Source organism: Schistocerca piceifrons, chromosome X (assembly GCF_021461385.2).
Source record: "Schistocerca piceifrons isolate TAMUIC-IGC-003096 chromosome X, iqSchPice1.1, whole genome shotgun sequence".
Classification (NCBI taxonomy): Eukaryota; Metazoa; Arthropoda; class Insecta; order Orthoptera; family Acrididae; genus Schistocerca; species Schistocerca piceifrons.
In genome coordinates, this window is record NC_060149.1 from 790,031,029 (window position 1) to 790,103,117 (window position 72,089).

Below are 72,089 nucleotides of genomic sequence, written 5' to 3' on the forward strand. Positions count from 1 at the left end.
ACAGGAAAATATATACAAAGAAATATTACATCAGATCATAATAACTGCCCTTTGCAACTACACAGAGAAAAACAGATTAATGCTTATTATTAGCTACTAACAAATAGGTAACTAGAACTGGTAATGAAATAATTAATATTATTACTAGCTACTAACAAATAGGTAACTAGAACTGCTAATGAAATAATTAATATAGTATATCGGGAGCAGCTAAAGTTTATAGTATTATTTGTTTTGACTGCAATCAAGAAATTCATCAACGGAATAAAAAGGATGTTCAAAAAATGGTTCAAACGGCTCTGAGCACTATGGGACTTAACATCTGTGGTCATCAGTCCCCTAGAACTTAGAACTACTTAAACCTAACTAATCTAAGGACATTACACACATCCATGCCCGAAGCAGGATTCGAACCTGCGACCGTAGCAGTCGCGCGGTTAAAAAGGATGTTCAACCAGCCACTCATACAGTTTTGGCTTGATCTCTTCAATAGGACTATCGAATTTACAAAGAGAAAATTTATTGCAACATTTTGAACCTATTACATGATAGATTTTTAAAGACTTAGTTAAACATTGAAAATGTACATCAATGTGTTTCCTGTTTCTCGTATTGTACGAATGTATATTTTCTCTTAATTGCTGGTTTGGTAAATTGTTCATGGTATGTAGAACAACAGTATATATATAGAGATCAACAACAATCATAACTTTAAGTTTCACAAACAATGGCTTGCAGGAATCTAGTCTACCAGAATCAGTGATAATTCTTACAACTTTTTTTTTCAGTAGAAGAATATCATGTACATGGCTACAGTTTCCCCATAATAGTAAACCATAAGAAATAATGCTCTGAAAAAAAAAGGCAAAATATGTTGATCTAATATACTGATCTGATACACAACCTTTTAACCTTCTCAACAAATAGATTACTCTAGAAAGCCTAGCAGATCTATAGTTAATATGATAATTTCAATTAAGTTTACTATCTAAATATATACCAAGAAATTTAACATTATTTGAAACATTCAGAAATAAGGTATCTCTTAAGCTGAAAAACATGGACTGTGTTTTATTTTCATTTAATAAAAAACCGTTTGCTCTGAACCATTTTGATGCTTCATTGATGGTATTTTCTGTTATATTTTTTAACAATTCAATGTCAGGGTCATAGTTGATAAAGGTTGTGACGTCAGCATATAAGATTGAATGGTAAATCATTAATCGTAATCAGAAAAAGCAGTGGGCCAAGCACCGAGCCCTGAGGCACACCACACAGGACATCGGCTACATTGGATCTATCATCATTAATACAAACAGTCCGCTAAAGGTGCTCCAAAAAAGACCTAAGAATACCCAAGCCACTGTTTTGAAAACCTAAAATCTCTAATTTATGCAGAAGTAACTTGTGGTTCACACAATCAAATGCTTTACTCAGATCACAAAAGTTGACCAGAGCAAATTCCTTATCTTCGAATACCTGGAGAACCTTTTTAACGAGCGAATCAATAGCATGAGTGGTCGATCCATTTTTCCTAAAACCAAACTGCTCATTGGAAATAATAGAATTATTATCTAGAGAGTTACACATTTGGTTATACACAACAGTTTCTAATACTTAAGAAAAAACAGGAGTGAGGGATATGGGACGGTAACTAGATGGACATTTTCCATCTCCATTCTTATACACAGGAACAACTCTACATAACTTCAGTACATTGGGGAAAATTCCCTGTGTCAGACACTTATTTACAACATAAGTTAGAGGGCCAACAATGCATTCAATAACATTTTTCAATATCTTATGGGATATGCCATATATATCGGCACTGCTCGAAGACTTAAACTTATTTACAATATTTAAAACCTTCTGCTGCGTCACTTCAGAGAACACAAAATTATGTCTGTCATACCTAAACCCCAAATTACAATTTTCCATCATTTGAGCAGCAGTTTCCGCGGGTTTAATGATATTTTTCTGAATATCCCTAACTGACTGTATACAGAAATAGTTAAAATCATTTGCTGAGACAGTTACCTCTTTTGGTTTGTTATTTTTGGCGACTAAAGAGTTTATTATATTCCAATCTTTTTACATTTATTTTTTGATGCACCCCGAAAAATGGCAACAGTGCATGGTGGCCCGGATGGTCACCCATCCAAGTGCCGACCACACCCGACAGTGCTTAACTTCAGTGATCTCACGGGAACCAGTGTATCCACTGTGGCAAGACCATTGCCTCCACAACCAGAAGTGGCATGGATTTAGGTTGAGGAATCCAGATGGCCACACACATGAAACTGCCTAGAGATGATTTGGTTTTTACTGGAGGCATCTCGAAACAAATCTTTCACCTGGCAACCAGCCTGTGGTGTCACCCCATCTTGCATGAAAATAGTGGTATGGACACACTTGTGTTCTTGTGAAGCTGGAATCACATGTTGAGATCTAGTTCAAAAGCATGTATGGATGTCTAACAATTATTGTTAATGAATAAAGAGTACCTCCTTGGATGACGAGTTCAGTCACTCAAAGTCACAAATAAGCAGATTTATTTGCACATGCTTATTATGTAGAAAGTATGCTGCCCAGTTTGAACAATCTCCAATGACTTTTTAAAATATTATTCTGTATGACAACAGAACAACATATTTTTGAGGCTACACACAAGAGAAATCGTACAACACTGAAGGTGGTGTAGCAGTGTACAATGCCCCTATATAAATGATATAACAGCTAGCTTCACACATGTGATTAGTCATGGCTTCTCCATGACAAAAATTTCTTGGCTGAGGCAGTCAACAGGAGCCAGCCAAGTGGTGTCGACAACATACCAATGTTGAAATATTATGTTCATTATTATAAATGAAAATCCACCTTTGCCATGCAGCAAATGAAATAAAACTTTGTACAACATTTCATAGTGTACATAGCTTACTACCATTTTAATTTGAATTCCCTATCCATAGCATTTTTAGACATTCACAAAATTATATAAAATACAGAATTTAGAAATCCATAGATAACTAGCTGTTTGACAAGTCCATGTGTATTAGGAAACAGGCAGGAAAGAAAACAGAATAAAACACATTTCTGATCAAACGCTCAGGGTGAAAAGCTTAAATTGATTCCTACAGTGATTATCCTGAATGTGTGAAAGTTGTATAACCAACTGTATAGAGTATGGACTTGGTTGTAGCTATCTGTAAATAAAAAGTGATAATATACTGGAGTTTTCATTCAACGAATTTCGCTCATTTCGTAATTAGTCAGATGTGAAATTTGAACTATTTTGCACAGCACTGACACAGGTAGTGCGACTAGTATCTATTATAGCTTTTCTAGCAGAGAACATTATATTTCATGCCAGTTCAGGCATGTGTCTGCATCGTAATTCACAAAACATGAGTGAACTTTCTAATGTGGGGGCAACAAACCATATCACCACAAGTAGTGGGGAAGAGGGCCAGATTTCATAATTATCCACCATACTTTTCTCCCTTCTGCATACTCAAATGTATAATTTTAACAGCAGAAATCACACACATCTAGTTTCAGTCATACATTAAGCTACTTATTGACATTATAAATATGTGGAAATTACAGCTTTCTACATTTTTAAAGTTTAATTTATGGTGAGGAATAAGTGAATTCTTTGTGTTTTTAGAACACAGAATTGGAAACCGAAGCTTTAATTTATTTACAGCATCTCAGGATTGTATCTTACAAGAGAAGATTAAAATAAATATGAGATAAATTAAGAGCATCTCCAATTCCCTTGGTTCAAATACTAAAATAGTGTAGTGAAGCAGCTCACTAAAATCATGTTTTTTGTGACTTTCCTTGTGATCAATGGTCAATGGGTCTTCAGATGTTCACTTAGGTGATAAAATAAACGCATGCAGTCATCTATTTTGATGTTATTTTACTATATGGCAACCAGTTTCAGTGACTCAGTACACCATCTTCAGGTCTATATGCATAAACAATAATGATAGCACCAATCAACTTACCAATCATGCAAATACAAAGACAGATTCGAAACAGTATAAGAATCAAGGACAATACTCTGTAAGTGAATTTACAGTCATCATGTGATAAAATCCAGCAGATACATCTATTGTCACATACTGAAAACAGAATTACATACAGTATAACACAACACATTTCCACTCTATACATTATAGAAATGAGCTATTTATTAATAAAATCATTAATTAAATATTCCATGGTTATAACTTGGTTGGTACAGTGATATACTAAACTGCAAAATCCTCACGTAATCTACCAGCCTGTAAAAATAGCTGTAGAAAATGCACAATATATGAAAAATGGTTCAAATGGCTCTGAGCACTATGGGACTTGACTTCTGAGGTCATCAGTCCCCTAGAACTTAGAACTACTTAAACCTAACTAACCTAAGGACATGACACATACCCATGCCCGAGGCAGGATTCGAACCTGCGGCCGTAGCGGTCGCGTGGTTCCAGACTGTAGCGCCTAGAACCGCTCGGCCATTCTGGCTGGCAATATATGAAAGAAACTACAACATCAGAACTAAGTAAACCAAAGAAATATGCATTTATGTGCAAGTAGGCCTTACAAAAGAACAGCATCACCAATCTATAAGTGTCAGAACAGGTAAAGCTATCAAAATGTCAGTATAAATATATCTATATGTCTCATCAAAGTTATAAAATGCAGAGTTGAAAACCGTATATGGGCATATTTATGTCCTATGCATAAAATTAATGTCCAAGAACAGGTCATAAAACCAAATGCAGAAAATCATCTATGTCATACAGGACAGAGAAAATACAGAACATAGGATAATGTTCAGAAGGAGCAACATATGCATTTATATGTACAAGCATCCCTTGCAAAAGACAGTATCAATAAAACTTAAGTGTCAATGTAGGTAAAGCGATCAAAATGACAAAATAAATTTGTTTGTATATCATATTAAAGCAAAAACTGTTGAAGTGCAAACTGTACAAGAGCATACTTATATCATATGAATAATATGAGTGCCCAAAATATGACAAAAGGACAAAATAAGGAAAACCACCTACATCATAAACTGTACAGAATGTATGGAAACCCCCCACAAGATACTATTCAGGGTGAACAACATTCAAATGTGAATCCGTACATGTATTGCGTACTGCTGTAAAACAAATAGCACACGAGGACCACTACCTAACCCACACAAATGTCAAAAACTACTTCCACATAACATATAGTATCTGTAGAATGCATGATAAATTATCAGTAATATCAGATGTCAAAAAACTTCGCATTTACCCAATATTGCACAGAAGAATTAGATACTGATGAAAATCATATTATACCTATTAATCTGTATGTAATCCACTGATCCTATCTACACAAAGTAATCAACAACTACAAAATACAAGAAATTTATATGACTTATTCATATACCCTGTATCACATATGGTCAGAGATGACCTGGGCATGTGAAAATAATGCTTCTGTCATAAAATAAAAGATGGAGTACCTGTATGGAACCAATATATACATCTGGGTAATGTTGTAACAAGGTGTAATAGTGTAAGACGAACTCTTACACCAACCTCTGCACAACTTGTGTAACCAGGTAATAAACCAGTCAATAATACAATGAACTGTCACCAAATGTCACTGGCATTAAGGCTGGGAGGCTAACTAGGGCACAGACAGGGAGTATTAAGATGGCTACCCTGTACTATATATACCAACTGGAAGGTACATCCAGAGCATGCACATCATACCATACCAAAAAGTAGTACTATTCTGCAAGGATGTAGTACAAAATAAAGGATACCTCATCAGTATATATCTATAAAGGAACACAAAAATATTTCAATAGTAAACTGCATGAAAAGTTAACCAGACATACTGGATGCAAATAAAATACTGCATTCTCAATAGTATATACAAACTCAGTAATGAGTCCTATCTAGAGAAAGTGGACAGCAGAGGCATGATAAATATGACCTATCCATAAATCCTGTACCAAATACAGTCATATATAGTATGGACATGTGAACAAAATATTCATATCGTAAAAGAAAAACAAAAACATAAAATATCTGTATGGAGATACATACATGACTGAGCAATGTTGCAAGTGATGTAACGGTGTAAGACAACTTATACTGAACTTACCACAACCTACGTAACCTGGTACATACCAGACAGTAATATATTATAAAGTCAGCAAACATCTGAGTCATTAAGGCTACACAACGGTAGACAAGTGAAGCTAGAGGACAGTGAGAAGAAAGTTAAGGTAGATACTCTGTAATAATTGTACCCTCTGGAAGATGCATCCTCAACATTTCCATTATACCTTACCAAAATGGGTGGTACTAGCCTGCAAGGCTGCAGTGCACCATAATGGATATCTCAACAATATCAGTTCATGGAGTACCAGAAAAGTTTTTTGACTAACGAATCATGAAAAACATTTCCCATATGTATGGATACATATACAAAAAAAATTAAAGCAGCATATAACTATCGATGTACATATTGCAAAACAAAACACACCTTATTCATTTATAACACACTAAAATCCAAAGCCATTACATTCATGTAAACAAAATGTCAAATGAGAGATACTGGCCACACATGTCGTCTAAAAGACAACTATATTATTAATTAACTAGTGAGAAGGCCACATAACATGCCAGTAAGAAATTATAAGTAATTCCAATATGGCTGTTTAATGTAAGACTATGAACACGTGACAGTAATCAACGAGGCACCTTCAAATAGTACAAATAAAACCACTGGCAATGCCGTATGTCATTTCCAGTGGAACTCAAGTGAAAGTAAAAGCAAACTCATCTAAAATTAAAGAGTGGTGCAGACACACTAAATGTGTCACATATGATTAAAATAATTGCATTTCAAAAAGAGGGAGACATTCAACGGCATCTAGAGATAATTATTGGGCTACCACATGCAGTTATACCACGAAGCATGTAACGAAAGCCCAATGACTACACTACACGCTATAGTCCATATGTCTTGAATGACACCAATCATGATCAGATAACCCAAAATAAGTCCAGTAATAGATTTATTATGAAACAAACAGTCACTAACAGGACTGCATTAGTGGCATGTACATAGTCCATGCTATAACAGTTATAAAAGGAAACATGATCTGTTGTGTATAAATAACAGGAAGTGGGTGAAAGAAGGGAGGGAAGGGAGAAAAAAGGGTTACAGTAACTGCACAGTCATAAGGCAGAGTGTAATAGACAACATAACAACCCACCACTATAAATGACGCACCTCTAATATCAGAACAAGAGAGAAACACCAATTAACATGACACTTTAGCAAGAAAGCGTAAGTCGATACAGGATAACCCTCCCCAACACTTACCCGACATCAGAAGTACAACCATATGTAAAAGACGCGCAAACAACACCGTGAGGAGCTCACCTTAGCTGATGCTGAGGGAGTGAACTCTGAAATTATACACGATCCCATCAGTGGCCAACATCTATGAACGACTTCCATAGAATACTACTCAAAACCACATAAAACACCAGAAGGTACAACTGAAATAACCACCATCAAGTGAAAACACCAAAAGTACCTGTAACAGTGATGTTGTGTATGCTGCCACTAACTACCAACTGACTGGAGTAACACTCAAAACTGAACATCCGAAAACATGAGTCAGCGACTACTCAGAGAAGCTGGTCGGAATCAAAGGTAGAAGTATATGTGTATATCACTATCGGTGTCAGTAATCGAAAACAATATTGTGTACAAGGAATATCGTAACTGAATAAGAATATCACCATATTCATATTACTAGAAGAAAGGGATAAAAAGACATTGAGACTAAGAGCAGAGATGAAACATCAACACAGTGATAGTATCTCATACTCTCAGAGCAGCGAAGTACCATAATGATGGAACCTCAAAACACATCTATGTGTTATCTGGATGGAACCCAAAAGACAGTAGTCAAAATAACAGAAAGCAGTAAGTGGAAATTCGTAACGGTTCACATAAAAACTACATGGTTCAATACATCGAGACTACAGTATGTCTGTACAGTTCCTAATAACGATATGTACTGATTATTATATAAGGGTAATTCCAAACCCTCAAGGAACAAACCACAGTTTATGGTCCACAAAAATTTTTTAAGACTGTCAAGGAATGGGTAGATCTGTGACACTGTTCATTCAGCTAACAGCTACGTTCTTTTTGGGAATGGATATAAATTGCAAAATCGTCTATGAGGTCCATTTGACAGTGGGCCAATGTAATTCCTACTGGAAATTTTTTTTGTCAGTTTTTATACACTCTAAAGAAATCTCATGTAGCAAATCAGAAGTCTTTTAATATATACAGTTAATTAATTCAGGCTGAAACCCATCACTGAACGCTACATTCTTTAATACATGTTTTTCCTTTTCTCTCTCATCAGCTACTAATGAAATCCACTAGTTTGCTGACCAAACTATAAAATAAACAAGTTTTATATCTGGCAAAATGAGCAAAATGAAATGGGATGATAGCATCAGTAGCTGTTGGCTCCCTATAGATCGCAAACCTGTGACTTCCATTACTATTCATTACTGTAACATCCAAGAAATTAATTTTCTTGTTTACTTCACTTTCATATGCAACCCGCAACTTGGAACATATAATATTGAATGCCTCAAAAATAATAAAAGTGTATTGTCAACACAGCGATAACAGTAAGTAAAAAATTAGACCACTTGATTCCTGTTATTGTGTAGAAAACTTTCTTCTAAATGATTGATAAAAATATGAGCTAGTGCTCCTGAGAGGCAACATCCCATTGCTAACCCATCATGCGGTTTGAAAAACTATTACGTGACAGAACTACTCTCATGCTCATAAAGTAAGGATAATTGCAGAATGTGGTGCGACACAACGTGGCACTACACAAAACTGGCGCCAAAAGCATAGGCACATAGGAAACACACATGACACAGATCTGTAAGTCCACGGTATTGGTGGTAAGTTGAAAAAACCGTCCCGAGACACATGTGGTACAAAACGCCACTGTTTCCTGGGCATGTACCCCGACACCAGTGTGGGATATGATATCAATGCACCCTTACACAGGCCGCACAACGGGTTGGCATACTCTGGATCAGGTGGTTGAGCAGCTGTTCAGTATAGCCTCCCATTCTTGCACCAGTGCCTGTCAGAGCTCCTGAAGTGTCCTAGGGGTTTGAAGACATACAGCGATACATCGACCGAGAGCATGCCAGACGTGCTCGATGGGGCTTTGGTCTGGAGAACAGGCAGACCACTGCATTCACCTGATATCTTCTGTTTCATGGTACTCTTCCACAATGGCAGTTCAGTGGGGCTGTGTGTTATCATTCATGAGGAGGAAGGTGGGGCCGCGTGGGATTAGCTGAGCGGTCGAGGGCGCTGCAGTCATGGACTGTGCGGCTGGTCCCGGCGGAGGTTTGAGTCCTCCCTCGGGCATGGGTGTGTGTGTTTATCTTTAGGATAATTTAGGTTAAGTAGTGTGTAAGCTTAGAGACTAATGACCTTAGCAGTTAACTCCCATAAGATTTCACACACATTTGAACTTTTTTTTTTGAGGAAGGTGGGACCCACAGCACCCCTGAAAAGGCGGACATACTGGTGCAAAATGACGTCCTGATACACCTGACCTGTTACAGTTCCTCTGTCAAAGACATGCAAGGGTGTACATGCACCAATGATAAATCCACCCCACACCAACAAACCACGACCACCATACAGATCCCTTTCAAGGACATTAAGGGGTTGGTATATGGTTCCTGGTTCACGCCAGATGAAAACCCGGCGAGAATCACTGTTCAGCCTATACCTGGACTCGTCTGTGAATGTAACCTGGGACCACTGTTCCAGTGACCATGTACTGTGTTCTTGACACCAGGCTTTACAGGCTCTCCTGTGACCAGGGGTCAAGGGAATGCACCTTGCAGGTCTCTGAGCGAATAAACCATGTCTGTTCAGTCGTCTGTAGAGTGGGTGTCTGGAGAGAACTGTTCCAATGGCTGCAGCAAGGTCCTGAGCAAGGCTACCTGCAGTACTCCATGGCCGTCTGCGGGCACTGATGGTGAGATATCGGTCTTCTTGTGATGTTGTACACTGTGGACGTCGCGTACTGTAGCGCCTGGACACTTTTTTTGTCTGCTGGAATCGTTGCCATAATGTTGAGATCACCCTTTGGGGCACACGGAGGGCCTGTGCTACAACCTGCTGTATTTGACCAGCCTGCAGTCACCCTAGTATTCTACCCCTCATAACGTCATCAATATGTGTCCTTTGAGCCATTTTCAACACACAGTCACCATTAGTACGTTTGAAAACGTCTGCACACGTACTCGCTGCACTGTACTCTGACATGCACCAACACACCTCTGCGTATATCGACCGCTGTCAGCGCCACCGTGCGACGACTGCAGATCAAATGCACTGAATGGTCATACACCGAGGTGATTTAAACTCGCAAACCGCCCACCAGAGCGTTGTTTCACCATGTATCAGCATTATCCTTAATTTACGAGCATGAGTGTAGTTCCAACAATCTTAAAAAGTCATCACTCTCACATACACACAAGCATATATGTGTAATGAAATTCAATCTTACCGGAGAAATTATTTAATTTACAGAAACTTTTGCGTATAAATTTACAATGTCTAGTGACATCCCTATGTATTTATCAGGTATCTGAATATCCAGGTCATAAGTTTTCTTGACTGAAAACTGTCGCTCAAACACACAGTTAGTAACTACAGTTTCATTTAACTTACTGCAGAGCCTGTATGCAGGACTGCCCATATAATTAACAATGGACCTCACTGGGACATTCAGTTAATGAATCTTTTTGTTGTGCCCATAAACAAGGGGCATGTGGAGTCATTACTTCGAGACACCTGCAGGTTTTGTCACCAAATGAGAGAGAAGTCGTTCTAAGTGTTTTTCTGACTTGTTTAACAAACTGCTTAGTGGGATTGTGGTCTAGTTGTGAAATCCTATTATTCTGCATTTGTACGATTCTTACTCATCCTCTTGTTCGTAGCAATGTGCTTGATAACTGACTCTGCAATGAATCTGTAGCGAGGAGCACCTAATGTACAGGGTAATCCACTTAGACTGCGAACAATGGCACTGAAGCTTAATTCGCAAAATTCTGTATCAAGAGTCACCGGAAGTCACTATGGGTGACTGTCGCGACTAATTTACCAAGTGATATTTTTTGTGCAGTGGAACCAATGGACGATAGTGAGGTATTTAATGCAGCATGTTGTTTGGAGAACCACACTCGCAGACAAGAGGGGGATGAAGGCAAGGGAGTGTCAGTCAGTGTGGATAATTTTGGCGCTGACGAGGTTAATATGTTGAAGGGAAGATCGTTGGCCAGATTGGAGACCGCCACACAGAGGTTGTAGACTACAAGAGGACACAGGATGCTACTAGGACTGCATTTAGTGACAAATTGAAGCATTTAAAGGGTACAGAAAACACACAGATGGAGGACTTGTTGATAGAATATCAGGATCTGTTTTTTCTGCAAAGTTTGTTGCTTGCTTCACCAGTAACACAACACAGGGTCCCAAATGGAATGAAGCACCAGTGCGTACCAGGGCATACAGAATACCATGATCAGTGCAAGTAGTTTTGAAGGAATTTATAAATCAACAATTGGCTGATGGTATAGTAGAAGACAGTAGTAGCTCCTGGGGAGGGGTGGGAATTGTGATTGTGTCCAAGAATTCTATGGATGACTCGAAGAAGTATCACTTTTGTTGTAATTGCTGCCATTTGAATAACAAGACCAAGACAAATACATACCCAATTCCTAGCACCACAGAGACAGATAATCTAGGGAAATACGAGTACTCCTCTGAAATGGACTTGAGGAGTGGATAGCGTCAACTAGAAGTTGCTCTGGAGGATAGATCGAAAACGGCGTTTTCACCACCTTGGGGACACTATCAATATAGGATGCCTTTTGGGTAAAAAAATGCACCGGAAACATTACGGAATTTATTGGACAGAGAGCTGAAACGATTGAAACCACATCAGTGTCTGGTGTATCTTGATAACATAATTGTCTTTCCAAGAAATACACAGGAGCATAAGCAGCAACTGAGGGAAGTATTCTGGAGGTTACAAACAGCTCATCTGACACTAAGTACAGAGAAACGTCACTTTGCACTAGTAGAAGTCAACTATTTAGGCCATGTGATAAGTAAGGATAGTGTAAGGACTAATCCTCGGTTAATGCAAGCAATGCAAGATTTTCCAGTACCAGAAACAATTACAGCTTTTTCGGGGACTTGCAATGATAATTATTATCATAGAAAGTTCGTTGACAGGTCTGCCGGTACTGTAAGATGACTTATGCAGGTACTGAAGGAGAATGTTACGCTTTTGTGGTCAGAGGAATGTTGGGGACCATTTGGCGAATTCAAAAAAATTATTAACATCGAGTCTGGTGTTGGTGTTTCCATACTTTCAGAAGAAGTTTATACTGTCATGTGATGCATCGAGTCATGCCCTTGGATGCATTTTGAGCCAAAATGTCGATGGTCAAGAACACCTTTGCATCAAGACAGTTGAACAGAGCAGAGAGAAATTTCTCTGCAATGGAACAGAAATGCTTCGTTTGGTGTGTATAGTAACATACTTCCAGTGTTACCTGTACAGAAGGAAGTTCAAGGTAGTGATGGACCACGCTGCTTTCAAGTGGTTACTAAGTTTGAATGACCCATCCAGTAGACTGATAAGTTGAGTATTAGTTCGGGTATGAAGTAATTCACAAACCAGAGAAGAAGCTTAGAAATGCAGCTGGGTTAAGCAGGAAAATAACAGTAGCACAAGCACTAGGTCAGGATCTTGGGGAATGGCAAACAGCACAGAGTGCCAACCAAGAGCATAGGCAATACAGCAGCTAATCATGCATAATGGATTATTGTGTAAAAAACGAAATTAGATCCATGGGTGGTGGTGCCAGTCGAGCTGATGCAAGAAATACTATGTTGGATGCTTGATCACGTCTTATCAGTCCATGGGGAATGCAAGTCGACGAATTGGAAAGTAGTGGAAAAGTGCTATTGGAAGGGAGGGAAGAAAGATGTCGATCAGTATGTCAGAAATTGTGTGGATTGTGCACAATGGACAAATCTGAAGTGGGTACTATTACAGAAACTGACAGAAGCACTGAAACCATTTAGTTTTATTGGGTGGATGTGTTAGGTCCATTCATCCAAACACCAGCAGATAATCGTTTTGTGCTGACCATAATAGATTGTTTGTATTGTTATATCGAGATGGTGCTGACGCTGGACCAACAAGCAGTCAGAATCGCACAGCTATGGGTTAATAGGTGGATATTGCAGACTGGGGTGCTGGACACAATAATCATGGACAAGGAGACGAACTCCATGTTGGACCTGATAAATGAGTAGTGTCAGTTGTTAAAAGTAACAAAGTTGAGAAGTAGTCCACTTCATACACAAGCTAACAGAAGGATGTAATGTGTTCATTGGAAAATGGAAAGGTGCTTAGTTATTACACAAATGCACACCATTTGGACTGGGACATATATCTCTCCTTCATAACGAGTGTGTACAACTCCAAATTACAAACTAGCACAGGGGTGTCGCATTTAATGTTGTCTATGGGAAAAAGACACCATCGCCATTCGACATGATTAGCCAGAAAGGAGGCAGGAACGGGGAGTCTGTCTGAGAATTTGCAAGATAGGTAACGAAAGGGTGGGGAAAGGTCCAGCAAGCAAATGCTAAGGAACTGATGAAACCGGATGAGGCACTGAAGCGAGTGGGAACATTACCTCAGTATAATGTGGGCCAGTGGGTGATTTGTCGAGTATATATACTCCTGGACCGTTCATTAAGTCGAATGATAGCAGCACAAGAGGGGATGGATCACTGCAGAACAATTGTGGCAGCATGTGGAACAGTATCAGGATAGCAGGTGTCAGGCAACCATGATCTTGAGTGTCGCAATTCTTAGTGCTGTGGTGACTCTGATTTTCCCGTCTAGCTCTGATGTGTTTGAAGCGATGAGCCACGCAAAAACCCAGTTCAATGGTAATTCAAGTTGCCGTACACTGAATCCCGTAAGTGAACGATGAAAGATACACTACATGATCAAAAGTATCCGGACACCTGGCTGAAAATGATTAACAAGTTTGTGGCGCCCACCATCAGTAATGCTGGAATTCAATATGGTGTTGGCCCACCCTTAGCCATGATGACATCTTCTACTCTCCCAGGCATATGTTCAATCAGGTGCTGGAAGGTTTCTTGGGGAATGGCAGCCCATTCTTCACGGAGTGCTACACTGAGGAGAGGTATCGATGTCAGCTGGTGAGGCCTGGCATGAATTCAGCAATCCAAAGTATCCCAAAATTGTTATATATGATTCAGGTCAGGACTCTGTGCAGCCCAGTCCATTACAGGGATGTTATTGTCATGTAACCATTCCGCCATTGGCCATGAATTATGAGCAGGTGCTCGATCATGTTGAAAGATGCAGATGCCATCCCCGAATTGCTCTTCAACTGTGGGAAGCAAGAAGGTGCTTAAAACATCAATGTAGGGCTGTGCTGTGATAGTGCCACTCAGCCGGCCGGAGTGGCCGAGTGGTTCTAGGCGTACAGTCTGGAACTGCTCGACCGCTACGGTCGCAGGTTCGAATCCTGCCTCGGGCATGGATGTGTGTGATGTCCTTAGGTTAGTTAGGTTTAAGTAGTTCTAAGTTCCAGGGGACTGATGACCTCAGATGTTAAGTCCCATAGTGCTCAGAGCCATTTGATAGTGCCACTCAAAACAACAAGGGGTGCAACCCCACTCCATGAAAAACACAATCACACCATAACACCATCTCTTCTGAATTTTACTGTTGGCAGTACACACGCTGGCCGATGACATTCACTGGGCATTCGCCATACCCACACCCTGCCATCAGATCGCTCATTGTGTACTGTGATTTGTCACTGCACACAACATTTTCCCACCGTTCAATTGCCCAATTTTTACACTCCTTACACCAAACGAGGTGTCGTTTGTCATTTACCGGCATGATGTGTGACTTATGAGCAGCTGCTCTGCCATGAAATCCAAGTTTTCTCACCTCCTGCCTAACTGTCATAGTACTTGCAATGGCTCCTGATGCAGTGTGGAATTCCTGTTTTATTGTCTGGATAGATGTCTGCCTATTATGCATTACAACCCTCTTTAACTATTGGCGGTCTCTGTCAGTCAACAGATGAGGTCAGCCTGTACGCTTTTGTGATGTACATGTCCCTTCACGCTTACACTTCACCATCACATCAGAAACAGTGGATCTAGGGATGTTTAGGAGTGTGGAAATCTCGTGTACAGACGTATGACACAAGTGACACCCAATCACCTGACCACGTTCGAAGTCTGTGAGTTTTGTGGGGTGCCCCATTCTGCTCTCTCACGATGTCTAATGACTACTGAGGTCGCTGATATTGAGTACCTGGCAGTAGGTGGCAGCACAATGCACCTAATATGAAAAACATATGTTTTTGGGGGTGTCCGGATACTTTTGATCACATAGTGTATGTCTGGACGATTGTTTTTTCATGAGAGCATTTTTCTATTGTCCCACAAATTGTAAGCAGTTGTATTTATTTGAATTTCAAGCAGCAAGGCTGTATGGTAATTATAAGTTCTGTTTCACTGCCAAAATTTAGAAAACAGGTAGTGTCAATTCAAGTCGTTAAGTGATACGAAGCATTTGCTGGGTAATTTGTAACAGGCGGTTATATGTGGCTGAGTTGGTGGGGGACGAAAACACACACACACACACACACACACACACACACACACACACACACCAGAGCCTGGGCCACGAGCACGTAGCGAGCCATAGGTTCGAGCAGGTATCGCGTTATGGACAGCATGAGACTGGTCAATAGCCCTGTGCTAGTTGAGGTAGTGACTGCTAAGTCCACGAAGGTGGCATGCCAGTCAGCACCGCCCCATCAGCTGAACGACAGATGCAGTGATGGCAGGAGTGGGGCAAGACCAACAGTGGCAGCGCATGACTTATTTAGACTTGCAACGTTATTTGACTGCCTTTTTTGACGGTACAACAGTTTATGAATGGGGAGCGTTTTTTCCATTCACGGCATTCTGTTTTGTATATGTAGAGCAGTTTATAGTTTTGTTCCAGCATCGTTATTTAGCGCTGTGTAGTTAGGACAGTTTTCGTTGACGATTTTTTTCGCAACATTAGGTTCTTGTGTGAGCATTTCATCGATGTTTTTCGATTTGTTTGTTGTGTGTGTGTGTGTGTGTGTGTGTGTGTGTGTGTGTGTGTGTGTAGACACGAAATTCTAATATCTGTAGGAAGCAATGTGTCATTAGAACAGGTGTTTTCTTCGCTGAAGTTTTTTGGATGTTTTTCTATTTGTAGTTCGAATTTTTTTGAGGCATTGTTGAGTTAGAAAGCGTTTTTCGATGTGTAGGCGAGATTATTGTTTTGTTTCAGTTACCGATTTTGGAGGTTTTTTTCCATATGTGGACGATTTTTCTTCTTTTTTTGTATGAGAGCATATTTCTATTGCCCCACGAATTTTAAGCAGGTGTGTTTATTTGAATTTCAAGCAGCAAGGCTATAGGGTAATTGTCAGTTCAGTTTCTCTACCAGAATTTAGGAAATTCTTCCAGTATGGTAATGCACATATAAATAAATGAACGCGATTCCCGAATCAGTATCTTACATCCTTCCTCTCCAACAGCTCAGCACGGATAGTCTTTTCCCTCCAATTCTCAAGTGGGGGTGGGCAGAGGCGGTGCAGGTGGGGATGGGAAAGTGCGGAGGGGAAGTGATTTAAGGGGGGGGGGGGGTAGTGGGGAAGGGAGAGGAGTAAGGGTGGTGATATCATCAATAAATGCAACCCTGCCACATAACCCCCTCCCCTCCCACAGAGAGGAGGTGTAAGACCACCCAGGGAGAGCCACCACCTCGAATAAATTGGGCAACAATGCAGACTGCACAAATTTTGGCTTTATTCCCCTGCTTCCACCACTGAGTTTGGTCAACACTTTTGAGATATTATGGCCCAAATACGCCTCTCCACACTGCTGTTACACGGACAAAACAATGTCTTAATATACAAGGGCCTCTCCTCTACGGCATTCCTTTCATCTGACTGCAGGATGACTTGGTCCGTCCACCTCTTTTGCTGCCATACAGTGACCCATACAAGGCTCTGTAGCAGGAGCCACACACTTTTAAGATTTGACACAGTGGATGAGACGAAATACTTTGTCGAACAGTTGAAACTTGTACACATAGACATGGGGGCGACAGAGAACACTGCTCCACTACCACCCACCACACCGCCAGACACTCCTAGGCAGCACACCGTGGATGACCTCACCCTTACCGGCTGTCACAAGCAGCATCCCCACTGGGACTGGTTCCAAACACTACAAGATCTGGCTGCACAGTAAAACATCCCGGGGTTCCACGTTTTAAAAGAAAAAGTGGGTTGGGTGTATGGGCCTGGGGCACGGATCGACAAACAAGAGACAAACTAGACAGCTTTAGCGGAAAGACGCTGGCCGTCCTAATAGCGCGTCTGTGTTGTCTTGTTATATTATGTTCTGATGTTGTGTGTTGGAATTAAAGGTTTTAAAATGTGTAACCAGCGTCATCTATCGTGACGTTCCTATAATATGTTAACTTCCAACGTGAGCAGATGATGTCGAGCCCTCCCCCCTCACCCCACCCTCCCCTCCAAACCACATCAACGTCGAAATTTTCTTACTGACAAACATTGATGCTGAAGTCCCATTCCATTCACTGGTAATGTGAATGCCGCCCTTTCAAAGCAATCTATAATGTTTTGACATTCTGTTCCATCAAATGTAAATCTACCTTCACTGACTTTCTTGTAGAACAGGAAAGCCCCTACATTTTCGCAATGGGTGAACCTAATGCAAAACTGCACTCTATTCTAGTTGCTTTGTACCTACGCCTTTAGGAGGAAATTCTCCGAAATTCATCGTATTCATGTAATCTAAAAGTAGTACTGTTTACAAATTTGAGTCAGTAGCATAACGACTCTTATTAACGAAAGTGTGATCATATGGTATTGAATGAAATTTATGACCGAACTTAAGATTTCCTGGTAGAGATGATGCAGATTATTATAATGAATGGAAAGTCATCGACAGATGTAAAAGTAACTTCAGATTCACCCAAGGAAGACTGCTGGGAGCCTTGCTGTTTATATTGTCTATGAAAAAGGTTGCAGACAATATTAGCAGTAACCTTAGATTTTTTGCAGGTTATGCAGTTATACACAAGGTGAACCAGAACACCAACGACAGACTTTCAGAGGTTGTTCTGGGATATCTTCCGAGTATTTTGGTACAAGGAACCGACGGTCTCTGGCTGCTGGTTGCTGAGTAATAATATAATTACGATTTTTTCGATATGTTACCTCAGTTAATTCATCTGAAAACGCCAGCAAACGATGAAAAATCCAGTAATATGCAAGCCATTGTAACATCGAAGGACCCATATTCTAGTAGGTGCGCGTGTACAGATGCCAAACAAGAGATGAATACCAGGCAACTCTTCATCAATAACAATAAACCTATTAGTACTGCTGTGTATCACAGGTAGCACACAATTAAGACTGCTGAGAAAACAAACCTAAGCAATGCTCAATGCAAGCTTGAGGGCAAAGAGGAAGGTAGGCATTACTGTTGTCAACGGCAAGAAATGTGAGTGAATGGAAGAAGTTTGTTCACAGGTACACAGCGCATAGCGTCGACATTGTTGTGCACTATTTTCAGTGCAGTGTAGATACAAAGGTGTGTGAGGCAAGAAACCAAACAAAACGCAGTAACTCTGGTTCGAGCTGCTGGAGTGCGTGGGTTCACAGATGGCTCTGAGCACTATGGGACTTAACTTCTCAGGTCATCAGTCCCCTAGAACTTAGAACTACTTAAACCTAACTAATCTAAGGACATCAGACACATCCATGCCCGAGGCAGGATTCGAACCTGCGACCGTAGTAGTCGCGCGGTTCCAGACTGTAGCGTCTAGAACCGGAGAGCGTGGGTCTCTTATCCCAAAATACTCAGAAGGTACCCTGAACAACCTCTGAAAGTTTGTTGGTGAGGTCGTAGTTCACCGTGTACAAAGATTCACTCTCTGACAAAAGCTGCACCAGTAACCAGCCAGGTCTTGACAAGATTTAAAAGTGGTGCAATGATTGATAACTTGCTTTAAATGGTGATAAAAAATGTAAAATCGACATTTCAAAGAGCCAGAACACTTTGTACTATATGACTACAATACCAATGACTAACAACTGGAATCATATAGCTCATAGAAATACCTGGTTGTAACAACTTGTAGTGCCATGAAATCGAATGATCACAAAGGCACAGTGCAAAACCTGGTGACAGACTTTGACTGGTGTGATACTGGAGAATTGCTTACATATCACTTTTTTGACTCACCCAAGAATATTGCTCAAAAGTGGTCGGCCCATACCAAATACGACTGTATGGGATACTGAACTTACAAAAGAAAAGGGGGGGGGGGGGGGAGCAAAGCGTGTGACCACACGAGCCGTACGAGATGCTGAAAAACCTGAACTAGCAGACACTTGAAAATAAGAAGCCCACGATTCCGAGATAGCCTACCTGAAATTTTTCAACAACCAGCCTGAACCGACGAATCTAGGAATATACCAACAGCCTACGTATCACTCCTGTAGGGATCGCGGAGACAACATTACCGTAATTACAGTGCGTTATTCTCCTCACGCCTCATACGAGAACGGAGCGGGGCATTTTCGTAATAAGCGATACATTACGAAGTACCCTCTGCCAAGTACTGTACACACTAGTTACCGGGTATGGATGTAGAAGTTGAAATGCGACTTCCACAAAACGACCATGTGCTTCCCCCTGTACGTCTAACGGTCTGTTTGCTGTTGCAACAAAATTGTCCTCAAAGAGATAACTGGGCTAAAAACAAGATGATCTCGTCATTGATTTGTTACTAGATAGCCTATCGATTACACCACATCAACAGACATTTTATCATAAATCGACGGTAATTAGATTAGAATAAATCCTCTGGAAAAAGACGAGAATTAACTTACTGAGTGGAGATAAGGGTGACTTAACACACGGCAAAATATGCTGTGTAAGTACGCTGTTTCGTCATCTTCTTCCCACCACGGGCGCCTTGCGTTTATAACATGACTCACTTCGGCTAAGCTCACAGTTCACTCGTGAGAAGTCGCACAACTTCGGCAAAGAGAAAACAGGAGGTGGGTGTTCAAATAGTAGCTGCACCAAACAAACGTAGTCAGACTTATGAGGCGCTTGTGGCAAGTGAGTTCGTCGACAGTTCAGCAACAGCACTTTCTTGTTAATGTTTAGTACATTTGTAAAGTAAAATAACATTCACAGAACAGTGCATATAATATGAGTGTAGTAAGCGTTAAGCATCGTGTGTTAAAATGAATCAAACGTTAACACGAGAAACGAATGCGTCTCCTATAGCCTACTGTTATTGAATGTTGCAAGATAAAATAGTCGAAATTTTTATTTAGAAAGTGTTTGTAGAGTTGAAATTGTGATAGAATGAGATTCATTCGTGGTCGATGTTATGATGCAACTGTATGTCATGCAGTAAATCAGATGACATTGTTGATTGCGTGTAGAAGACTTACAGACATACTGCTATGGAATTTGGCTTTACACATTTCATGAGGTATTTCTGTATCATAGTCTTCCTGCGTGAATGGGAGTAAGAGAAAAAGAAGGCAAAAAAAGGCAGACATTTGTGAATTATGTGTGAAGTAACTGGTACATTAACTCCATCTCGCACAAGTGTACTTCATATTTATTTTTCGTTGATATAGGTATTACTGATTCATTATTTTAGTTCACATTCACTTGCACTACTGGAAGTAAGAGCTTTATGATTATCTGCATGGAGTACTGGCATAAATGTTACTGTTATAAGAATACATTTGCGTTTGAATGAACAGTTCAAAAATTCAGTAACGTGTGTGTACTTTGAAACTAAATTTCTCATTTATGACTACATTATTTGCTAATTCCTAAGGAGACATAAATGTAGAGAAGACTCTCTTTACAGATATGCTCTTTCACTGTGTTTTAGGTAGAATCATCACATTTTTTCTGCAGCACCTGATGCAGGGTAAAATGCTGAAACTGCTTATTCTTCTGCTTGCTGCAGTAGCACCATGTAAGTCATCTTCAGTCTTACTGTTTTATGGAATACATTCATTAATAATCTGGTGAACTGTATACATAATTTTGCTTACAGACGGCTCCTGTACATCATTGGAGCTTCAGTTCACCCCACAAGATCTGACTCTGTTGAAAGGGGCTTCTACTAGTATTCTTCTGTCCCTAAAGTGAGTAAATGTACTTTTCAGTCTCGTGTACATCTCTTTCTCAATGTGTTAATGTTTGATGAAGATAAATATAGTTAAGTAAGAGATTGCAGGTTTCTTCTGCGATGAAATGGAAACATTTTAATCAAATTTTGAAAAAAAGCAGAGATTAAAGTACATTACAAGCATGATGTTTGTTACTGCAAAATTAAAGAAATTGCTCGTATTGAAGTGGAGCAATTGGTATGTGGAAAGACTAATATAACATAAATGTGGACAGCTTGTACATCGATTATATGAAGGCATCGCACAGTGATATCGGTAATTCTGTATCAAAGGTCACAGCTATGGAACAATATTCACTTCACATTTAGTTACTGTCAGGAATCTGCAAAAAATGATACTGTCACAAATGGCAAAAGAAGAGACCTGAAGCCAAATGGAAATAAGACTAAATTTGACATCCTCCTATTATCTAATATTTTGAATTTAATTTTTCATATTGGTATATTGCATTCCAGTTTCACGGTTTGTGATTACTTGTAATCTGCACAACATACTTTACTAAACTGATAACTTGCTCATGATTGTGTGTTAGTATGGGTCATTTGGATTTTTGTTATTTAGTTCATCTTAAAAAAAAAAAAAAAAAAAAAGTGGAGCAATTTAATTTGTATTCAAAATACATCGTTCTTTGCAAAATTGGGTGTTCTTGTAAATGTCACTGTGGTTAATTTTGGTGAAGAGTGTTATTTGTGGGTTATAGGAATAATGTAGTAGCACCTTCAGTGGAGTTCCATAATATGCAAGAAGAATCCATGTAGACATTAGTTATAGTTTTTGGTAATATTACAATTTTCATGTAAAGTATGTTTTACTCCTTCCTGTTCAGACTCCCTCTTTTGCTGCTCAACTATCACTTAAAAGATGTTTATACAATGATATTTGCCACCTCCTACCTATTTTGCATATTTCAGTATGGCACAGAAGTAATTAGGCTTCACTACCAGTTAATTTGTTCCCACAATGTTTATTTGGCTTTAACACTCGTTGGCTTCGCCAACTCGTAACCAGATTGTCACCTTTCAACCTAAGTTAGACCTCAGGGTGCAGTACAAATGAGACAAAAGTACCATAGAGCTGCACAATATGTTATTTATTTTTGTGCAAGAGATAATTTGGGTTGTGATATGCTATATACACAGCAAGACTACATATCATCAATTTTCTTGAAATTTTATTTGATAAAGATGAGGCTGCATTCCATTCTATAATCATGACAACTGGAAAGAAAAAGAAACTAGTAAAATTATAATTGCTGAATTTAGTGAAGCTTCAGACATTATTTTGGTGTTCTTGGTAAGTTTTTGGACTCAAGTGTATCTTTACCAGATTTGTTCCAAAATGTCTTTGTTGATACAGAATGGATCAAGTATATGAATTGTGTCTTACATTAGATTAATGTTGGTGAAACTGTCCACTACTTTGTACTCTCACCACTGGATATTTGATACAGAACCAGAAAAAACATTCTGTATAGACTGGTTTTTGTGCCCAAATGTGAGAACCACTCTTACATGTGTCACCTCAGTTTTAGATTTGCCTTCCGAAGTAGACAAAATTCTATGTTATATGAAACATTAACTGACAATAGTTTTGTCAATAAAAAGTTTAGGTTCTCGTCCCCACTTCCCACCATCCTTTCTGTATATCTTTAAAGAACTTTGCTATAATCATATTTCAGTAAGGTATTACTTAACACATTTGGCTGCTTTTCTGTTTCCTTTTTCTCCAACAGTGTTTAAAAATAATAGATACTTGTATTGCTTTATTGAGATTAACTATTAATGTTTCATTCATATGACTGTAGGAAATCACCTGAAAATGCAACTATTGAAATCTCTGCAGATCATGCAGATCTGGTATACATTTATCCAACCACCATAACTGTTATTGAAGGGAATGTATCTGAGGCATGGACTGTGAATGTAACAGCTGTGGACGTTGGTCGAGCACTTGTTGCAGCAAATACATCTAGCTCATTAATTGAGTGAGTATAACTACCAGTAGAATACTTCTATCTTCCTGTGTGCCGGCTGCGGTGGCCGAGTGGTTCTAGGCGCTTCAGTCCGGAACCGCGTGACTGCTACGGTCGCAGGTTCAAATCCTGCCTCGGGCATGGATGTGTGTGATTTCCTTAGATTAGTTAGGTTTAAGTAGTTCCAAGTCCAGGGGACTGCTGACCTCAGATGTTAAGTCCCATAGTGCTCAGAGCCATTTGAACCATTAACTGCCTGTGTGATGCTGTGAACTTGTGGTACAATGAACTGAAATAGCTGGCTGAATGTAGTTTGATATTTCAGAAATAAAGTTTCATTGTACACTCAGATTAACTCCATGCAGTGTAACACTTTTTCTGTACCATTATACTTGCTTTTTTAGGGTCTTAAATTGTAAACAATTATCCTTAACTTGCCATTGCTTTTTTATGGCCTTTCCTGTCCATGTGTAAGATGGAAGGTTATCATACATACATCCATCTGTCTGCATATTATATGAATTGTTTTTTTTTTTTCTTCTCTTCTGAGTGTTGAGTCACACATACTCCTCAGTACGACAATATTATGAAAGGATTGATTGCTACCCACCATAAGGAACGTTGAGTTGCAGACAGGCACAAGAAAGACTACTATACATTAAGCCTTCGGCCAAAAGACCTTCTAAAGCAGAAAATTCACACACAAGACCAATGTCTCTGGCTGCTGGGGCCCCATACTTCATTTGTTTCATCTTTTTTTCACATCATTACGCTTCTTTTGTCCTCTACCATGTATCCATGTTTCTCCTCTCTTTCCTTATACCTTGCCAGAACCCAGTTCCACATACTGTTTGTGTATTGTTGCCTAGATCATGGAAACCCTCACAAATGAACCTTACCATCAAATTACCCATCTTGGGATGCATGAGGCCCAAACCTCCTTCCTCTCCACCCGTAAAATTCACCAGCTCTGCAGTACCCAATTTCGGCATCCCATCTTTTACAATGAAACTCTTACCCTCCAAGAACTTCAGTAATAGGCACAACGCTACCTCAAAAAACACTCTCCCACCTGTTTGCCTCTTACTCCCTCCTTGGACTACCACTATCCACCAACTCTAAAACAGCCCCCAATCCTCTCCTCCGTCCCCTCATAGCCCACAAACCCTGCCTTGCTGAGCTCCTATATTTACCACACCCTTGGAAATTCCTTTCCATCACCATACACAATCCAGAGTGTAAACATACCCAAAACACAGATTTGAACCTTTCCTCCAAAAGCCTTAGTCCCATAGAGTATCAGTCCTTTCCAAAGGCCTTGCCTTTTGCCCTGCTCCCAAATTCAACCACCCAGGACCTTCTCTTCTCCTTCTGGTCCCTCCAGTGGAAACACTCTTTCTAAGCCAACCCTACAAGACTCATCCCAAAGCTAGTGTTAGCGTCTTCGTTGCTCCTTACGTGATCCACCCCCACTTCCACTGAATCACCCCCTGTTAACATTCCAGAATACCTCTCTCTCCCTCCCCCCCCTGCCCCCCTCCCTCCTCCCAACCCTCCTCGCACTGCTATGTTCTGCATTCTTCCATAAACCCATTCACCCAGGACGCCCCTTTGTAGCCAATTACAGTGCCCCTAATGAGAGAATCTCTGCTTTCGTGAACAAACACCTTCAGCCAATCGCCCATAACCTACCGACCTCTATAAATGTTTATAATAACCCCCAAAAACTGTGTTTGTGTCTTATCCTGTGATACTACTAGTAATTAGTAATTTTAAAGGTGGCTGATAATATTAGATCTTTTAATACCTTTGATAGCTTTTCTGCATATTCTTATGCTGTCTAGTACATAATGGAAAATATAAAATCTGTTAGTGCTTACGTAAATTGCTCAGTTGTTAATGACGTTGGCCATTTTTTTTCTCTTTTTTCCCCAGTGTAACTGAAGCCTTCGTGAGGCTCACTATTCAGCATTCAGATTTCCTTTATCATGCCAGCATTGTTGTTGGATGGGTATATTTTGCAGCTTGGTCGATATCTTTCTATCCACAAATATACATTAATTGGAAGAGGAAGAGGTGAGTCTAATATTCATCACAGTAAAAATTAAGATTGATACCATAATGAGAACATTGTGTGACTATTTCATAAAATGTTCGAATAAACTGGTGAGGGCTTCTATGGAACCTCCTGCCACTGTCCCTCCCTCCTTCTGCTAAATCATTTCGTTGTGTAAGAAGGGTAAGCATTATTAATAAAATATTGTTGCTAGTACTGCTGAGCATATTTAAGTGATCCAGAGTTCACTGTACCTCTCTGGTACAATACATTGCATTAAAAATGGCAATTCATAAGCGGAGGTATGCTATAATTTCTTGTTGATAACATACTGTGTTGCCTTCCCCTTCAACGTAACAAAAATGGTAGAAAGAAAAGGTTTCCGAGGTTCAATTCCCGCTTTTGTGTACCAGGAGCCAAGTGTTGTAGGAAATTCATGAAAACCATTCAGATTGTGAGTTTGAGTTAGTTATGGGAGTTTTGTGATGAGGCATATAAGCCTTTGTAACTGGCCTGACACAGCTTTTTGCTTTTATTGTTGTGTAGTGCTTTGAGACATACAAAATATTTATAAATGGGAAATGGAAAGCGACAGTAACTACCTCGAGTTAACATTTGTTTCATAATAGTTTTGATAAGTGGATATGTCTGAAGCACAACGGACATGGGGCGCAGAAAAATAATAAGCTTTGCCAAAGTTCCGTTGGTAGAACCTTTGTCCTTCCCATTTCGAGCTGCTTCACTCGGGCACATATTTTCTAGATGTTTAATTAAATTCTGAATTGCAGTATTGCTTCATTTATTTACTTTTATTTATTTATTTTTTTATCAAAGTCCAACCCTTAAATATTATATATATATTTTTTTAGTGAAGTCAATATTATTTAATAATTGGCATTGCAACATGTTTTGTGAGTATTCTTTGCTCATTAAGGGCATGTACTGTTCGTCAAGTAGTCTGAGTGAGACATGGGCAGAGTATAGAACTGCCATTGCATTCTCATTTGTTATGAATTGTTTAATATATGTATTTCTCTTCCATTATTTTGCAAATTGATGTTACATTGTTTACATCTCAAAGTGTAGTGCAGTGTTCGCACCTATTGTAGAGTTTTCCTTTTTTTCCAGTGTTGTGGGTCTCAATTTTGACTTTCTGTCATTGAACATACTTGGTTTTATTTTATATTCACTTTTCAACTGCGGTCTGTATTGGATTCCTGAGGTGGAGGTAGGCCGTTTCTCATTTCTTTTAATACTTTTGTTCTAAAATAGATCCGTGCTCCTTTTTTTTATGAGAACATATGTCTGTTATGCCTACATTCTCTTAATTCATTTTTCCATATTTTCAATGAAATTACTAAAATAATACAGAAAAGTGCACAGTAAATTATCGAGTGTTGACAGTTGGTGTCATTATTAACCTACTTAATGGTTTCTAGATTACAGAACTGGCATTTGCAGTAACTTATTCAATTTAATTTTAATTATAGATTAACACGCTGTAATGCTGGTACACCATGACCATCACTTAAGTAGTTTTTAGAAACTAACAATATTAGGAAAAGGTCAAGTTCTACTCACCACAGAGGTGACCCAATTGAGTGGCAGACAGGCACAATGAAAAGACTGTTGCACATTACAGCTTTCAGCCAAATCCTTAAGCATATCTCATGCACACATGATCTCTCTCTCTCTCTCTCTCTCTCTCTCTCTCTCTCTCTCTCTCTCTCTCTGTGTGTGTGTGTGTGTGTGTGTGTGTGTGTGTGTGTGTGTGTGTGTGTTTCCTTTGCTGAAGCAGGCTTTTGGCTGAAAGCTATATGTGTAACAGTCTTTTTTAAAAAAAATATTCCAACATGGAATTTAAATGGTTTGTTTTCAGGAACACCATAGGGTTAGGATTATATCTATTTTTTAACTAACATTACCTCAAAAAAATATTGGGTTACTGTTGTGTATTTACTCAAGAACAAAGTAAACTGAAGGAGGAGGAAATTGATTGGAAATGTTCACTCATTATAAGGTGTCATGCATTGTTTCCTTCAGATTCTTGTCCATAATTTCAAGCACGTTTCCCAAACTGTGAAGCTTTGTAGGCACAGAATAATTTTACAGCACATCTCCTTATCATTGTTGAGCAATAATAATATTGTTATCTGCAGCAAATTTCATTGTAGAGTAGAAAATAGTCTGCACATTGCATTTATTTAATTGCAGATTAATACATGCAGCAGCTTGTCATAGTGGGTGGGAGTTTTAGGGAAATATAAATTTAAAATGAGGCTTTAGTATAGTTTGCATACTTCACTGCTCATTGAAGGGAAGAACAGGAAGGAAGATCCACTGAGAACACTAAACTGTGCGGAGTTGGTGACATGTTTCCACCTCTTTAATGTTGTATCATTTTTCACGATAGTAAGACATGTACTACTTATTTTCACGCGAAATGTGTAAACTACAGCATCCAACTGTGCTTTGGTGTCTACTAAGTCATGGTTGTTTGATTAAAGATGCTGGTACAGGCTCATAATTTATTTGAAGTGCTGAGATTCCTTTCTTGCTCACTGCTGTTCATCAGGAATGCATAAAGTAAAAGTGTGTGGACAGTGATACATTTCACATCAGAGTTTGCTTCAAGTTAGCTGGAATCTTTGACCACATTTAAATAATTGTTACATCTTTTTGTGCTTTTAATAATTGTAAATGTTGTTTCACTAAACTTTTTGCATCAGTATTTGCACTTTACAGTAACCTGTTACATTTTTCCAGGAGGAATACTTCAAACTTTATCCTAAAGGACTGAATCCTGTACAAGTAAATGACATCGTATTTGCCCTTCACGCATCATTTGCGACATTCATCACCATAGTTCAGTGCTTCATCTATGAAGTAAGTACTTCACTTCATTACAGTTGACTTTGTCTTGCTATGACATAGCTTAAAAATAATAGTAATGTCAGAAAGGAAATGGAATTAAATGAAGATAAGCCCCCACCAAGTGTAAGTGCCTGAGATAGGGCCAATAAACTTTACACTGAATTTTTTTCTATCGGAAGCACAAACTTAACATATTACAAAGGAACAAAATCGAGGAAAAGCAACTGGATAAGATACAAAGCACTTAGTTGGAGAGTTTTTAGATTCAGGTAAGGTTAGACACTGAGGGGAATGACATCAGGTGTTCTTCAGATGCTAACAAACTTCCTAATTTGTGTTGTATATTTTGCCAGAAATTTTTATGTTGTACTTGACATGGGTATTTCGTATATATTCATGTGTGTTAGTTAGAGAGGAATGAAATTGCATAGTTTTTAACATTTTCTAAGAATGTCTAAGGATTTATGTTATCAGCACCAGTATTTAGATTATGTTTTCAGATGTTATTACCTATGGGGAAGAAAACTGGTACATTTTTCAGAGGAGCAGGAAGTGGCACAAGGACAGAAATAAAGATGCAGTTCTTCACTATATAAGAAATATGTATGGTGAAAGCCACCTATTATAATAGATTATGTCTCATGAGTAGTGTGTGTCACGGTGCTAGTGTTGTTTATCATTTTTGTCATTTCTTGCTGCCAGTTTTCCACATTTTGCCATTCAGCCTGTCTCCTTACTAGAAGCCTCTGGTCACTGTTGCCTTAAGGATATGCTCCTTCCATTCTCTAAGTGTCCTCTTTGTTCTCCCATGTACAGACATTTTCCAAATTAATATTTCCAGCTGTCACCCACCGCTTCTAGACGACCAAGCCTGAATAGATGTTTTGCTTTGTTACTTCAGTTATTGTCATGCTGGCTCACGTAATCCCGTATTCTATTGTTCTTTGCATTATTCACCCTTGAAATGCTAACACTTCTTCCCTGAACATGTAATTCAGCGCCAGTAGCCTCTTCCCCTGCCTCTGTCTCTTCATGTCCCATGTCTCTACACAGTGCTTAGCAGTACTCTCTGTATATTTGTTGATGATTTTCTATACCTTCTTGTTGTATTGGTATTCCAAAGAACAGGGTGAAGTTGCCCTATTGCTCTTTCCCACTTCACCTGTTTCATTATTTGTATCAGATGTGCTGTTGCTGCTTGATGACAGCACTGTTCACAAGTTTTTGAGAATCATATGCTTTCATGCCTTGTTGACATTACCATTTCCAATGTAACTCTCTCTTCTCCAACTTCGTGCACGATTGGTTCTTGGTCTTATTTAACACAGTTCATGAAGATAACTGGTTACATGTATATATGGGGAAATAAAAGTTAAAAACAAACTACCAATGAAATATTTCATGCCTCTCATCAGAAATGTCTATTTCAATGAAGTGCTTTAAATTTTTTAATTGCAGCCCCATGACCTCGGACTATATCATCTTCCTAATGTAAGTTCTTGGATATGATATATAAACTGCACACTTTTAAACTTTGTGACTCTGGTCCTCGAATTCATTTTTAAATTACTATTAATACTATTTACACAAACAGAAAAATGTACACACAAATAAGCGTATTTTAAGAGAGTCTCCTCCGCAGAAAAAATATGGAAGTGTTGTTAATGATACCAGAAGAAAGTAATAGAAACACTGAAGATTAGGATTTCATTTTATTCTCCATCAGGGGATGGGGAAGTGTGGAAAATGTGAAAGAGGAAAAGAAAAGTCACTGTGGAAGCAATGTATGTGCCAGGCTAGCTTTGAAACTGCTAGACCTATTCCATTTCCTTTCCTGCGTGACTGAAAGCTTTCTCCATCTTAGCTATTTCTGTCGTACCTCGACTATCATTATTGTTTTGTTTTCTGAATAAATAACAAATGGTCTGTGCTATAGTGGGAGATACTAGTGTTGGGTGAGCAAGTAATTTATAACTAGAGTTAAGTTGAGTTGTATGTCATAACCCAGATGAAATTATCTGGTTGCATTACGTAAATATTAAGCATAGTACTATTCTGTATGATACTTAATCTTAGAGTGAAGTGATGTCTTCCTATTTCTCTTTTGTTTTAGTTTAATGTCCACATTAGTGAAATACATTTCATATAAGTTTCTCATGATAATGTTTTCTCTTCATTCACAGCGAGGTGACCAAACAGTTTCCATCACGGCACGGGTTATACATGGCATATTTGCACTTTTCTTGTTCATAAGTGTAATCCTTGCAGCTACGTTGGTCATTACTTGGCTTGACTTTCTGTATTATTGTTCCTACGTTAAACTGGCTATTACTCTTATAAAATATGTTCCACAGGTGAGTTGTTAAATTTTTCTGGTGATAAACAGGAACTGTGAAAGGCTTCTTTGTAGTGTTTTAAATCAGTGTTAACTTTACTGTGTAGTAGGGATACTTTCTCCTATGGAATGAATGAGTGTGACAGTGAGAGAGGGGTTTTCATTGTTTGTATTTAATATTTTCTTCTGTCTTTTAAGTAGAAACCTAATTATTTCTCTACATAACTCTTCCATGGGATATTGTGACAACAGCTATTACTGTATCTTTTATGTAGTACAGATAACACATCAGGTGTATTTACGTGATTCATTCTTGCACAACCAGTTTCCACCCCATCTTCAGGCCCCTGTCTGGTTTTTAGTGATCACGTTGACACTGAGAAATCATATTATACTTTCTGTAGAGGGTCCAAAACATCAGTGTCTGCTAAACTGAAGCTTCTTTCCTCCTACGGTGTGTACGGTGGCAGTATATAAATACAGTTTGTTAATAACGTCTTTTAATGTGAAACATCATGTACGTTTGCACTTTTTTTAAAAGTATGCACACGCATACTGATGGTTACAGGGTAGCAGTTTAATTTGCATTTGTTTCTGGTTCATTTTTGGCCAATGTGCACATTTGCTGGGACCAAGTCGACACTCGTTGGTTATTGACACTTTCTCCTCATTCACAACAACTTGTCAGGTCTTACCTGACAACAGATGTACTACCCAGCTTCTTGTCTTTTCTTACTCTATAAGCATGTATTTTCTTCATAAAATAATGATGTAGAACCATGTTGTGGAGGCTTTTCAGTAGTTTTGAATTACGGGATAAGCTTGAAAGCAACCATAAAAAGTGGACCTCTTGAATGAGACACTTGATAGTTTTTATGTGAATCTGTTTCCCAGATTTGTACTGATTTTTGCAGAGGAATTATGTAGGTTGTAGGAACCTCATAGTATTAGAATGCTAAATATATTTGGTACTCTACAATAAATTGGTATCAGAAATGCGGGCTGTCATTATTGAAAATCATAGTATCTTGCCCTATTATTAATGCTACATACCACCAGAGGCTACAATAATCTAAAAATGAAGGAAAGTGCCGTTTATTTGTTGTGGCGCCTGAGGAGGCTCACAGTTTGTGTGCGGCGGACATTGGACCCTGAGCTATTGCGGCCCATTCTTCCTTCCTGGCTGCATTTCATTCCTCCTGCCCCTCTCTCCCCTGTCCTCACTCCTTCCCTTCTGCCCCACCCTTCCCTCCGGAAAATATTGGGAAAAAATGGCATTTTTTTCATCTGGGAGTGTTAGACTCTCATTCAAAACTTAACACTTAGGATCAGCCACTCAAAAAAATTTCAGCCAGAAGACCAGCCATTTCTGCCGTTATTTAAAATTTCAGTGTCACATTTGTGTTTGATATATCTGGTTTCTCATATTTATTTTGGTTCTTTTATAGATTACAAATTGTGCAATAATGATGGCAAAAAAATATAGTTAAACTAAACTCTGTCCAAACAGGCCTCAGAAGGCCCGACGGTACTGACCGATCACTGTGTCATCCTTGACCTGTTGGTGTCGCCAAATGTGGATATGGAGGGGCATGTAGTCAGCAGACGACTCTCCTGGCTGTTGTCAGTTTGCGAGACTGGAGCCGCTACTTCTCAATCAAGTAGCTCCTCAGTTTTCCTCAAAGTGTTAAGTGCACCCTGCTTGCCAACAGCACTTGGCAGACCGACTGTAACCTATCCAAATGCTAACCAAGCTCGACAGCTTCGGTGGTCTGACAGGATCTGGTGTTACCAATGCAGCGAGGCGATTAACAGAAAGTATAATTATCCTTTAAAAAAATTGATTAGAAGTGAGTACTTGAGCAGTTTCACTTGACGTTTCTATTGGAAAGTCAAATTGCTCAATGGAACATGTACTAAGCCAGGTAACCCAAGAGATATTTGGTGCACAGCAGCTGAAATTTATAAATTCAGCTGCTGCAATTTAAGCTGTACTCTTAGGATCTTGCGTAACCACACCCTCGGAAAAAAGAAATGGTAAAAACTTTTTGACGACCAGTATTCTATGTGAAAGCTGAACTTTTCTTGTACCTATACTGTAGGTAACCATGTTGTTGTTGTTGTTGTTGTTGTTGTGGTCTTCAGTCCTGAGACTGGTTTGATGCAGCTCTCCATGCTACTCTATCCTGTGCAAGCTTCTTCATCTCCCAGTACTTACTGCAACCTACATCCTTCTGAATCTGCTTAGTGTATTCATCTCTTGGTCTCCCTCTACGATTTTTACCCTCCACGCTGCCCTCCAATGCTAAATTTGTGATTCCTTGATGCCTCAAAACATGTCCTACCAACCGATCCCTTCTTCTAGTCAAGTTGTGCCACAAACTTCTCTTCTCCCCAATCCTAGTCAATACCTCCTCATTAGTTACGTGATCTACCCACCTTATCTTCAGCATTCTTCTGTAGCACCACATTTCGAAAGCTTCTATTCTCTTCTTGTCCAAACTAGTTATCGTCCATGTTTCACTTCCATACGTGGCTACACTCCATACAAATACTTTCAGAAACGACTTCCTGACACTTAAATCTATACTCGATGTTAACAAATTTTTCTTCTTCAGAAACGATTTCATTGCCATTGCCAGTCTACATTTTATATCCTCTCTACTTCGACCATCATCAGTTATTTTACTCCCCAAATAGCAAAACTCCTTTACTACTTTTAGTGTCTCATTTCCTAATCTAATTCCCTCAGCATCACCCGATTTAATTTGACTACATTCCATTATCCTCGTTTTGCTTTTGTTGATGTTAATCTTATATCTTCCTTTCAAGACACTGTCCATTCCGTTCAACTGCTCTTCCAAGTCCTTTGCTGTCTCTGACAGAATTACAATGTCATCGGCGAACCTCAAAGTTTTTGCTTCTTCTCCATGAATTTTAATACCTACTCCGAATTTTTCTTTTGTTTCCTTTACTGCTTGCTCAATATACAGATTGAATAACATCGGGGAGAGGCTACAACCCTGTCTCACTCCCTTCCCAACCACTGCTTCCCTTTCATGCCCCTCGACTCTTATAACTGCCATCTGGTTTGTGTACAAATTGTAAATAGCCTTTTGCTCCCTGTATTTTAACCCTGCCACCTTCAGAATTTGAAAGAGAGTATTCCAGTTAACATTGTCGGAAGCTTTCTCTAAGTCTACAAATGCTAGAAACGTAGGTTTGCCTTTTCTTAATCTTTCTTCTAAGATAAGTCGTAAGGTTAGTATTGCCTCACGTGTTCCAACATTTCTACGTAATCCAAACTGATCTTCCCCGAGGTCCGCTTCTACCAGTTTTTCCATTCGTCTGTAAAGAATTCGCGTTAGTATTTTGCAGCTGTGACATATTAAACTGATAGTTCGGTAATTTTCACATCTGTCAACACCTGCTTTCTTTGGGATTGGTATTATTATATTCTTCTTGAAGTCTGAGGGTATTTCGACTGTCTCATACATCTTGCTCACCAGATGGTAGAGTTTTGACATGACTGGCTCTCCCAAGGCCGTCAGTAGTTCTAATGGAATGTTGTCTACTCCCGGGGCCTTGTTTCGACTCAGGTCTTTCAGTGCTCTGTCAAACTCTTCACGCAGTATCATATCTCCCATTTCGTCTTCATCTACATCCTCTTCCATTTCCATAATATTGTCTTCAAGTACATTGCCCTTGTATAAACCCTCTATATACTCCTTCCACCTTTCTGCCTTCCCTTCCTTGCTTAGAACTGGGTTGACATCTGAGCTCTTGATATTCATACAAGTGGTTCTCTTCTCTCCAAAGGTCTCTTTAATTTTCCTGTAGGCAGTATCTATCTTACCCCTAGTGAGAAAAGCCTCTACATCCTTAAATTTGTCCTCTAGCCATCCCTGCTTAGCCATTTTGCACTTCCTGTCGATCTCATTTTTGAGACGTTTGTATTCCTTTTTGCCTGCTTCATTTACAGCATTTTTATATTTTCTCCTTTCATCAATTAAATTCAATATTTCTTCTGTTACCCAAGGATTTCTATTAGCCCTAGTCTTTTTACCTACTTGATCGTCTGCTGCCTTCACTACTTCATCCCTCAGAGCTACCCATTCTTTTTCTACTGTATTTCTTTCCCCCATTCCTGTCAATTGTTCCCTTATGCTCTCCCTGAAACTCTCTACAACCTCTGGTACTTTCAGTTTATCCAGGTCCCATCCCCTTAAATTCCCACCTTTTTGCAGTTTCTTCAGTTTCAATCTGCAGTTCATTACCAATAGATTGTGGTCAGAATCCACATCTGCCCCTGGAAATGTCTTACAATTTAAAACCTGGTTCCTAAATCTCTGTCTTACCATTATATAATCTAACTGATACCTTTTAGTATCTCCAGGATTCTTCCAGGTATACAACCTTCTTTTATGATTCTTGAACTAAGTGTTAGTTATGATTAAGTTATGCTCTGTGCAAAATTCTACAAGGCGGCTTCCTCTTTCATTTCTTCCCCCCAATCCATATTCACCTACTATGTTTCCTTCTCTCCCTTTTCCTACTGACGAATTCCAGTCACCCATGACTATTAAATTTTCGTCTCCCTTCACTACCTGAATAATTTCTTTTATCTCGTCATACATTTCATCTATTTCTTCATCATCTGCAGAGGTAGTTGGCATATATACTTGTACTATTGTAGTGGGCGTGGGCTTCGTGTCTATCTTGGCCACAATAATGCGTTCACTATGCTGTTTGTAGTAGCTTACCCGCACTCCTATTTTTTTATTCATTATTAAACCTACTCCTGCATTACCCCTCTTTGATTTTGTATTTATAAACCTGTAATCACCTGACCAAAACTCTTGTTCCTCCTGCCACCGAACTTCACTAATTCCCACTATATCTAACTTTAACCTATCCATTTCCCTTTTTAAATTTTCTAACCTACCTGCCCGATTAAGGGATCTGACATTCCACGCTCCGATCCGTAGAACGCCAGTTTTCTTTCTCCTGATAACGACGTCCTCCTGAGTAGCCCCCCCCCCCCCCCCCCTCCCGGAGATCCAAATGGGGGACTATTTTACCTCCGGAATATTTTACCCAAGAGGACGCCATCATCATTTAATCATACAGTAAAGCTGCATGTCCTCGGGGAAAAAATACGGCTGTAGTTTCCCCTTGCTTTCAGCCGTTCGCAGTACCACAACAGCAAGGCCGTTTTGGTAATTGTTACAGGGCCAGATCAGTCAATCATCCAGACTGTTGCCCCTGCAACTACTGAAAAGGCTGCTGCCCCTCTTCAGGAACCACATGTTTGTCTGGCCTCTCAACAGATACCCCTCCGTTTTGGGTGCACCTACGGTACGGCCATCTGTATCGCTGAGGCACGCAAGCCTCCCCACCAATGGCAAGGTCCATGGATCATGGGGGGAACCATACATTAATTTAGAGCATAAACTTTTCTTGTTTGTGCATTCACACTACTTAACAGTGATGTTGGTATTGCCTGAGTACATCACGTGTCCTATGCTCTGAATATCTGCCTGCATTCGGTGGCAAGATCACATGACATAAGCTGTGATTGGCTGACAAAAGTGTGTTGCAATCTCGATTTCGGTCCTTCGGAAGCTACTATGCTGCATTTCATGAAATTCTAGTTTATATTTATGAAAATATGTAGTGTAAATGCCCCACACCAAAGATCTTTCCAAAACACATTGTTTTTTTTTTCTGAGTTTGAACAGCTGCTCATTTGGGATGATGTCCATAGCCAAACCATCTCATTGAACACCCAGCTGCAAGCTGCTGCAGTCCACATTTTCCTTCCTCGTTTCACCTTTTCTCTTTGTAACGTCTTCATCCCTTTGTTGTTTGCAGTCAACAGGGCAGACTTATTTCAGCTTATTGGTCAGCTCCCTCACCTTTTTGCTGCTCAGCGACTTCAACACAAAAGGGCCCTTCAAGAACCTGTCTGAGAGGTTCCCTTTTGTCTGACCTCAACCAACTCAGCCTCATCTGTCTTAAGACTGGAGCACTCGCATTTCATTTGGACTCCATGCACACCTATCCCCATTTGGACCTATTGTTCTGCACTGCTCAATTTGCCCATTGTCTCGAGTGGTCTGTTCTTTCTGACACGTACTCGAATGAGCATTTCCTGTGCACTATTTGTTTGCTGACTCCCCCACCTGCATGCAAACGCAATTGGCAGCTCCCTAAGGCTGATTGGAGGCTTTACTCCTCCCTGTTGACCTTCAACAAACATTTCCCCAGTTGTGATGACCACGTAGAGTACATTATGAACATTATCTTTTCACCTGCGGAATGTTCCATACCTGACATCTCTTCTTTACTGTGCCGTGTCCAGTCCCCTGGTGGGCTGAGACGTGCAATGACATAATTCGCACACGGAGATGTGCTCTCCATGTTTGTAACAGTCATCCTATGATGGTGAACTGTATTGGTTATAAACAGTTAGGTGCACATTGTTGCCCATTCTTTGGTGGTAGCAAACAAGCTAGCTGGATTTTATTTGTTAGGTCTTTCAACAGTTTCACTCCCTCTTCTGTTATGTGGGGGCAACCTCTTTTGGTTCTATGGGCCCAGGGTTCGTTCCCTAATACACGGCCTGTGACAGTAGCAGATGATGTTGTTATGGGTCCTGTTGCTATCTCCAACATCTTGGGCCACTATTTTGTGGGGATTTGAAGCTCCACCCATCATCACCCTGTCTTTATCCCTCAGAAATGAGTGGAGGCCACTTGGGTAATATCCTTGTCCTCTTAGGATCATGACTACTACAATTCCACTTTTACTACGAGGTAGCTTGACTATGCTCTCACCTCATCCTGATCTGCTGACCCAGGGCCGGATGATGTTTTTACATTCAGATGTTGCAGCACCTTTCTCTTGTGGGCAAGCACTTTCTCCTTCATATGTACATTTGGGCAGATGGCTCATTTCCCAGACACTAGCATGAAGAGTGTGTCATACCAGTAAGGCAAACACCTTCCATCTAGCTACTGTCCCATTTCTCTCACCAAGTGTGTTTACAAGGTAATGGAATGTATGATTCATGGTCAGCTGGTATAGTGGCTCGAGTTTCGAACCACTGCAAAATGTTATTTTCGCGCACACCGTTCTGCTGTTCACCATCTCATCACTTTTCAACCTGTACCATGAATGGTTTTTTGCGGAACTACCAGACTGTGGCTATCTTTTTGATTTGGAGAAAGCCTGAGAGACCTGCTGGAGGACTGGTATCCTCCATACTTTCGACACGTGGGGCTTGAGACACTACCTGCCCCATTTCCTCCAGGAATTTTTAAAAGATGGAGTTTCCAATGTATGTGTGGGTTCAGCCTTGTTGGTCATCTTTATCCAGGAGAATGGGGTGCCTCAAGGCTCTGTCCTCTTCGCTATAACCGTTAACCCTATTACAGACTGTCTCCCACCCCTTTTTGTCGATGACTTTGAGATCTATTGCAGTTCTCCACGAATTTGTCTCCTTGAGCAGCATCTTCAGCGATGTCTCGAATTCCTGGGGCTCATGATTGATAGGGAACTTTCTTGGTTCTCCCACATGTCTTACCTGACCACATGCTGTATGCGGTCCCTCAGTGTACTGTGTGTCCTAAGCAGTAATTCCTGAGAAGCAGATTGGGCCACCCTCCTCCATTGATACAAATCCCGTTGAAACTAGAATATGGGTGTTTCATTTATTCCTTTGCACACCCATCCAGCATAGGCTGTCTTAACGCAATCCATCATCCTGGAATACAGTTGGCCACTGGTGCTTTTAAACTAGCTCCGTTGAATCTCTCTGCATAAGCTGCCGAGCTACCACTGTCATACTGATGTGATGTCCTCCTCAATGGATATGCATTCCGTTTGTCTTCCATGCCCGACCACCCATTCTGTGCCCCCTGTTTTGACGTCTCCCTTGAACGCCAATACGGGGTGCGACCTCCTCCTGTTACATCCTGGAAGTTCACTTTCGGCAACTGCTCCGGCAACTTAACTTCACACTACCTGCCATGTTCCTGATGGGTGTGAACCCTTCGCTGCCTTGGCTTTGTGTGGTGGCCCACGTTCATCTTGTACTTCATTCACTTTCCAAGGAAACTACTCAGGATTGGATCTATTGCTGTAAGTTTGTCAACCTTAGCATACAACTTAGTGCTAACTCTTTCATGGGCACTGAATGGCTCTAAGACCAACTGTGTGTTGGCACCGACCATTTTCGGTATCACCTTCCAGAACGCTGTGAGATTTTTTTACAGCAGAGCTCTTTGCTCTCTACCAGATCACGCCGTACATTTTGTGACACAGGGTTTTTAATTATCATATGCTCTGATTCTCTCAGGGGCTTTTAGAGCCTCCATGTGCTGTACACAGTCCGTCCCTTAGTTGAATGAGTCAAAGAAAGCTTCCACTTGCTGTCTGTTTAGGAAGCCATTGTGATGATCATGTGGTGGGAAATGAGGCTGGTGCTGCTGCTGCTGCTGCTGCTGCTGCCAAGGCTGCAGTCCTCCTACCTCGGTCTGCTAGCTCTTCCATTCCTTCGGATGATAACTGTGTTGCCATCTGCCGGCAGATGGTGTCACTTTGACATCACCACTGGTCTTCTCTTCACAGGAATTAAACCTCTCCCAATGGCTTGGACAATGTCTTCTTGGCCCTCTCATTGCAAGGAGCTAATTTTATCTAGGTTGTGTATTGGGCACTGTCATTTTAGCCATTGCCGTATGTTACGTGGTGATATCCGACCACTTTGGGCTCATTGTCATAAACTTTTGACGGTTCACCATTTCCTGACCCAATGCCCATTTTGTAACCGCTTACAATCCAATGTGTTTACCATTTGAATTATCTGCCATTTTAGTGAACTGTGCATGGGCTGTTGATCACATTCTACTTTGTATCCGTTGTAGCAATATGGTGAAGGACATTTAATCTTTGATTTGGGACCTCCACTGTCTGTACGGTGTATTTTGTAAACCTTTCTCCATGGGGAATTCTTTGCTTTAAGCTCTTTTCCCTTTCATGGATTGGGCTTAATGTATAGTCACTTTAAACTTCTTTTACTTATTGGTGTTTAAGGTTATGACATTGGCACTTATGACCTGAGTTGTTCTTGTGCCGAAAAAATAAATAAATAAAGTGGCATGTTGTCCCACCCTCTTTCCTACATTTTTGTGTGGACTTAATGCTGTTTTGTTTCCTCTTTTCTTGTCTTGCCTTTCTCTGGTGTTGTCCCCGTTGTTGTGCTCACGGTATGAGAAGAATCGGTGGCTGTGCTGGTGCCCCAAAACATGTCCCCGACATTCCTTTTACCTCTTTATTTGCCCATTTTCCCACTGCCTAACTGGACTGTACTGTTCGTGTTGTTCCTCCGTGCTTTTTGCCACCTTAGCTCATGGGACCGATGACTTTGCTGTTTGGTCCCCTCCCCAACCAACCAATATTTGTTGTGGGTCCATTATGGACTGTAGTGTGGTTATATTTCATTCTCCTCACTATCAGTGGGTTCTGGTGGCTGAATACACACACCCTGACACTCTGATGAAGTGTAATTCTTGTGTAAATAAATATTCCAAGAAAGATTAAGCTTGATGACTTTTTGTGTTGTTCTACTATGAAACTGCCAACAGATTGAATTACAACTGTTAAGAGTGAGCTATTCTTTACTGCGCACTAATCACCAATGTGCTTCAATTTTTAGCCATTTAAAACTACTTTTATATGACAGTAATTCAGTATGTACTTTGTGTATAAAATAAATTTGATTCTTTTTTTCATGATACTGAATAAATTAAAAGTTGGTTACATACATAATGGAAAATCTCTTTATAGGCTTACATGAACTACAAACGCAAGAGCACAGTGGGGTGGAGCATTGGAAACATCTTGCTGGATTTCACTGGAGGAATGCTGAGCATGCTGCAAATGATTTTTAATGCCTACAACTACAGTAAATATCAGTTATTTATTTGTTGTATAAGCATTACTATGCACCATGCTGCACTTTAAAATAAGTCATACCTTTCTCCTTGAATTTTAGTTTGTTCTGATTATATCAAAGCATTGTCAGTAAAATATTTTTTTAATTTCCAGATGACTGGAATTCGATATTTGGAGATCCTACAAAATTTGGGCTGGGTCTTTTCTCCGTGATATTTGATATTTTCTTCATTATACAGCACTATGTGCTTTACCGGTAAGTGTAATTAGCATCTGCAACAAAACTGTATGGGAGGGGGTGTCAAAGGTATGTGTGGCCGGTTGGGTGGGAGGGAGGGAAGAGAAAGATAGGTAGGCAATTCAACTTCCCCACTGAATGTCTGGTAGTGTAAACTTAATTTTCTGATATTTAAGTTCAGTTTTATTTGGAAAAAGTACTACACTACCTTCAGAACAGTGCATTGCTAGGTGTGTTTCCCCCCCCCCCCCCCCCCCCCCCCCGCCTCCCCCCCCCCCCTCCTCCTCCTCCTCCTCCTCCTCCTCCTCTCTCTCTCTTCATTGTAAGTTTGGTTGTATATTAGGCATTCCAATATGTTTTGAACATAATGTCTCTTGACTTCAGTTTGAATTCATGTTACTTGTTTCATATTATAATGAAAGATAGATTAATTTGATTCTGAAAGCGTGTTTACCAAACTACCAGCCTTTGGCATCATCAATCTTTATCTTGGTTAGTATTGCACATCGTAAGAATGCTGAAAGTTCCTGGAGGAAAAAAAGTTGTTTTCTCTTCCTTTATCCTGGAAGAAAACATTTTTCATGCAAATAAAATAAAATTTTTGTCTACAGCGAGAAGATACATTGCCCATTAAACTGGTTGATAAATTTATTCAATAAATACAGGGTCATTGCTATCGCATATTAAGCTATCACTGCATAGTTCAACATTTTTACGTTGTTTAATAGCTTAATACAGGGGTTTTGCCATATTTATGGATGAAGGTTTGGCTATTGGGGTCCCAAGCAGGTGTATTTTGAAGAATTCAGGAGGCTAGGGCTGGGCAAACTATATTGTGTTTCATCTAGCTCGAAATTTCCCAATACACTGCAGCACTCAATGCAGTATGGGCCTTGCTCGAATTGTCACATGGCATTTCCCTCGCACAGCACTAACACATGGAATATGCAAGAAACTGTGAACTAGCCACTACACCACTCTACTGATCTGATTAAAATTTGATAATTTTGTTAAACACAGAAGAAAAGAAAAATAAGTTTTCATACTTGTACTAGTATGGATACTGTACACAAATGTTTATGGTGCTTTTTAAGTAAAGGTAACATTCAAAGCTGAAAATGCTGCCCTTAAAAAAAGTTGATTTTGAACCCATGCCAATATTTTGTTTCTTTAGGAGTGTGTGAGATTGTTTGCCAAGTGGATTGCAAATGAGAATTTTGGTTACTGTTCACATATTAGAATATCAGGTAAAAATGTCACCAGCTTTTAATCATGTGGTGATATTCAGATGAAACAGAAAAGAAAATTAATCCAGTATTAAATGCCTAATAGGTAAAATAAATTCTATTGAAGTGACTGTAATAGTTACCATGAGAATAAATTATGATGGCAGGACCTTTTGTGGAGATAGCTCCAACAAGTATCACTAGATCATGGGACAAATGAAAGTTTGAGAATTGGACTAAATCGTGATTGCTCTCTTTTAGTTATGAATTAGTTGCTGTTATTACATAACTATGATGAGTGCGGGAGGGTCGGTGGTGGCGTGTGGGCAGCAGATTTTTTCATCCTGCCAACATTGGGAATCTGTACCACATACTTCCGTTTTTTATGAACATCTATTACATTTAAACTGCAGTTAGCCTGACTCCATTTGTACTTTGAAATTGGACAAATACTTGACAATGGTAGACATTTCTACAGGAGACAGTAAAAGTCTGGATAAGGGCCAATGGTGTACTTAAATGTTTCCTACAGTCATGTTTTTGATGCTCACTGTGAGGTATGTTGGGTACAGAAGGGGATGTGTCAGCTGCTGGTTCTAACAGCCAATGAGAGAGTGGCAGGCAGACAATGCATTTAGAAGCAAGAGAAATTGTTACATTCTCACATTAGTATAAAAGTGAAGTCCATTGTGTACACTATTCAGAAACAAATATAGCTATGTTGTCAGGTCTCTGTCTATAATCATAACCACAACCTCAGAAATCACAACATTAAGAAGAAACAACCAAATCTTTGTAACTACAAAGATACAAATTTTGTAGCTGTGCTGTTAGGATAATGATGGTTATTCAAAATAGTGATAATGTGGATGACAGCCTTAGTAAGCTAAAAGGCAGTGAAGATCAAAATTAATGTAAATTATTTGTTTTTGTTTATTTTATTTCCCCATGTGTTGTTATAATGTAGACAGTCCTTAAATGGCATAACTTTAAAATAGGTGTAATAATGTTAACATTTTAGGCAGATACTTTGTTTTATTGACAGTCTGTAATTTTGATTAGTCAGAATATGTTAAAACAGGTGCATCTTTTATAATTAAGAAAAGAGGTTGTCTTGCATTAAGGATCATACTAAACTTGGGTAAATGTGTTACATTTGTAATGTAATCATTTGTTTGCAGTGCTGTAACACTGAATGGTGTAAATGAGCTGTTGACAAATGTTCTAGGATTAGGTTTACATGAATTGTTCCATGTAAAAGCTGAAAATCATTGTCTATTTTAATTTGTCTGTGAAAATATTTTGGCATTGCTATCACACATTGATCGCGAAATGTTCATATTTTCTTCGATGATCTGTCAAATAATTTGTCAGCCATCACACGTAATTCTTTAATATTTAATTTGGAGATTTATATTGATGGTATTTGTTAAGCGGTTTGTATTATAGCCCATGTCTGTTACATATTCCGTCTATGGCAGGCCAGCTTGGAAAAAGTTCTTGAGTTATGTTATTCCAGGCCACTTGCAGATGATGTGCTGCACTTAACTGATTTGTGCACTATTGCACACGAAACCATCAGACATGTTGGGAAAAAGGCGATCTGTTTTTTATTACCAGTGCATGTGATGCATCATGCAGTGAACACTGAGACCTTGCTTGATATACCAAAGAAATAAAACTGTTATCTGCTATGGTGATTCTGATGACGGTGCCTTCTGCCTAGCTCACTCTAATAAAACACACACATTCCATCTGGAAAAGTGAAGAGTTGCTCAATCCTCTAGACACCTGATATTTCAAATGTGCTACAGTGCATTACGGTCGCAACATGCTGTCACTGCTCGTCCTGTTTTCTAAAGCTGGTTGTTTGCACATAGTTTGCATATAGTAAGACACACTACTCTGGCAATTCTAAGAAAATTGCAAGAGAAGTTTTACACGTCTATTATGTATGTGTACGAAAGTGCCTGCCATATGAAGTCATTGTGGTCCAGCAGTAAGTGTTAGAGCTATGCAAGGTGGGTCGTGGACGAGGTGATGGTTCAGATACCGCTAACACTTATTTTTTAACCTATATCTTTTTCACCAATGGTTACATTATTTAATTTATGACATTTTTATAATGAAGTTGTAGTGAATTTCATATGTTACCTGATATTTACTATTTGTAATTAAATTTTCAAGGATGAGGGGACAGTCTTGGCAAGCCGAAGTCGAAACTCAGTAAATAATTATGTGAAGTTATTCACAATCGTTAATATGGTAAGTCACAATGTACCAGACCTTAAGAGTAATGTACAATTACTCATCAGATGTGCTCTCAACAGCACATGTTGCAGGATGGTACCTCTCATACAGACATGGAAAACGTAAATTGAAACTTGATGCAAATACATGTTTTTTTTTTTTGCATTACGTGACCTCTCAAATGTCATATAAATTAAATAATATGACCACTGATGGAAAAAAATAGATTAATAATTTAGTCTTAGTGGGAGTTCAGCTGTCACCTTATACATATTTGTCTACAAAGATGGAACACTATATCACTTGACCACCACGAACTCTTGATGTCTAGCACCTGCACACAGATACATAAGCCACAGTATAAAAACGGAAACTTCTCTTGTGATTTTCTCAGAATTGGCTGTGTAGTGCACCTTACTACTTGCACATTATGTTAATTGCGTACTAAAGATGTAAAAAGTTTGAAGTAAAATCTGTGATCCCAATGTCGTGACCTCCCTTGTTAGTAATTCAGATGTGCAGATAGGTGTAAATCAGTTTAAATTTACTTTCATCTCCTGGCATACTAAAATGTGATGCACTGGGTTCTGTATTTATGGTAGCATTAATACACTACTGACCATTAAAATTGCTACACCACGAAGATGACGTGCTACAGTTGGGAAATTTAAGTGACAGAAAGAAGATGCTGTGATATGCAAATGATTAGCTTTTCAGAGCATTCACACAAGGTTGGCGCCGGTGGCAACACCTACAACGTGCTGACATGAGGAAAGTTTCCAACCGATTTCTTATACACAAACAGCAGTTGACCGGCGTTGCCTAGTGAAACGTTGTTGTGATGCGTCGTGTGAGGAGGAGAAATGCGTACCATCACATTTCCGACTTTGATGAAGGTTGGAGTGAAGCGTATCGTGATTGCGGTTTATCGTATCGCGACATTGCTGCTCGCGTTGGTCGAGATCCAATGACTGTCGGCAGAATATGGAATCGGTGGGTTCAGGAAGGTAATATGGAATGCCGTGCTGGATCCCAACCGCCTCTTATCACTAGCAGTTGAGATGACAGGTATCTTATCCGCATGGCTGTAATGGGTCGTGCAGCCACGTCTCGATCCCTAAGTCAACAGATAGGGACGTTTGCAAGACATCAATCATCTTCACGAACAGTTTGACGACATTTGCAGCAATATGGACTATTAGCTCGGTGACCATGGCTGCGGTTACCCTTGATGCTACATCACAGACAAGAGCGCCTGCGATGGTGTACTCAACGATGAACCTGGGTGCACAAATGGCAAAACGCGATTTTTTCAGATGAATCCAGTTTCTGTTTACAGCATCATGATGGTTGCATCTGTGTTTGGTGACATCATGGTGAACGCACATTAGAAGCGTGTATTCGTCATCGCCATATTGGCGTATCACCCAGCGTGATGGTATGGGGTGCCATTGGTTACATGTCTGTCACCTCTTGAAGCTCTGTTTGACTCAATACCCAGGTGTATCAAGGCCGTTATTACGGCCAGAGGTGGTTGTTTTGGGTACTGATTTCTCAGGATCTATGCACCCAAATTGTGTGAAAATATAATCGCATGCCATTTCTAGTATAATATATTTGTCCAATGAATACCCGTTTATCATCTGCATTTCTTCTTGGTGTAGCAATTTTAATGGCCAGTAGTGTATTTATGGAATATTCTTTCTGTACATAAACATATTTAAAAACTTGAGTACGTGCCCCCCCCCCCTCCCCCCATTTGCTTTAGTATTATGTTAAGAGTGAGGAAGGAAGGTAAGTAATATTAGGATAAAACTCCCATTGATGACAAGGTAAAGTCTGAACACAAGTTGCATAGGACAAGGATAGCGAACTAAATTGGCAGTATTCTTTGCAAAGGAGAGGATGTAATATTCGTTTCGTTTGATTTAGACACTGTGCAAAACATAAATGTAAATGACTGGGTGGAGAGTCTGAACCATTGTGCAGCTAAACATGAGTCCAACAACTTAGTCAGTACCACTTTCCTCAGTAAGAGACCTGTAGCATCAGAGTATTTGGTTCAAAAGATATGGGATTGATTGTGCAAAACACTCATATTTAACACATTGACTGCCAAGAGGTTGCCGGTGGCCACAGCAGAGCCTTGCACTGTGTGCCCACTAGACTGGCGGTGAAATGGCCATCACTACAGGAGTGGCAGTTGATATGTTAAAGATTGAAGACTTGATAGTACATAAAATTTCTTGACATGTTTGAGAATTATTTTGTTAGTTTTTTAATAATTTATCTTACTGCTATATACAGTATATATTAATTTGTCTTACCACCTCTCTGAATTTTGATTTCAGTGATCGAAAGCAGACATCAGAAAGTATTAAAGAGCCTATATAACATGACACCAGTTTTATGTTCCCTGTGGTTTTAATTCTATTATCACATTATTTCTTCTGCTGCTTAGTGTTACATACTCATGACAGACTGAAACAGTCATGGTATGGCAGAGTATACAGTATAAGAAGAGAGATAATCTTGCCTTATCGAACACCATATTTGTATTTATTGAATTTTATGGTAATGTGCAAGGTGGAGGAAATGCATTTTTGAAAATGTACAAATGTCACCTATTAAGTACCTTCTACTGTGTGTAAAGAAAAACAAAAAGTATTATGACTAGTGATGTAAAGTTACCTTGAGGACCAACTTTATAGCTATATATTATAAAAACCTAATTCTTGAGTTTGATACTTGTTTCTCTAATTCAAATTTTAGTCAGTATTGTTGGTGGCAGGTTGAATCTGCTGAAGGATATTTTTCAGTATGTGCCATGGCCACCAAGTTTTGCAGTGCTGTGGCATACAGATGAAATTGGCAGAAAGTGATGAATCCTGTTCAAGTTGTCATGTTTTATCTTATTGTGAGATATTTAACAAAAAATACATGAATGATGAAGTGTGTGTAGTCACTTTCAAATGAAAGCACAAGGAGAAACAGAAAGAAACAATATACACTCCAAATCTCCTCAATCCCTGATGTGCATTGATTTCTGTTTTACATCCATTATTATTAAATATTTATGTTTTAAAATTGTGTGTGTGTGTGTGTGTGTGTGTGTGTGTGTGTGTGTGTTTTATTTATTAGACAAATGTAAAATATGAGTAAATTTGATATTATCTATAATTGTTACAGTATTAAATTCTGTTAGTAATATAAGATGTCAAAGGATCCAAATTATGTGAACATGATTAAAGTTAAAAGGGTATTATTATTGTGCACTGTGGCCATTCCTACTCCACTATCACTGTACTAAATTTCCTAGTGTCATAGTTGTAACTGACTTGTACTCTGTAGCCCAGCAAATTTTTTTAATTTTTGAAATGCATAGCCATGTAAAACATTAACCATTGTGCCCCTGCTAACATCTCATTGTTTTAAAGGAACTGACTTTGTAAAATGAATGAAAGAGTAGTGTGATGTACCATGTTACTAGTTGGATTCTTGATGAGAAGATCAAGACTGGTATTACAAAGGCTGGCCTATTGCACTGGCTATTGTAGTCTTTCTAATTAGCTCAGTCCCCCCCCCCCTTTTTTTATCAGATCTGGTTTTCACAATCTTTGTGGAGGGGGAAAAAGTAGAACTGATAATGTGCTCAGATTTCTATGTGGGAGGTTGGAAACAGATGGTTTGAAACATGGTTGAATGAGTGACTGAATTCAGTCATTTTGTAATGGAATAACTTTCAGTGTTACAAAATTTTTTTGTAATAAAATGTTACCACTGACATAAATATTTGTCACAAGGTGATGTTGAAAGAAGTATTATTTTGTGAATAAATGTCAATTTTTATGAAAATTTATTGTCTAGTACTGGTCTTGCAGATGGATCAAACTACTATTTCTGTTAAATTAAATATTTGTGTTTCCTTGTTGCCTGTAGCTGCTTTACAATTATTGAGGGTATTTTAATTCCATGTTTGCAACTACAAGAAAAATGTATGTTTTTGACACCAAATGCATTTGTGCAGTTAAGACATTTCACGTGGAAACACAAAAATTCATTAGGACTTATTGAATTCTGTAAGGCAATTCAGAATGAATTGCCTAGAAATCTTCAGAGTGAATGTTTGTAGGAGAATGCGTACTAGTCAGTAATACTTGAAATAAGCCAACATATTACACATTAGCAGCAGACTTTTTGTATAAAGAGGTCTGCAAGAGGATCAGCCAAGATGTTTTAAGATGGAGTGTAGTGGAGAAAAGCTGTAGAAGACGGTGCAATAAAATGAACAAGAAAAAGATATTAGGAATTCCATGACTAAAATAACTAGCTACAGAATGTGTTTTTCATAATACAATGCTGTGAACTGCAGATGACATGCTTTCTTTGATTACATCTTTAAAATAATCTGGCTGTTCTGTTTTAATTATCTTTAAACGAAATTGTAAGCTAACCAGCAAGGTAAAACCTGACCGAAAGCAGGAAAGGTCATGTTTGACAAAATTGTTCTATCACAGGTTGAGATCATTGTGAGAAAGTTCCATTCTCTAAGTTATCCATTTTGTTTTATATAGTTCAGTTGCACATTTTTTCTTAAACATTTATCAATATACCTTGCAAAAAACTATTAAATAAAGGAAGATTTTTTTCCCTGTTCTATTTACTCACGGGCAAAATTTGTGCATGGCATCATAACTGTTTGCAATGTATCCTATGAGCCAATGGTGATTGCGGAGTAGTCTAATTGGTTGTGTTAAGAGAAATGAATTTTTACAGTTATCACTCTTTGAAATCAGTCCTATAGTTAAAATGTGGGTGCTGACATTTTGAGCTGCAGTCCATAATTCCTCATCCTCAGAAGTGCAATGTGTTATTGTATTTAATGTTGAGGTACTCATGTGATGGGTCCAACCTCTAATCACTTTCATTTACAAGCTTTCTGCATTACAGTCCCTGTGATCATGTGTCTTGAAGAATTTTTTTAAAATCTGCGGTCATTTTATTTTGAAAATATATTCCACTATTTTGTTAATATTTTTTTAAAACTCTACATTAGTTTTGAAAGAATGAGCTCAGTACCAATTGTTACATCTGAATTCCTACACCGTGTGGCATAGTTGCAAATCTTTAAATGTGCTCTCCAGTGCAACTTATTTGTTGGTATTGTTTTTCCAAATACTGACCTCAATAAAAGAAAATAGCCACTTTTACATCCAGTTTTATTACTGCATTCAGAAATACATCATACAACTCATTTAAGACTGTAAAGTACAGGGTGTGTTCAAAAAGAATCCGAGCTTTTGAAATAGCCCACCCCAACCAGCAGGCTACAAACTTAGTGAAACTTGCCTTGGCCAAGCATACATGGAGAACTGTAAGAATCACATGTGGCATTACTAGTGGTTTCAGTGTTTCCAACAGGGCAGAATGTTGATCGATGATAGCCCGCAAGCCTGGATAACCTTCTGTATCAACAGATGATGACCATGTAGAGAGAGTTGTCTGATTAGTGGGAATAATTAACTGTTCGAAAAGCAGCAGATGAATCCTAGTGCGGGGGAAGAGGCGTGAATTGTGGGAAAACCAGACATCAATGTTGCACCATGAGAATGTGGTGGGTCCTACGTCACTCCTTATCCACAGCTATCTAGCAAAACATCGCATTTCTGTGGGCCCCCATTCACCCTATTCTCTGGGGCTAGCCCAAGCAGATTTTCTCCTGTTTCCCAAACTTAAACCTATGTTGAAAGGATGCCATGCCCCAACTATTGAGGAGATTCAGGACAATGTGATGAGAGACCTGTGAATCATCCCAGAAAATGCATTTCAGGAGGATTTCCAAAAGTGGGTTGAAAATGGTGTATTGCCAGTATATGGGACTACTGTGAGGGGGGAGGAGGGGGCAGTGCTTAAAATGTTTTACCATAAGAAATAAAAGTGTTGCGGCAAAAGTTGTATTTCTTTTTAATCACACCTCATATTTTTGTATTTATTGTATACTGTATTACAATTAATTTACTTAATTGTGCAGTTCCTCAAATTTGCCTTCGGTTTCTGTTGAATGCCAATAATTCCTTCATATCCCATTACATCAGTACTCTTTCTTCTTTCCCTCAATCCCCTCCTCCTCCTCCTCCATTGTCACATTTGAGTGCTTATTTTATTTTTTTTGAAAATGTCAAAGCAAGTCTGAAACATGAGGAACTACTGTTGATTTTATTACGGAACAAAGCTATTACCATTTTGTTTGTGATAAAGGGAAGGTGAAACCGAAGTAGCAATTGTGCAAATGTCATTTTGAATTACATGCCATAATGTCACAAAGAAAACAATTTCAGCAAAAAGCAATAAAAGAAGTAATGGCATTATTAGTGTTCCATGTATATTTTCAAATAGTTTCATAGGTATTGAATATAAAAAAGAGCCTGCTTACTATATAATATTACCCACTGTGGAAAGCAGTACCAGTGTAGTGCAAGAAAGAGAACTCAGGTCTTCAAAAGGTGAAAATTTTAATATTGTAGCAACTTAATAAAATATCTGCATCCACAAGTTATTGTGATTGCTTGTATTCTCCTTCCCAAAGGATATTTTGGATATTATCATTTCAAAAGTATCCCATATTGTAACAGAGACTGCTTATCGATATATGCAAGTATCATGCAGTAAATTATTAGTGTATCGGTAAATGTTTTTATTGACACCACATGGTAAAAAAGACTGCAATAAATAATCTTGGCAGAAAAGGAAAGAAGAACGGCATTCTTGTTAAGATTCATTTGAAATACATTGTTTCCTCCAGTCGCCATTGGCATTGTAATCCTACCTATTTAAGGTTTTTACATGTGACTGGTGATCAGAATGAGCAATGTGACAGGTGGGTGTATTGTGAGACAAGGACAGTATTGTTTGCTTCAGTAAAATTTGAGAGGTGTTACGCCGATACATTTCAGACATGTTAACTGTCTGTTAGTTAATGATTCTTCTAACATCATGATCATCGAGCACAGCAGGTATTTATGCCTAGTGTTGTGTGCCAGCCAGGTGGCCACAAGCTCCAATGTTTAGTACAGTATATAGTGCAGTACTGTGCATTAATGTGTGTGTCTGGATTGAGTTGGTGCTAGCATACAAGAAATCTGGTACAATTTTGTGTTAAATGTTTCGAGCTTAATTTTTGCAACTTTACTCACAGTCTAAAGATATGCTGTACTAAATGGAGTTGAGTATGTGGCCACTGTTGGGCACACAGTGTCGGGTGTGAATTTCTGCTGTGTCCATCAGTGATCTCTCCACAGTCTGTGTGTTAAACCCTGGCAGCCTTCCATTTAGTTGTTTGGTCATGGGATAAATGACATTAAAGTTTGTAGCTTTCCACTTATGACATTAAACTTATAATCCAAAAATAAATTGTATCAAAAAAGGATACCATTCTGTATGGTCTTCATTGCAGTGACTGTCTTGTAATTTTACAAATTATACACGTATAATATGGAAAGTTCATTATCTTAGCACAGCTTTCAGCAGGAAGGGAGAAGGTAGAGAGAGTTTGTTTGAGTGTTCTGTATTGTTAGAAGTAATTAACCTCATTAAATATTTACTTAAATGAAATGAGCATTCAATGACATTAAGTAATACTCTGACTGGCGTAAGGCTGTCGGCGGCCACAAAAGCCTAAAGCCATGAGCTGAGCCTGGCCGGCGGTGAAATGTCCTTTACTGAGTGTGTGGCAGTTGACATGTTAATCAGGCTTTGTTACAAAAAAATATTATATAATTGTTATAAGCAGTTTGCTCATGAGAATCTGTTATATTATTGTGCAAAAAGTAATACATTTTGCAGTTTCCTGTGACCATTTTCATCTCCCTTGCCTTTGATCAGTGGATGTCTGACAAATATTCTGCAGTTACTCTACCTTTAGTCGCTTTGATAGCCCTTGTGTGGAAGCAAAGCTGCCACATACCATGTTTCCTCCGTCGTAGGATACAGCTGTAGAGGTCAAAAGGCAGAACATTTTTTGCAAGATACTACATTAGTGTTATATGATTTCAGTGAGTAACTTCGTAACAATTACTGTTTGCATAAAAATGAAACTTCCACTCTAAATATTGCTATAACAAAAATCAGTGACTTGTCTAGGTGTATGAACAGTTATGATAAGGATATCTAAATTTTGAGAAGTGAGGTTCATGTTATGTATGAACTGTGAATGAGACAGAAGATAACACTGGGTGGGAATAATTAGAAATATTTTTTTAAGAAAGAAACAAATGAAACTAGTTTGGCCTGTGGCTCTGATTTGTACTTCTCTGTTACAGAACCCGTGGATATGAAGTCGTGGCCGGGACCACCACCACCTCATCCAGTACTGAACCAATTAGTGCATGACAGTGCACTAGCTCATAAATTCGAGGTGTGATCATTTTAGTTTTACTTGCTTGCTCATGATTAATTTTGAATTAATCTCAGTATTAATGCAAATTCTAACTGCACTTATGATGACTCTCAAGAAGTATTGCAAGTGTCTAATGTGATGTGAATTATTTAATTGCTGTGATCTCACAAAATATTTTATACGTGAATATTTCATTATTACCACATATCAGACAATTAAATTGTAGTAATTTAGGGCTCATGATATTTATTTAGTTGACATTGTTAGTTTCTTGAATTTAAAATTAGAGTGTTTTTGTGGATCTGATACTTCAGTTTTTATATGAATTTATTGTACATTACTAGGTAATTTCTGTTTGAAATAATGTGCCACTGATGTTTATTATGGAGAAAAATATTGTGTGTAGGATACGAAAAATGTGCTGCATTGAAGTTCCTTAGTTTTTTCAAACAAGTGGTCCCTTGTGATGTATGTAGCCACATAAGGTGACTGTTGAATGCATGTGAGTTGCGTTTGTGCAAATTATGGTAGTTTCATTAAGACAAGAGAATTGATGGTGCTAAATTTTTCATGCAATCTTGACTACTGGATATCATTGTATTCCAGAATTTAAGACTGAACGTGATGACTAAAGCCCAGATTTCTCAGCACAATAAAATAGTAAAATAAGTGGGAAACATGTTGAAAATAAGCAAAAATGAACACACAGAAAAGATAGTTTCACAGAACTCTAGTCTTATTGAAGGCTGTTACAGTACACAAGGGAGGTCATCATGAGATTTTCTTATGTAAAACTCCTGCATCACTAGGTGAAGAATGATTTGTACAGTGAAATGTTGTTTCAGTGTCACGTGACGTGATAGGTGCGTGTGAAAAACACCACAGTTCTTCTTTGGTGAATTCCCCTTCAGTGTTTGTTTCTTCACAAGAAAATTTTTTAAAAATTTGGCACAGTGTTTTGCAACCATAATTTTTCTGTAGCACCTGATTAAGTGTCTCAAATGCAAGTTTTGCAACCCTGTGTGTTTCTGATGAGAATGTGATTAAAATTTCATGTATCAGAGAAACTTAATGTTCCAAGGAATTATTTCGAGTTTCCAGCTGCTTTAAAATATCAGATATTTTGGAGAAATGATTATGGATGTACTGTATCTTTTCGTGGGTGCCTTTTTTAGCTAAACATTCTTGTACTGTGGCAAGACTGACTGCATCTTCTGCAATTAGGCAATTCAAAACATTTTTCACTTCCCTGAAATGTTTCGCATAGTATAACACAGCCTGTAACCACAATCCCTACAGAGTTAAAACTGGCTTAGGAGGTAAAACCCAATTTAGGAGTTCACAGAAGTTTTGAGTTCTATTTGGTGACTTGACAAACACATTCTTCGCACTAGAAACAAAATCTTCACATCATTATACTGACTTCTGACAGTTTCAGCAGTAGAAATTAATGTTCTTTCATGGTTCAATGTATTTCAAATTTCTCCTTGAAAACACTGTTGTGTATAGTTTTGGTGCAACCTAGTTTGTCCAGTACCCTTTTGTTTGTGTATTTTTCTAAAAGGCACAAGTGTTTGAAAAATGTGTCTCTACAACTCAATTGTTTGACAACATTGCTTTTAATCAGTGGTTGGTTTAACTTACATTTATTCCTAAACTTCTTTTTAAGCCACGTGGCATTTTTGTGCTGCATAATGTCATATTTTTTATTCGCAGAAACACTCTTTTCATTCACCATACAACATCAGACACTACCAGTCTTCAAATAATACATTTCTTCCGAACAAGTTTGTTTATGCACTTGCATAAGAATGCTGATTTAGAGGTTTTGTGGGTGGCATTCCCTAATTACAACAGTGAGCAACAGTGCACACTTGAACTAATGACTGATGCACAACACACTGCGTCTTGGAACACGCAGATTCACCATCCATGAGAATGACATCATCTGATGAGGTAACTGACCAATGAAGTGATGACTAACCTGCTCAATCGCAGCAAGCTTTTCTCCTTGCAGTATTATAGGCTGTAAGCATCCTGGCTTTATCTTAGCATTGCTTTCTTATACATTCAACCAAAACTAATTTTTAAAAGGGGGGGGGGGGGAAAATATGCACTTTTAAAAACCACAGTTTTCATTAACAAGCTGTTTTAATTAAAAATGCTAAAATAAGTAAACAAAAATGTTGTCTTGCAACCTAGTTAAAACTGATTATCTAGGAGTGTCTTATGACGTACAACCTTTCTGCCTGTCCATAAAAGTGTGGAAAAAAATTATGCATTTTGCTTAGAAATTTGGGCTTTCAGAAATTGAGATTAGATCACGCAATGGCAGCTCACACACACGATCACTGTCTCTGGCTGTCGGGACCAGAGCCTGGCCACGGCTGCCAGAGGCAGTGGTCATGTGCATCTGAGCTACATTTGCGTGAATGTGTGAGTGGATATTGTCTATTTCGAAAGAAGGCCTTCTGGCCAAAAGCTTACATGTTCAGTAGTCTTTTTATTGTACTTGTGTGTGACTCAACGTCTCTGTTATATGGTGAGCAGCAGTCTACCCTTTTCATAATATTTCATTATTCCATCTTGGATTTTCCATTGTTTGATATATATTTTTCTTGTCCTAATGGTGTCCTTAAAGTGAGTGGCTGTACAGATCAAATGAGGGCATGTATAATTTAAGATTTCTGTTCCAATCTTCTTGTATTGACAACTCAGTAATGAACTGTCTTTGTGTAACCTTTTGTTTTAGGTATTGTTTTGTATAGGAGTGGGATAACAATGATGTGAAATTAGGTCAAATGTGATAGATATGTAGTGACCTTAGAGAAGAAGCTGTGAGCAGTGAACGGTATTGGCAAGTTCCTAGGCTTTTAATAAGACATTCTGTCAAGAGTTCAAAGGCTGTAGTGTAGAGACACATTCCACAAGTTAACATTTCCTAATTCTAAAGAGACATTCAGTAAGAAGGTAAAGAAACCATCACAGCAGTTCAGTTTGCTCATTGTTGATAGATGAGTTTGGTACTCGAATATGACTGAATGTTAAAAACTGTTAGGGCCATGCTTCACAAATGTGCTTGTTTCCATAATGTGAAAGAAAGTTATATATATATGCATGCTTTGCATATGTTGATATTGGAAAGATTACTTTTGTGGCCTATGTTCTTTCCTAGTCATTGACTGTTTATTCATATTATGTTTTTATGTACTTATACAGTGTCCAATATTTATTTATACACTCACAGATTATATCATAAACAGCAAATGTACAGTTTCTGAAAGACTGATGATATGTCTTGTTTGTTACTTTTAAAGACAAATCTTTGTAGGAAGTTATTTATTTATTGTTTTTTAATTTGTATCTTGCCTACACCATTTATCTTTACATTCAATGTATATAATATGTCGTAGAGAAGGATGGGGAGGGTTGTGACACTTTTCCTTTTAATTTTTTTATTCCAAATATTGTTCTTTGGTTATTACTAAACTAAAAACTTTTTTTTATTTTTTACAAAACAATATATTTATAGCAAGTACAAACAAATTTATGATACCCTACATTCTGTCTACAGAGGGAGACTTTGGGACAGTGGAATGGGAGGTTTGGGACACATACAAGTTCCACATATGAAAATACACACTAATCAAATATAAACGTATAAAATGAACTGCACTGATACAAATTACAATGATTATTTTTTGAGTGAGTTCTTATCATACATTCTGAAATCTATTCAATTTTTTTTTTTGTTGAGAAAACCGTTGCAGTTCTCTTCATTCAGGGCCTCCTTTTTTCAGTGTGCTCTGAAAGACATGAACAATATCACCCTTGCTGACATTAGAAATATCATTTACATCAGGACATATAAATTCACAACTGGTATGTTTCCTTCTCAAAAATACAATTTCACAGTCCTCACTGAGAATGTTTTGTACACCCCACATAATGAATGTGATTTAATTTTGTGGCAAATCGAACAAGCACATACGAGGTGTGATTGAAAGTTTTAAGAATGGATGTGCTACTGCTTACTGGTTTGGCTGGCAGGTACACAGAGCGTGGGGAGAGAGTCATTGCCTTGTTCGTCAATGCCCTCTGACAGGAAACTATGTTTCCTTTATTCAGTTAATTGTGGCAACTGGTTGAGTGCGGGTCTGTTATGGCATGTTGCCAGATTTTGTCTGGGTGAAAATGGACGTAAAAATGGAGCAACGAGTTTGTGTAGAATTTTGTTTTAAAACTGAAAAATCAGCTTCTGAGACTTGCGAACTATTAAAAACAACCTTTGGAGATAATTGTGTGAGCCAGTCAAATGTTTTTGTCTGGTTCAGCAGATTTAAAAATGGCTGTGAATCATTTGAGGATGAACCACGGTCCAGCCATCCTTCCACCTCAAAAACGAATGAAAATGTTGTGAAAGTTCACGACTTACTGCACTCTGATTGTAGACTTACAGTTAGGGAGATGCTTGATGAACTTAATTTAAGTTTCTATGCAGTTCAGTCAATTTTAACTGAAGAGCTGAACGTGTATCGAGTGTCTACAAAATTCATTCCAAAGGTGTTGTCAAATGACTAGAGACAATGCCGACTTGATTGAGTGGACTGAAAATGACCCAGATTTGTTAAATAGGGTCATTACGGGTGACAAATCATGGATGTATGGATATGATACTGAAACCAAAGTGCAGTCTTTGCAGTGGAAGACTCCAGGTTCACCACGACCGAAAAAAGCACGGCAAAGTCGGTCAAAGGTGAAGACAATGTTGCTGCTTTTTTTTTTCCTATTCTACTGGTATTGTGCATCATGAATTTACCCCTGGAGGACACACAATTGACCAGGGATACTACAAATGTGTCCTTGAGCGTTTGTGCGAAAAGGTGCGGAAAAAAGGCCTGCATTGTGGAAAGACAGGAGTTTTGTGCTACACCATGACAATGCTCCGGCTCATCATGTCTTCTCCATCGTTGAATTTTTGACCAAATTCAAAATTCCTGTGCTTCCACAACTGTCATATTCCCCTGAATTGGCCCCTGCAGACTTCTCTTTCGTAAACTGAAATTTTCACTGAAAGGGATGTGATTTGGCTAGATTGAAGACATCCAAGCAAATACAGAGAGTGTCCTTAACATACTTCAGGCAAAAAAATTTCCAGGAATGTTTCCAAAAGTGGAAACACCGTTGGAGTGTGTGTGTTGAGTCAAAAGGGGCTATTTGGAAGGAGATGCACCACAGTAGTATGTAAGTACCACCATTGTACAATTACAAGCTCATTCTTAAAACTTTCCAATCACACCTCATACTTCCCTTAGATATTTCCTCTTCTTGTTCTGAATCTGAGGGCATTTCAAAAATATCACTGCTGTCATCACATAATTCATCCAGATCTTCACCGCTGCTTGAATGAGTAAACTTCTTCTCTTAACATTCTTCTTCGCACAGTTGTTTGTTTACCTTTTCATAAGCTCTTCTTCTATGCTGATTTTTTTCTGGGGTGTCTGTCAGCATGTGACTTTTTGCTCCGAAAGGAGCTTTTGAAAATGGCCATATCTCCTCAGGTGATACAATTTCAATTCAGTCTGAAGTGTCTGTGTCTCTTGATTCTGCTTGCTGTTTGCTAGTAGTTGAGCTGGAGTCCACAGCAGTTTCAAATGTTGGTATGATGCCCTTCATTAGGGGGAGGTCAATCGGTTACACTTGAACCTATAAAGTCTTGCCTCAGAAAATATCCCTGAATCAAAAGGACTGACGCCACTCTTCTTAAAACCTGAAAATATGTTTCTTGGTGAAAATGCTTGAGTGATTGCACTGGTGCATAATGCAGCTATGTCATATATAGAAATGGTTTTTCCAGGGTTAACATTCAAGAGTCACCAGCAGTGTTGTAATATTTCTTCAGGGGCCCGAACACAGATACATCCAAAGGCTGCAGTTTATGCCTACAATGAGGAACCAGTGTGAGAATTTTAATGTGGTTCTCTTTGCAAAAATTTAGGGGTAAGAAATGTGCTATCATGGTTGTCAAATATAAGAAGTACGTGGTTTCCTGCTACTGGAGGAGCACATTTCGTGAAACAATGCAAGTAATCTATTAAATTACTGGCATTCATCCATCCTGAAGGATTTGCAGAACGTTAAGATCTGGGTAGAGAACCACTGAGCATATTCTCTTTGAGGTGGACTCGAGGAAAAAATTTAATGTGGTGGAATGAACGTTCCACTAGCTGGAATTGTTTCACAAAGCTACCAATGTACCTCTTCCTGCTGATGTTGCCTGGTTCATTTGCTTGCTTCCTCCTTGAGCAATTACATTTTGTGGTGTTTACACAGTAGTTAAGGCTGTCGCATCACAATTATATATAAAGTTTGACTGAAAATTGTATCTTTTTAAAACAGATCTCAAGTTATCAGTAAGTTCTCCAACATTATTTTTATTGAAACTTGTCCCACGAGAAAGACTAGTAGCTTCTGGTTTTCACAGTCACAGTCTTTTGTTTCATGTCATAAAACTTCTCATCCAATCTTCTCCTGATATTTTATTAGCTGTCCAGCCCTTGGGTACTGAGTGAAATTTTCCATTTGTGACAGCAAACTCACATGCAAGTTTCCTAGGTGCAATTCAATTTAATCCATAATTCAATTTGACAGATGTAATTAGATACTGAGCTAGTATGGACTCTTTCTTCATTCATCAAGACTCGTGAATGATTATACAGAGAACTGTATTTCTCAATATGATTGAATTTACTAGCATGATGTGCTGCATACATCAATAGGGTTGATTTAGGTATTCCATACATTTTTGCTGTCTCTTGCAACCTTCTGCCATTTTTCAGTGCTTCAATGACAGATTGTGTTGCTTCCTTGGACAGTGGCTGTCCGACTGTTCTTTTGTTGTAGGCAAGCTCCCAAAACAAACTGTAAACAGTAAAGGAATATCAACTTTTAATAAGGGTGGGTTGGGACAGTAGTGACCCAACCCGCCATTGGTTACCATTTTTTTCTATTTGATACTAAAATACTGGATTTCATATATGTAATGACAAAAACTTTTATTACGTTCCAAAGATAAACTAATGAGGAATTTATAATAAGACATGCACTTCAGTAAATTTAGTTACTTCACTGTCTATCAGTAAATTTAGCTACTTCACTGTCTATTGACTTTGGAAGTAGCACAATTTTTGGATGATGAAATTCATGTTAACTTACTTGTAGCATCTAAAATAAAGTCAATTGGTGAAATTTCACTATGGCAGTTATAAACAGTTGAAAGTCAAAGATTATGGAAGGGAACTGAGCCAGTGATACCAACAACAAAGTTTTAAAATGAATGTCCCAAACTTTTCCCCTGTCCCAACTCTCCCCATCCTCCCCTACTCTCATTTTTGCTGTGTCCAAATGAGGAGAACTGTGATATGTAATGCTTATAACCTCTTAAAAAGTAACTGCACCTACACAGTTACAGATTCTGCAGTTGGCGCATTGCTTGTAATTTTCTCTCATAATTGTGTAAGAAGTATTTATTCAAAATGTACAAGCCTGTTAATTATTTTTTCTAAATAATGTTTGAACTAAATGTGAATTATATTTGAATTACATTGTGACTTTATTGCACATGTTGTCAATTGAGTCAAACAGTCTTCCATTGTTGAAAATATAGACTGCCTTCCTCAAGGACAAGGTTAGATTTTGTGTTACAACGTTGATGAGGAAGGAGATGGGTGAGGTATAAGAGTTAGTCAACAGAGAGGAATTTAGAATTGAAGGCACACTGTTTAACAGGTATGGTATGTGCTTGTTTTTTTGGATATGTTGGTAAAAGATGAATTCTAATGCCCTGCTGAACACTGAGGTGAAGCTGTCATGTAATACTGTTGTTGAGCAGACCACTACTGATGTAGTAAAAGATCTGAAAGTGCTTTGTTGACCAAACCAGTTAAAGGCAAAGTCTGGACTGGTTTTAAATGTTATTTTGAAAACTCTGTGTCAGTTGCTATTTTTAGAATAATATGGTATCTGTTTAATAACTTAATATGTCTTTATTCATATGAGTAATTGTTCTCTGCAAGTCTGCAGTGCTTTATCATGTGACAGATACATACAACATAATGTATATTTAACAAAAAATGGTTCTGCTTTATGTTATGTGAAAATATTGATGAGTATAAGAAATTGGTTGGGAGGGAGGGGTGGGGAGTTGGATTACATAAAATAGAATAGAAAACCCACAAGCAACTGAAGCACATTTGGAATAATTAGTAGAACAGACTGAAATTTTTGAATGTATGATTCCTCTGCCGACACGTCCATTCCTAAGAGTGCTAGGTGTGTTCAAGTCCCATAGTATTTTTTTCCAAATAGTAAGTCATATATGTACCAAGTTTGGTTGAAATTGCTCCAAGGGTCCGAGAGTTATGTTGGAACATATGAACAAAAATGGATATGTATGTAAGATATAGTTTCCTGTACAAGTATTTTTTCCTTTTCCCATTCACACTGAAGTGTACGTCAGTGTACAATCAGTCACATTTGTTTCTGATCTATGTAAATTTGTATTTTATGTGGAAACTTTTAAATAAAACACTGCCCAATAACGAAACTGTAATTGTTCATGAATTATTATATCCTGTATCAGATTGTTCATGTTGATATGCTGTGTGTCACTCATCCTTGACATTTCATGCAATTTTGCTGCATTACACATCCCCAGATATGTCAAATTCTTCATTTACTTTGATTGGAATGGAATTAGTTACAGTTCATCATATCTCTGATTATCCTTCTTTGCATTGCTGTAATCGCCACATTTAATGTTCCATAAACAAGGCTTGAAAATTTAAACAATGAAACATTATTTCCAAAATGGATTAATTGTAAATGGAGACAACTGCAGTGGTCAATAATTACACATAAGTTCAGCAAGTGTAGACTTCCAAAGTGATAAATGCAAGAGCAGACAGTGCAATGTGTATATTCCATTGGTTACATTAGTAATGGCAGAGTAGTATGTGTGCGTACCAGAAAAGAGCCAACAAATCAGTGAAAACTTCCAAATGATTCACAAGTCCTGGGCCACCTTCCCCCTCCATTATGCAGCCTTCAAGGATCATTGTGTGTAAGTTGCTGGAGACTCAAAAAGATGTTGCAGAAGCCTTGTTAAAACAGTAAATGACTAAGAAATCTAGTTGTTACATGATATGTTAATGTAGTTCTCCTTTTGAAAGATGAATAAAATTAGATTTGTTTTATGAATAAATGTATGAAATTCTGGAATAAACACCACAATCCCTGAAATACCAGTGTCATATGTTTTCCTGGTTTATGAAGCAACTGTGATATCTTCATAATTAAAAGATATCTATTTAGTGTTACTTAAGTAATTAAGAAAAACACATTCTGTTCCTGAAGAGACTCAAATGGAGGTGTCAGCATCAGGCAAGTCCAAGCCACAGCATCTGGTGTAAGGCTCTGCGATGGGCACTGGCAGGCATACAGTGCCGAGTGGCCTTGTAACAGTCAACATGTGAAGTGCCAGAATCAAAAACATTTTAATGAAATTTAAATACTGGGAATCACTTAGTATGGAAAACCATTTTAAATGTTTTAGGAATTATATAGAGCTTATTTCTACTTCTTATCAAAAGAAGTCATACCAGTGGCTGAATTCTCCAGTAATGTAATGTGTACCCTTCATAAGAAAGTAATTAACAAAACTTGCATATGAACCATTCCAACATCCCATTAGAGATGGGGGATCCGCTCCTGAACTTATTCATAGAGTTGAATCTTTCAAAGGAGTGAGCATTCAGTGATTCAGAAAAAAAGAACGGTAGCTCCAAACGTTTCCCACAGCAGAGAGAGAGAGAGAGAGAGAGAGAGAGAGAGAGAGAGAGTCGGAGCAGATCAGCGGGGCCTCTGCTGGTCAGAGCACACTGCACGCCACACAACACAGCCAGCGCCGGCCTCTGCCCTGCTTCTGCCTTGGCTGCCTGCATTGTGCAGTGCCCCATTGGATTTTGTGTTTCATATATGCCGTGCTGTCTCTGTGCTTCCTCTGCCGCATGCAGTGTCTGGCGCAGCTTAACTTAGCATCGCACTCCGCCGGCGATCGTTTCAGTCGCACGTCCTGCCCTCTGGGCAGTTGATGCGAGCAACAGGACAGAGAGCCTCCTAGCGGAGAACATAAGAACTACTTGCAACAACCTGCTCGCAAGAGAACGGACGATTTGCCTTGGAGCGGGTGACTGGTGGCCGTTCACCGCTCCCCCCACCCTCGGAACTCGTCCGCTCAACGCTCACCCCACCGTTCTCGACTCTAGCCAGAGCGTTGAGCAAAGCAACTCAGGTGTCACTCTGGTCTCTGCGGTCTTAGCTCACGCTGTAATACAGCTCGCGGCTCGACCTGCTTGACTCAGCGCCTCTGCATCGGAGTTCGTCTCTACTGGATATTGTTCTTCGTACTAATACCGATATGTATATTACATTATTATGTTATGTATACATCATTTGTTTTTATTTTATTTTTATTTGTTTAAACTGATCAGATTAGGTTCCTGACGACTCCTCTTACTATAAGATTTTTATTATGGACACTCGAATTTACGCTTTAATTACGAGCGAACCGATAAAGGTATTGCAAAATGTGATACATCAATATTTTCCTTGTTTTATTCTGCGTAATGCTATATGCTGCACTTTAATCTTACAGTCAAATTTTTTTTCTTATTCTGGTACGGATTTTGCGATTTTAGGCGTCTTCGGAAGGAAACTTTCACTTTAAAAATACATGGCTTGTGATGTATTTGTACGAGGTTAATGAAATTATAATACATTATAGCCAAATATATTGTTAATGTAAATGTCAAGTTACAACATTTTCCGATCACCCAAAAAACCACGATAGTGCAAAATAAATCAATAATCAAAAACTTTGTCATATCGTGGAAATTTCAATAAACAATACAAAATTCTTAATTATTATCTGTGTTACTTCAAAATAGGACCAAATAATATCAAAACACAGGTATAGTACTGGAATAAACCAAGTTTAAAGGGCAATGTGCCTTCAATTTATTTTCTATTGTGAGTGAGTGGTGAGTCATGAAAAAGAGCTAGTTCATTTCAGGGAGTGAACAGTTCTGATCCGATCTCTGAAAAGAACAGTTTTTCCCGTCTCTACATCCCATGCTACATTTCCCAGTGCAGGTGATTTTCAACAAAGAAAATTTGCTGAGAGTACTCTCATGCTGCAGGCAATGTGATGAATCATTGTCTGTAACCCTCTTGACTGAAATGCATTACACAATATACAGAACTGCCAAATGAAAACATTGCCTTGATACTCAAGGGCTCTGCTGGCAAGTGATCAGTAAGCAAACTATTAAGTTGATCTCAGGGTCTGAGACTTAGAAACGCTCAGTCCTGATGTGAGCAAAATTCTGCTGATATTTGTCACTGTTAAGGCCCTGGCAGGCTAGCGTACCAGGGGTATAGCTGTGAAAGGCCCAACTATTACGTGTGAATTCCTATAACATTGGTATTTGAGACCAGATGAAAGTACTGTGAGTACTGGACTGTAGAAACTGAGGCAATGGCAACTGCACCTTACCCAGAAAATTTCACTAAATAAACAATAATGTGAGTCTGAAACCCAGTTGCTTGTACATTCCAGAAATTGCAGAACTTTATAATCCGAAGATAGATTAAGGTAGCTGGAAGAGCACTTACCTAACTTCAAATGGGGTATAGCAGAATTACCAGAAATGCACCAGGGAGGGAAACAAAAAGTACATTTTATGAAACAATAAGATAACCATGCAGGCTGTCATGGTTCTAAACTGATTTGCAATTTCAGGTGATTGTAGCCTAGTAAGTTCCAGTGTAAGGTTATATGAACATAGACAAAAAAGGCAGTTATTTAACAAAGGTTTTTTATGAGAACAGTAGAAGTTATTGCAGGTATGAAGAAAGGAGAAAAAGTGTCAAATAGAACAAGCCAACTTAAACATAGGTTCGTGCAAATGGTGATGAAAATATACTGAAATAAACAAAACTATTTGCAAGGGTCTTTGAAGGTGGTATGTGAAGATACAATTATATTACTGTAAGAAATAACTGAAAACAAAATAAATATGGAGGAAAAAAAAAACAGTAACTTATTGTGGATAGAATTTATGTTTCGTTGGTTAAGATGGCACAGTAACTAACAACAGGGGAAAAAGTACTAGCATTCGAAGATTTATTTAAAAGTTTACATTATTCACAAGAGGAATCAGAAATGCATATAAATAACAATGAAATAGTGACATTCTGCATATAAGGCACATAAAGCCATTTTAGTTATAGGCCAGAAAAGGCATTAGGAGATACATGTATTTAAGTAGAAATGAATGAAGTCAAAGGAAAAGTAATGGAAAATGAACTAGCAACATGATTTACAGAATATGTGCAGCACAATGTACTGTTTATAAGTTGTGAATGAAATAGGATAATGAATCTGAATTACTGCTCTGTCTGTGATTAATATGTGTTGAGGATACTTTTGACACAATATGAATCTGTCCATGATCATAATCTTAAAGAGAGAGAGAGAGAGAGAGAGAGAGAGACTCAAACTTCCAAGTAATTTCCGGGAATCAGTAAATTTTATCCCAGGCTTTTCTCTTGTCATAATAGAAATAATTTTGTTGGGTGTTAAAGGGTGCTCTTAAAGGTATATTATAATCCTTTTGGTAATAAATAGAATAGATCCAGAAATTAAAAGAGAATCAGCAAGCTTAGTTTAGAGTTATTTGTTTACTGTTCTGTAAAACATTGAATCAGCCACAATGCGTCCCCACTGTGAATGCCGTTCTCAGACACGGGAAGAGTTTGTTGCTTTCTTCAGCAGCTGGAAGTCACGACTGTCAAGCAACTAGTAGCTGCTGTGAATGGGTGTGTTCAGTGTGTTACCAGAGCTGTATTTACCAGAGATCCCAAAGGTACATGAAGTACTACCTGCTCTCCTGGAATCTGTCTCCACTACTTGTCCACTGAGAGGTGTGTCAGTCTTAAGGACCCTTTACAGCTTAGGCAGGGACCAGTGAAAACTTGCATCCCCCTGACTGACCTGTTTGAGGTGCTGTCTTCCACTGAAACTGAGCCAGTGAGACACACTTCGCTTCCTGGGAACCTGCTATGTGCCGTGTCAGGGGAGGCAAACACAGAAGGGTAGGGGTCTGTTAATAATCGGCAGTGCCAGCTTGTGGCAAATAATGATGCCTCTTAGGGAAATAGCAGCGAAGGATGGGATCACCTTCTGCACCCTATGTGTATGTTGAAGAGGCTGTTCAGGCAGCCAGTGGGGAACAGGGTCTAACTAGCTGCAGAATGTACCGCACACTGGAACAATTGAAGCCTGTCGTCTGGTCTCAAGGTCGTTCCTAGATCGTTCCAGTGGCAGAAGGTTGAGAAGATGAAGATTAGTCTTACTTACAGGATTTCAGCAAAGTTCACAGTCTCAAGTGATCATGACCCTAGGTTCTGAGTCAAGTGTAAAGCTTCAACCAGGGATATTGAAGGCTGTGGCTTCCTAGACTTGTGCCATAGAATTGAGAACTGTAGGATCCCCCTAAATGATTTTGGGGTGCACTACACATCAGAGGCTGTCACACAGGTAGCTTACTCTGTGTGAGATGTACACAAGGACATTTTAGTTTAGGCAGCTCTCCAACCAGTTCAGATAATGATACCTGTAGGAGCCCCTGAAATATCGTATAAAATGCGAAGAAATGCAACCATCGAGTAAGCTGATTACAATCGTAGTGATCAACTGCTGAAGCATCTGCAATGAAGTGCCAGAGTTTGACAGCCCTAAAAGCAGTGGCACTAACATAATACTGCACACAGGAAGAATGGCTAAAACCTAAAATTGCCAGCAGTGAGATTTTTGGGGGATATCTAAGCACATATGAGAAGTATAGGTTAATGGGAAATGTAGATGGTTATTTGTTGCAGTAGACGAAAACTCGTCAATGAGATAGAAACTGAAGAAGCTACATGTGAGTCTGTTTGATGGAGACTCATTATGAAGGATGAGCATAAATCTGTAACTGGATCTTAATATTGATCACCACAGAATATTGACAGTGCATATTCTTCCCTAAAAACATTTGTGTTTGTTATGCAATCTACCGGTTTATCATCTGTGCTTAATGTGACAGAGTGGTTTTCCCTCTTTGTGCTGAAGTGCATGTATCTGTTTACTTTCTGTTAATTGATTAAATACTGACTAATCATAAACATCTTCGTGGGTTTCATTTGTTTTCTCTATTAGGAGTTCTGATGTTTTAGCAGTGACTATGACACTGCTGTCATCAACAAAGAGAATTTTTTTCATGTCATATACTGCTTGATATACAGGGTGAACCAAAGTTCCACCGATAATATTTCGGAGATCGTTTGGGGATACGCTATAAGTAGTTTGGTGCAAGAGACCCACAGTCTTCAGTTGCTTGTTACAGAATAATAATGTAATTATGATGTATTTGATTTGTTACCACAATCAGCCTTGTTTCTTTGAAAATATATTTACAACAGTGTAAAACCCCATAATATGCAGTCAACAAAAATACAATACAAAACAGTGACTAATACAACAACACTCATACAGATACAAAGGTACTGTGATGTGGTAACTGTTAGTGTGGGACCAGCTCAGTATAGTGTCATCATGTCACTCTTCCTAAACATATCCGTAGTACTGCTGTGTGCAACTGTTAACACACAACTAACACAGCCAGAGAACAAATGCCTAGATAGAACAAAGCCATACTGAATGCAAGAGTGAGGGCAACAAAGTATAAAGGCCATTACTGTTGTCAACGGCAGGTACCTCGAACGAATGAAAAAAAGACACACAGTGCATACCATTGACATTTGCACTGGCAAGAAACCAAATGAAATGTGATAACTCTGTAATAAGCTATCAGAGACCACTGGTCCATCATACCAAATAACACAGAATGTATCCCTGAAGAGCTGTTTTACAGTTTATCGGTGGAGTTCTGGTTCACCCTATACATTAAGAACAGAACTAGATTGAATACACTACACTGTGGCATACCTATGGTATGTATTTCTTGTCTGAAAATTGTTTTACTAAAAATTTATCATCAGCAGACGTGAACTACCTTTTGCACCCTATTTTCTAGGGCTCACTGGAATCACTCATTATATTCCCTTTGTTTTTCTAGTTTGTTTTGTGGTATTCTATGCTCAACATGTCAAAAGCCTTGGACAAGTCCAAGAATACATCTGTAACACAATCATCCTCGTCAAGAGCTTTAAGTACCACTTTTGTGAACTTTGTAATGGTTGATACTGTATGGCTCCCACTCTGGAAACCAAACGGTGCTTTGTTAACCCTTTACTTAATGTATTTGTAAAAAATATAAAATCAGGGATCAAAATTGTCCCAAAGGAGTCATACAGCAAGGAATGTTGCTTCTGGAGATACTTATAAAAACAGCTCTTTCTTTTCATTAACATGTAACAAAATATTACACTCTGAACACTTTGAATGGAGTCTAGATTCCACCTTTGAAAATGAGCAAAATTAACATCTGCCTCTTGAATTGACAAAATGTTTGCCAGTGAGATCCTTTACCCGGAAAACATATGTCGTTTGGTACCAAAAATGCTGTATGTCTTTGCTCTGGAGTTGAAAGCGGAGAATTGTGATCCAGTTTGGTCCCATCATTCTAACATTTGCTTTCCAAGTGTACATCAGGTGTAATTCTACATTTGAAATCAATCAATTGCAGTGTTCCTTTTATGCACAGTATGAAACTTAAGAATTCACGAGTCATTTCCACCTTTACATAAAACAATCTGTTTATTTCATAAAGATACCCCAACATGTCAGCTTTATCTATGCCACCCATGTGTTCATTAAGGTCTTGTGCAACTGTCAGTGCTCCCACTTCAATCTTTGTTCCCTCTTTCTGGGTTCTGGATACACTGTGTACTTAATTTCCATGATAATTTGAAACAAAGTGGAGTCACTGCCCTGAACATGAAGGGACTGCTATGTCCCAGTCATATTTTGCATTATAATTGACTATTACAATGGTATTTTATTGATATTTTATTCAAATTAACAAGAATATATACAAAGGTAACTACATAAAAATTATCCCTCACCTCAGTTCACATTTAAATCTTACTTTTATATATGTAACCTTGCAGTGTTGTTTCGCACAACAAGCAGCCATTTGTAATACAGCTGTACACATTTCAGCCAGATAAATAGGCTTTGGAATGGCATGCAGACTATGCTGACATGCATCGCAGGAAGTGCAAACTGTGTGGAATGAGACCTTCCCATCCCTACAATTTTAACAGGTTACTGAGTGACATAATCCCACACAGAATTTGCCAGTACTCCTAAGTCCTGCCAGGAAATAAATGGTTAAACACATTGTATTTATTCATGTAACTTATGAGCCTATCGTTAACAATTGATTCAATTATTTTTGATAAAGCTGACACTCGTGAAACTGAGCTGTAGTTTTCTATGCTTTCAGCATTGTCTTACTTTAGTAAGGGCACAACACATGCCCACTTCAGGTACTCTGGAAAAATGCTTGAACTATAGGACTTGTTTATTATGTTTGTTGATGGGGACTGTATGTCATCTATGCACACCTTCAGAACAAAGAATGGAACATCATTTATGCCTGCTGACTTCTTATTCTTTAATTTCTGTATTGTCTTGCTGAATTCAAGCTGTATTGTGGGAAACAGTATTATTGTTCTTACTGTGCAAATCATTATGTGTATTGCATGTGTTATAGGATCATTTTGTTGCAACTTCTCTGCAATATGAGAGGACAGTCATTAAGAAAATTTGCCAAATCCTGGGGATTTTCTATTACTCTACTCCCATCTTTAATTTGTAGGCTGATCTACCTGTGTCTGCTTTTTCCATTTTCATGTGTTATGACACTATATACAACCGCCCTTTAGTTTTGTGCACTATTTATGACTTTGTCATTGAATTATTATTATTATTATTATTATTATTTTTTTTGGCAAACAGTACCCTTCTGTATATCTGTTTATACACTTGTTAGAAATTTAGGAACTGTAAATTAGTGTAGCACTTTTGTAAAGAACTGAGAAATTTAAGTGTTTTGAAGAACTTTCTATCATAATACTTACAGTTATCCATCTATTTCCATAAGATTCTGATCTTGAAGTGACTACGTTTGGAAATGTCACTCCAAAAAATTTATGTAGCCTCTACATTTTTTTTTTTTTTTTTTTGTGTGTGTACAATTCAACTGATGCTAGATTTGCTAGTGCCTTAAGAAAAGCATGTATTTTACATTCTGAGGAGATCATATTGTAACCCAGCAGTTTACTGAGCCTGTTTTTAGCTTTATTACATGACAGTAATGATGAGGGGCCAAGATTTTTTTTTGTAAATATTGTACAATTTTCCCTGCCAGTATCTGTATGTATGTGGTCTAAGGCTGATGTTGAACTTTTTGATACCCCAGTAGCAATGTTTACCAATTCATGTCATGTTAAAAGTGTTAAAATATTTGAGAATTTATTGCTAATTTCACCCTCAACAACTATTCTTTTTATTCATGTCTCCACATGTTAGTTTTGAGGGCTGAGATTCTTTCCAAAGTTTCAGTTGATTTATTGAAAAAAGTGTCCATATTACCACTATGTGAATGGAATGTGCAGAGAATGATTTAACTTTTTAGGGATTTCTAGCATCATTAGTTCAACAGATGCCATTTCAAAAAGTTTATCTATGCTAATTGTGACCAGATCTCTGGCTTTAAAATACATATCTTTTCTGATACAAACACACAGTCTTCCACCCTTTAAGGTAGCTCTGCAGTAGAAACTTGCACTTCATATGGTGATAGCATTGTTTGCTGTATTTCAGTGTTTCTTCACCAGTTCTCAAAGTTCCAGTTTCAAAATACTGTAAAATAACTGTTGCTCAGAATGATGTTAAATCTGAACAGAATATTATCAAAGAAGGGGGGAGTGTTATGGAAAGAAACAAAATTTCATGAAAATTTTCATACTAAGTAGCACTGCAAGCATCATAATGTAGATGGATTCATCTACAAATGACATACGAATCACGATATGACAGCTATGATGTGAGCCGTGCATTAAACCAAACATGCTATACAATGTGAGTGACCACACAAGTTCGGTATTCAACAGTTCTGGCACTGTTATTTAGGTAAGCCCATCCACTGTATGATATTGGATCAGGAAAAATTGGTTTTAATTGTCCTGATGCCAAGAACCACATAAAAACAACAATGAAATCAGTTCTCGATTGGTGTGAGACTACCGTATTTACTCGAATCTAAGCCGCACTTTTTTTCCAGTTTTTGTAATCCAAAAAACCGCCTATGGCTTAGAATCGAGTGCAAAGTAACCGGAAGCTCTGTTGGTAGGTGCCGCCATAATTAACTTCTGCCGTCGAATATATGTAGCGCTACACAGGCATGCTTTGCAGGCACAAAGACAAGTACTGGTGCCAAAACCTCTGTGTCAGTAAATAAATTAAGGTGGAAGACGAGATTTTTTTTCTCCGCCCCGAGTTTCGACCATTTTCATACATTATCCAAAGAAGTAAATACAAATTCCATATTGTTCATCTTCGAATGTAGCAGCCTTTCAATGTACTACGAAAATCCGACTGGCAAGACTGTTTGGGATGTTTGTCAATATGGCCAACTCTACGTTCTGAATTTTTTCCTACTTGTGACAAGAGATGGTTGCTAATAGGAACTTTTATGAATTGTGAATCACATGCAGTATTCTCTTCACCGTCAGAATAATATGAATATAAACATTTTGCCATGTATTCTTTCGTGTTTGCTGCAATTTCATTTAAATCCAGGTCTGCCTAATAAACTACGAAACTAGAGTGAGACAACAGCAAACGCGGAAGAATATACATATCATGCCATGTTTATATTCATATTATTCTTATGCCGAATAGTGATACAGTCAGAAATGAAGCATGACAACTGACTCGATTTTTAATTCTAAGATGACTCTAATTTCTGTGCAGAATGTAATGTACTAAAGAGGCGGCTGCAAAGATTTTCAAACAAAGAAAAATTTTCGCTAAACTCCCCTTCACAACATCTTCTATCACACGTAGTCTATTATTAGGTTCTTGCTGATTATTATCAAAGAAAGCAGCAGTG

The 72,089-nt window shown here is 38.6% G+C and overlaps 1 protein-coding gene and 1 pseudogene across 1 annotated transcript; one reads left to right on the top strand and one right to left on the bottom strand.

Annotated features, from left to right (window-relative positions):
- Positions 1-2,122: 2,122 nt before the first annotated feature.
- On the bottom strand, positions 2,123-2,240 carry LOC124723836 (annotated as a pseudogene).
- Positions 2,241-20,381: 18,141 nt separating this feature from the next.
- Positions 20,382-48,305, top strand: LOC124721891 (cystinosin homolog). Its single transcript, XM_047247043.1, has 11 exons — positions 20,382-20,439; positions 21,236-21,322; positions 21,404-21,494; positions 23,344-23,523; positions 25,447-25,587; positions 26,696-26,795; positions 28,334-28,453; positions 30,625-30,795; positions 40,629-40,746; positions 40,890-40,992; positions 46,802-48,305. Exons 2-11 carry the CDS (start codon positions 21,268-21,270, stop codon positions 46,842-46,844), a joined length of 1,122 nt encoding a protein of 373 aa, XP_047102999.1. The 5' UTR covers positions 20,382-20,439; positions 21,236-21,267; the 3' UTR covers positions 46,845-48,305.
- The last annotated feature ends 23,784 nt before the right edge of the window (positions 48,306-72,089 follow it).

Excerpts from the sequence above, each read along its gene's own strand:
- LOC124721891 (XM_047247043.1), top strand. The coding sequence starts at position 21,268 with ATGCAGGGTAAAATGCTGAAACTGCTTATTCTTCTGCTTGCTGCAGTA. Across the intron at positions 25,588-26,695 it reads ATTAATTGGAAGAGGAAGAG|TGTTGTGGGTCTCAATTTTG; the intron begins GTGAGTCTAATA and ends CTTTTTTTCCAG. Across the intron at positions 30,796-40,628 it reads TTATAAAATATGTTCCACAG|GCTTACATGAACTACAAACG; the intron begins GTGAGTTGTTAA and ends ATCTCTTTATAG.